General features: G+C 35.5%; 3 protein-coding genes across 7 annotated transcripts; 2 read left to right on the plus strand and 1 right to left on the minus strand.

The window, feature by feature from the left end:
• The first annotated feature begins 9,026 nt into the window (after window positions 1-9,026).
• On the plus strand, window positions 9,027-11,014 carry LYSET (lysosomal enzyme trafficking factor). 5 transcript variants are annotated; one of them, XM_074289664.1, is made up of 3 exons: window positions 9,067-9,116; window positions 9,790-9,894; window positions 10,201-11,014. In XM_074289664.1, the coding sequence occupies exon 3, from the start codon at window positions 10,217-10,219 to the stop codon at window positions 10,610-10,612; it is 396 nt and encodes a 131-aa protein (XP_074145765.1). In that variant the 5' UTR covers window positions 9,067-9,116; window positions 9,790-9,894; window positions 10,201-10,216; the 3' UTR covers window positions 10,613-11,014. The 5 variants fall into 5 exon arrangements, with proteins under 5 accessions (XP_074145766.1, XP_074145765.1, XP_074145761.1 ...); XM_074289663.1 differs by lacking the exon at window positions 9,067-9,116 and adding an exon at window positions 9,578-9,709; XM_074289665.1 differs by lacking the exon at window positions 9,790-9,894 and having other exon boundaries at window positions 9,027-9,116.
• A 14,845-nt stretch (window positions 11,015-25,859) lies between these two features.
• On the minus strand, window positions 25,860-29,227 carry GON7 (GON7 subunit of KEOPS complex). Its single transcript, XM_074289667.1, is given in 3 exon segments — window positions 25,860-26,076; window positions 26,079-26,186; window positions 28,916-29,227. Coding segments are annotated over 3 exon segments (342 nt in total). The 5' UTR covers window positions 29,121-29,227; the 3' UTR covers window positions 25,860-26,047.
• A 161-nt stretch (window positions 29,228-29,388) lies between these two features.
• UBR7 (ubiquitin protein ligase E3 component n-recognin 7) lies at window positions 29,389-60,289 on the plus strand. The gene is made up of 11 exons (XM_074289659.1): window positions 29,389-29,634; window positions 33,169-33,302; window positions 33,389-33,449; window positions 34,823-34,918; window positions 36,557-36,610; window positions 36,814-36,919; window positions 42,034-42,254; window positions 42,567-42,716; window positions 43,275-43,437; window positions 47,949-48,010; window positions 58,097-60,289. Exons 1-11 carry the CDS (start codon window positions 29,485-29,487, stop codon window positions 58,187-58,189), a joined length of 1,290 nt encoding a protein of 429 aa, XP_074145760.1. The 5' UTR covers window positions 29,389-29,484; the 3' UTR covers window positions 58,190-60,289.
• The last annotated feature ends 4,754 nt before the right edge of the window (window positions 60,290-65,043 follow it).

Consider the following 65,043-nt stretch of genomic DNA (forward strand, 5'->3'; position numbering starts at 1 on the left):
TCTCCTAGATCTCTTTTCTACCTCAGTTGTTTTCCCAATTAGGTATTTTACAATTTTTTCCTATGTTTTCTTTTTTTTTTTTTTTTTTTTTTTTTTGGTTTTGCTTGATTGATTCTTGATATCTCATTAAGTCATTCAATTCCATTTGTTCAGTTCTTCATTTACTTTTTTAAAATTTATTTTTGTATTTGTCCAATTGAGTTTTTAAATGAGTTGTTTTGTTGTATGGAATTTTTTTCCATTTCATAAATTCTGTTTTTCAGTAAGTTTTTTTTTTTCATTTTATCTATCTTTTAAAGAGTTATATGCCTTTTCCAAACCCTCTCACAAAGTTTTCATTTCCTTTTCCCATTTTTCTTCCAGCTCTCTTTTCAGATCCTTTTTAATTTCTTCTAGGAGAGCCTTTGTGTGGGGACCAATTTGTCATTTGGAGGTGTTTTGCTTTTATTCTCCTCAGGGTTTGAAATAATTTCTTTCACCATAAAAACTGTCTATGATCTGAGTGCTCTTTGCTTTTTTTACTCAAAAAAAAAAAAGTTAGGGTCTTCTTTTAGGGGAAGTTTATGCTGACTCACTCCTGGTGCTGGGTGGGCGAGGCCAGGAACCATGAGATTCTGGTGTTTTGGGGTTCACTATTTATCTTTTATGTTAATGTTGAATGTTTTCTAACTTCTCTGGTGATCTACTGGTTTGTAGACAGAGCAGAGTAATGAATACTGCTGTAGATTCTCTGTCACTCAAAGTTCCCGGTGCTGCGGGTCTGCAATGCTGCACTGGTATCTGTGCTCAGTCTGCTTGTGCTAGGCTGGCCTGCCTCCCCCCATGCTGGACTGAAACAGACCTTTTCTGGTGATCTTTTAAATTATCTTCTGCTGGTAATTTGTTGCATTCCCAATATTAGTGATTCTGCCGTCCAATACTAATTCAGAGGCTGGATTTGTGAATTAGTCTGAGGGTTGTGAGAGAAGGTCAGAAAGAAGTGTGTGTTCTTTCTTCCATCTTGACTCTGCCCCTTCTTTTTATTCTTTTGTGATATCCATTAAATTTTAAAATTACAATTGTACCAGACATGGTAATCATATAGTAAATAATTTTGATTAAATAAAGCATCTAATAGAATCTTATTGAATTTACATCTTATCTCAATAAAAAAAACATTTTTTTTTGGTTTCCATTAGCATCTAGAACCAACCTAAAATTATTCCCTCTCCCCAACTTAGGCTATTTGGACTATGTTACCATTTTTCTTAAGGGAATCACAGTTGTATGGCAAATTAACAAGTTAACAGCTTATACTGTGATTCTGTGGTCTAAAAAGGCCCTTTAAATCTGCCCCTAGAAGTAAAATTATGAAAGGTTTGTCTTTCCCCACCATTCCCTCCTTTAAAGAATAAAAAACTCTCACAATAGTGGAGTTGGAGGAAAAGTTGATATAAGCTGTGTGGTTTACCAAGTTATCCATGCATCCTTTTGCTTTAACTAGTGGACACAAGAAAATATACATATTTGAGTCAACTGTAGGAACTGATAAGGAGTAATTTGTTTTATAAGACACTATAGCAGAATTAGATAACATACTTAGGAACAGGCTTCAGTTGCACCCATTGGATGGCATGGATAATATGAAATAATTGCTTACTGGTGATTGCTCTTCATAACTTAATCCTCTCCTACCTTTCTAGTCTTCTTACATCTTACTCTTTGATCCAGTGACACTAGCTCTTTAACAAGCTACTTCAGCTCTTACTTCCAGGCACTGACTCTGGCTAGCTCCCATGCCTGGAAGGCTCTCCCACCTTCATGCTGAATATTGACCTCCCTGACTTCCTTTAAGTCTTAATTAATATCCCACCTTCTACAGAAAACCTTCCTAACTTCTCTTAATTCCTGTTATCTTTTAACTATTTCCTAATTATCCTGTGTATATATATAGGTATATATATACCTATATCTATACATATATAGATATATATATAGATATAGATATAGGTATATATATACCTATATATAGAGATATATATATATATATATATATATATATTTGTATATATGCTGTCTCTCCCATTAGATTGTAAGCTCCTTGAAGTCAGGGACTTTTGTATCCTTAGCACTTGGTGTCTGGTACATGGAAGGTACTTAAAAAATGTTAATTGATTGGATCAGCCTATATCTCATTGTGCCTCTTCATTTTGCTTTGTATTCCCTGTGATCTGGGAAGTAGAGACAAACCACATCTTTGGTTCAAATTGCCACACTAGTTCTCACTCTGTAAAGCTGTACTGCTCTCTACTTCCAGGCCTCTCTTTTCAGTCAGTAGGCAGCTAGGAGGAAGTGTTGTTCCCTCTATTTTTTTTATTCTTTCTTTCCTTTTATTCCCACCCCAATCTCAGGCCTTGAGATACCTCCTTGCTTCAGGATGTGAGTGAAAAATTCTAAATTTCATCCTTGTAGTCTATACCAGTCTAAATCATTCTTTGGCCCTCAAGAGGAAGCTTCATAAGTGCTTAAAACAAATTCTTTACTAGAGATTGTTAGGGGTCATGGCCTAACACTCGAGTGGAACAGGCCTTATGTGACCAGCACTGCCTGTCTACCTGAAATGTTGAAGACTGTGAGCAATGAGGGGCAAGATCCAGGGTGGTGTGAGACTCCATTTATTACAAAGACTGCAGCTCCTTTTATCATCTTGGTGCTTGTTTCTAGTTACTACTTCATATGTAATCACAGCGTAGCCTATAGTAGATACATGATTCTCTACAGGAAGCTACACGTAGATATGATGTGAACATTCCTTTCCTAATAAGGATATTCAAGGTACTCCCCTCTAAGGTCTGGCACACCTCTCCTGGGAACTGCCACGTTGTTCCTTAGGATGGGACTCCCTTCCTCCCAGTGCCATCTTGTTCACCCTTACAAGGCTACACTCATATTACCTGAGCCGTGCCCTGTTCCATGTCCAAGGCTGGCGGGGGGTTGGCAGGCCCTCTTACAAGAGACTAAAAGGTTTTTTTTTCATCCTGAGAAATAAAAGACAACATATATAGTATAACATAAGCTTCTTCAGTTGAATGTAAACTCCTTGAAAACAGGGAAGGTTTCAACTGCTATCTGTATCTTTAGGGCCTAGCCGAGTCTTCATGCACATAGTAGAACTGGATTATTGTTATTGAATGTTTATTGAACCAAACTGAATAAAAATCTGGGGACTAGGAAATCTTGAGCCTTAGTCACCTCATCTATAAAATGAAGGGATCATTCAAAAAGAATCATAAATCTGGTCTTATTTTTCCCCAGTTCTTTTCCTTTGCTTCTCCATGCCTACCATACCAATTCTTCTCTCATTTCTATATCTATCAAAGCTACCTATCTTTCAGGATCTAATTGAAAAACTACTTATATAGTAGCCTACATGCAGCTACTCTCTGATCATCTCAGTGCCATTCTAAGAAAAGGCAATATACATGCCACCATTCATTGTTTTGCATATTTATCTATTAACATATTCAACCCCCCCATATATATGTATATATATGTATATACACATCTGTGTATATATACAAACACATATTTATATATTAATGTATATATGGGGAAGTATGTATATGTCTAATCTTATTAGATTGTAGGCTCAAGAAGGGCAGGAGTTATTTTATAGTTTTTGGATCCTATGCTGTCCTTAGTTGTAACCTTGCACATAAAAGACAATAAATATTTCTCAAAGTAATGAAATTCATGCTTATCATTAGTAGTGGTTTTGAAGTTGACAAGTATCCTCCCTTAAGTTTTCCAGGTAGTCCTTAATTCCACGCAAAGGAAGTAAATAGGAGCAGGAGAGATGAAATTTAGGATTCCTAAACTCAAGGATTCTATGAGCCAGAACTCTGTACTTGAAACAAAGATTCTTACAAGGTGCTAACTCAGTGGAATTGATGACAATGATTATCTTGTTTAGCATGGTGATTAACAGTTCTCTAGTTCAGTACATGTACTTAGTACTTAATATAGTTCTACATGATTGACACCTATTCTACAAGATTCACATATAACAATGATGTAATTATAATAGAGCAGGGGTTCTCAAACTATGGCCTATAGGCCAGATACAGCCTGCTGAGGACGTTTATGCAGCCCACTGGGTTATGGCAAATGGGCTGAGGGGTGGAGACAGAGTAAGTTTTTGTTTTTACTATAGTACGGCCCTCCAACAGTCTGAGGTACAGTGAACTGGCCCCCTATTTAAAAAGTTTGAGGACCACTGTAATAGAGCATATAAGCTGGGACAAACTCAGACAGATTCATTCATTCCATCTCACACCACCATGGTGACAGGACTGTCTTCTTTCATTTCTCCACTGAGACCAAGGCCCATCTGAGCCAGAGACATTCCATCTTTGGTCAGGCTCCTTGTGGCTCTCCTGAGAGACTGGTTCAGACTCAGAGGGGCTGGGAGACAGACTCAAAAGGGACAGGGTCAGACTTGGAGGGGACTCAGAGACAGACTTGGAGAAGACAGAGGGCTAGAGGCTGGAACACAAGCCCTCAGACTAATAAAGATTTCAAGACAGAGACCGTGGTGGTGATCCTCCTGCCTCCCCCACAGAAACCAAGACATATTCCAGAGGACCTCAAGAAAGCTAGCTCAGGCCCCAGGCAAGGAAACTAGACTGTGAAGTAGATAATAAAGAATTTGGACTTTAACACCTGGCTATTCTCATGATGATTATTCTGCTAAAATGAAAGCTGGTCCAGAGACCTCTAGAAAACCAACCAGAACACTACAAAGGGTAATAATCCCCATATCAAGTATTTTAAGAAGCCCTATTAGCTGTACTAAAAAAGGGCACAAGATGTCCACACCAACTCTGTATTTTTATCAAGTACCATTCATATGCCACATACTAGCTTAAATTGTAGTTAGTTGCCAAAGCAAGAATCTCATAGTTAGAAGGGCTTTACCTCTCCAAAAAGATTATAAATATATTGGGAGCAGAGCTGTTTTAGATTTTTTTCCTTCTCTGCTAAGCTTAATATGGCACTTCGTACATAGCAGAGTAGAAATCATTTGCTCCTCATTCCTATTAACAATTGAAGCAAACAGGTTTGGGGGGTTTAAACATAAAGATTAAATGGCTAATGTTTTGCTAATTTAACATTAATCTGAAAAGTAATTTCTTTTGGTGCTCCTGGCTATCTTTGCTATTTGTGCAGAATAGCCATGGCAAAGTAACAAGTTTTCACATCCAGTTCCAACTTTAGCTTGAATAACTAATATTCAACAAGCCTTTTATGTACTTGCTATGTGCTAAGCACAACAAAGAATGGTAAAAACAAAACAAAACACAGTCCCTGCCCCTCAAACAGTTCATATTTTAGTGGGGGGCAAAGCTAGATATCATAGTTGGAACAGATGGTCTGTAGTCAATGAATGTATTCCTCAAAATTGAGCTAAATGGATCCAGTATTATTGTGTCACTGGGAAAGAGAAAAAGAAAGAAGGGGAATTAGGGAAATAAGGAGTTGAAGGAGATGGATATAAGGAAAGAAAAAATGGATAGAGGGGGAAATTTTTAAACAGAGCCTAGATGCCCACTTATTGAGCTATTGTAGAGATGTTTATTGTTTGCATATTCCTTGGATTATAATAATGGAATCATGGATCTTAGAACTAGAAAAAACCTCAGGATATCAGCTAATCTAACCCTCTGCCTTAAAGTATTATTCTTATTTAACTGATGAAACAATTGAAGCAAAGAAAGGGTAAGTCATTTGTTCAAGGAAGAGCAGCTAGTAAATTGCAGAGCATTAATGCATAAACTATAACTGGAAGGAACTTCTGTGATCTTTTATTGCCTTTTGTCTTCACTAAGAGAAATGAACACCACTGAAAGTCACTAGATAGACTCAGAGTTTGCTCACCAAACACAAGAATACTCATTCAATAATACTGAAATATTTACTCAAATGTAAGGTTATATGTACAGTGGCTGTATAATACAGAAATATGTTTGCTCAAGAAAGGCACAAATAGACATCTGCTCTGTGATCTGGCCCACCCTGTTTTCATGGGAGATTACAATTTCCTCTTTTAAAAGAATGAGAAGGATCTTGCCTTCACCCCTAGTTGTTTAGTAGGAAGGGACTGGAAAGATCCAGGATAATTCTGATAGTCTCCTATATCCTCATTTCCAAGAATAGTATCAGCATATATTGGATTTAACATATATTTTTAACATATTTAACATGTATTGGACTATCTGCCATCTAAGGGAGGGGATGAGGGGAAGGAGGGGAAAATTTGGAACAGAAGGTTTTGCCAGGGTCAATGTAGAAAAATTATCCATGCATATGTTTTGTAAATAAAAAGCTATAATAATGATAATAATAGCTCCACCTAGATAAACCACTTTATCTGATTCTCTAGAGCGGTCTCTCACAGAGGCAGGGTTGAAGAAAATTTTCTCCTTCAAAGAGCTTCAAGTGCTTTATCTTATGGCTCATTCCTAAAATCAGAGAGAGAGAAAGAGAAAGAGTTTTGGAGTTCCCCTCATCATCATTACCAATTTAACTCCTTCCTACCCAGTGATGGTTACACAAAAGAAAAGATGTCGATGAATAGCTAGTATTTTTCTTTATCAATATAATACACAAAATTAAAAGGATTCTTTGTCTGCAAGTGAAAGATCTCAGGTCAACAAAGGAAAGAGATCTCACCAAGGAGAGTCTTCTAAACACTTTCTAGTGTTTTAAGCAATGGGAATGAAGGCTCATGATAAGAGATCAGCTTCATGTCTGTGGCTCCAGGGAGGTTTCCAAAATGCCTTTAAAAAGTCCAAACGACTGTTGCCACAGTCAGGACAGACTTCTTTCTCTTGAATGCCTTCAAAAACATTTAAGTGTGCCAATTTACTAGAGTGCCATTATTCATAAGAGTTTCTCAGCCAATCAACAGTCACAACCCTTTCAGTGTCCTATCAGCACTTAGTGCTAGAAGGCTGTTTCAGGAACTCCAGGCTTGCCTAGTTATGGGTTAGAAAAAAAATGTGACCACTATGCTGAATACTGATGAGGAGTAAACTGAGGTTCTTAACAGAGATGGGTCAGTTCCTTTTCTCTCTCTCTCCTTCCTTCCCCAAAGTAACCAAGGGCTGGTTCAGCAGCAAAGGAATTTGCTACTTAATGCTGTATGGAAACATAGTCTTTATTGATTAGAATGGAAACACCGGAGAGCCGGTAGGGAAAATGGCTGCAAGGTACAAGGCCCATTTTGCAAAGAATAGATTTTTGAGGACTCTGTTTTATACAAGAGCACAATCATTCAGATGCAGTGATGTAAGGAGGTTCCAGAGAGTGATGTAAATAAGATAAGGATTCTCTTGTTATCTTTTGGGGACAGACAGAAGTCTCTTCCCAAAAAAGAATTTCCTGCTGGCATTTGGTCTATCTGAGCAGATTAGAATGGGGGCTGTAAAACCCCAGCCAGCTCAGATAGCCCAAACTAGTTTGACCAGATCTTGTATCAAAGGTCCAAGTCACAAAGGAAGTTGAAGATCAAACAAGGAATATCAAGGGGCTACCGCCCGCATCAAATACTATGCTGGACAATGAGTTAGGTAAAAGACAAAATGACATGGTCCCTGACTTTAAGGAGTTTGTATTATGGTAGAAATTTTTAGTATTTTGTGATTATAAAGATTTTTTTCCCTCAACAGTATCTGTTATTCTTCTGATAGTCACATCAGAGAAGATGCTAGAGAATGTGCAATTATAGATGACATATGAAGATCATTCCAGCTCAAGGACTTTGAGATTCTAAGTTTCAAGATTCAATGAAGCAAAATCTGGAGCGAATATATGTGATAAATGTGGGAAAGAGATGAAAGAAGAATGGGGTGAACAGAATCAAGGAAAAAGAAAGGATAGGGAGAAAACTGATAATCATGCACTAACCTTGCTCAAAACCCTTCAGTGGTTCTCTTCCTCCAGGATCAAACACATATTCTTCTGCCTGGATTTTATGCCTAGTTACCCTTCTTTCAAATAATTTTCCTACAGATGCTCACTCATTGGACTTCTAAGTGTTCTCCCAAATTCAGCATTCTATCTCATGTTTCTGCACATCTGCCCCATGCAGTTTGGTCCTCATTTTTGCTCAACTTCCCTACTCTTCTTTAAAGTTCAGGTCAGGTGAGCCCTTCTTTCCTAATACCCTTCCCAGTTATTAGTGCTCCTTCACCCCTCAATTTACTTTGCATTTATTTATTCGAGTATAGATAATATCTATCTCCCCAGCTGAATATAATCTTGAAGAAATGCTTGGTTTTGTCTTTGCAAACCTGGTACTTGGACAACGTTTTTGCATTTCTTTGTGTCTTAGAGCTTAGCTTGGCACATAGTAGGCACTTTAAAAAAGCTTATCAGCTTAATGATTACTGTTTACTATAGTTGGGTAGCAATATACCTTGGCCTGGAGTCACAAAGACTTTAGTAGCTGGCCGACCCTGGGTAAGTCACTTAACCCTGTTTGCCTACGTTTCCTCATTTATAAAATGAGTTGGAGAAGGAAATGGAAAACCATTCCAGTGTCTCTGCCAGGAAGAGTAAGACATGATTAAAGAATAGAGTTGAGGAGAGAAATGGGAAGGTGAGACTAGACTACGAAAAACACCGTTTCAACCTCAGTAAGATGAAAGCTTTGGGGTGTGGCAGTTTGTACTTTTTGGACTCGGAAGGAGTTTCAAAACATCTCCAATTCTCTTCTTTCTGACAAACACCCAAATCCCCACTTTACAGAGAAGAAAAAGACTTTTAAAGAGAACTCCGCCTCCTAATCTAAATACAAAAAGAACGCGGAATATTGAACCCAATCTCTAAAACAGTTTGCGCCAGCACAAGACTTCACCGAAGAGAATAAGGGGGTGGGACCCGGAAGGAGGGGCTGTATCCCCCTACTCTTTGCCCCCAAGCCAAGGATCGCCTTCGAACCGGGCCGGGCGGGGCGTTCGCCCGCCTCAATGAAGGCGGGATTTCCGGCCTCCTTGATGGAACGGCTTCCGGCAGAGGCCGGAAGCCCTCATTTACGGCGGTCTCAGGGACAGCCGGACGCCCGGGACAGGAAGGTGAGATCCGGGAGCTTCCCGGGGAATCCAGGATGTCCGGTCCCTTCAGCTCTGGCCGCGGGGGCTTTTACCCACTTTCCCTCCGCCGGGCGCGGCGCGGCGTGGGACTTCTTGGGAGGGCGCATCGCTATCGCGAGGAAGCGGCGGCTCAGTCCCGTATCCGGGGCTGGTTGCCGGGCTTCGGAAGAAGGACGGGGAGCGAGATCGAGAGCTATCCCGGGGATGCGGTGGAAGGCTCCGGGGCGTGGCCGGGCGGGGGCGGGGCCAGTGCCTTGGAGGGTCCACATGACTTGAGGGCTTGGTCACGCTTCTGTTAATCACCTCTAGCTCTTACCCCGTGTACCTGGACCCTCTGAGACCAGTTCCTGGGGCTTCGTCCTGATGCCATACATGTTTGCCTGCCTCCTTTCGTCTGGGCAGAAAGTAGTAATTGAGGGAAGTTTGAGGAAACTAGGGCTGTTACTTTCTTTTGAGGTCAGTTCCGAAGAGGATTTCGGGTTTTTTGTGGTCGCCTCCTCTGAAATGCCAAAACACCCCAAGTATTCTGAGCTAATTATAACTCTTGCCGTGGGAAAAGGAAGGATGGGAGCTCTGTAAGTGTTTTTAAGAGTTACAGTGTTTAACTTTAGGTTTCCTGGAGTTGGTTTGAGTAGTGTGTTAAAACTTTTTTCAGGAGAACATTTAAAGCCCTAGATCTGTGCCAAAATGAAAATATTTGAACAACTAAAAGGTGAAACGCTCCTCAGGAGGCTAGCTTGATTCCAGTTTTCAACTAGAGGTACATACTTGAACTATATTTTGGGTTTTTTTTTAAAGCATCTCATTTTTAACAGGATGACATTTTATTTACAACTGGGATTGTCAGCTATTTAAGTATGAAAGTGAATAATCAATATACTGGTGCTAGACTATTTTTTGCTTAATGACTTACATGACTTAAATTTCTTGATGATTTTTGAAAGCTGTGTTAAATATGTATTTTATAAATCTTAGAATAAAAGTGCTCCATTTTGAAGCTAGTAAGATTAATAGAGCTATTGTAATCTCTACAGCATTTAAAATATATTTATTCTTTCATTTTAAGGCACAGAGCATGGAGAATGATGAACTTCCGCCAGAGGATGGGATGGATTGGAGTGGGGCTGTATCTATTAGCAAGTGCAGCTGCAATTTACTATGTTTTTGAAATCAATGAAACTTATAACAGACTTGCATTGGAACATATTCAGCAACATCCAAAAGAGCCACAAGAAGGAACTACATGGACACATTCCTTGAAAGCACGACTACTTTCTCTGCCTTTTTGGCTATGGACAATTATTTTTCTAATCCCATACTTACAGATGTTTTTGTTCCTTTATTCTTGCACAAGAGCTGACCCAAAAACTGTGGGCTATTGTATCATTCCTATATGCCTGGCAATTATTTGCAATCGACACCAAACTTTTGTCAAAGCTTCTAATCAGATCAGCAGATTACAACTGATTGATACATAAAATGAACACCTTTCTTAAAAAACTGCAAATACTGTATCAAGTTTAATCACAAGACTGAGTTTTCAAGTTTACAGAGGAAGTTGTGGTTGGGCTGAGCCTTTCTTTTTGAAATGTGACAAAGGGCAATTTTTTTAAAATGTATTTTTAGATAATGGTATACAGTGCTGCAATCATGTTGACTTCAACTAAGGATGTTAGATTTTCTTTGGAAGCAAGATCATGTCATTCCACCTAGAGCTTCTAAAGGACATAGATCTGGACTCTGATTTTGTTTTATTGTGCTAGGAAATAATGATTCAGAAATCTTTCCTTTTGGCAAAAATGAATAGATATGGACACTTCCTTTGTAATAAATGTAAAAAGTTCCTAACATGACTATAAAATTTAAATTTTGCATAAATATGTGGTTTCCTTCTCTTTAAATTTTACAAACTTCACAAAGATTTATCTTGTTGCATACAGGTAAACAGTTCTATCTACTTTCTAGAGACTTATGAAGAATGGTGCATAGAGTATTAAGTTATATTGATTTATGTAGAATTTGTTCTGCCTGCTATAAGAAAGATAACTTTAGGATTCTATTACTGGTGGTTCTTAATGACTTAGTTGAGGGAATAGTTGGGAAAAGTTTTAAATTCTGTAAGTTGCAGGGAAAGTATAAAAATTTTTCTCCTCCTTACCTCAATGAAGAAAAATGTCTTCTGGAAATCTAACAAAAGCATTGAATCATTAAGTTATTCGGTCACAATCTTTCTACCTTCTCTACTTCTGTATGGAAGCGATTACTTCAAGAACTACTGTTTTCATATTTGATAACTATCAGAATTTTTTGGTTTTACTATCTTTAATAACAGACTAAAATTTTACACTGCATTTAGGATTTTGCTAAGTACTTGAGCAATAGAAGTATATTTCAATATCTAAGAATGGAAATTGTGGTAGATCTTTCTTAAATTAGAAGTAAAATGAAAAAATTACTTAGGTCAATATCAAGTTTGCATAGAGTGGAGAGTGCTGGATCTACTTTCAGAGCTGGCTTTGTGAAACTTTCATTTGGAAGACTGGACAGGCATTTTGCCTCATGCCCATGATTTTAATGTTTATTCACCAAATTGTAGTTTGCAGATTGGCAAACTATGAAAGTATGACCAAATAGGCTATTGAAATATAAGCACTTGCTGGTCAGTTTGCAAACCTCTAATCCATTAATTTGACTAATAGTTGCCAAAAATTTTAGTTTTCAGTTTTTGAGATAGGTTGCTTTGATCTGCTGAAGAGATTTGATAAAAATCTTATCACAGAGTGGAAAATTTTGAAAAACAAAATTCCAGCAGTTAGCTGGCCTTAAAAGATTAATCCTATGATTTGCAGCAGTCATCTGGAATATTAATTTCATAAAATGAAGCAAATATTTTTTTAAAAATACATCAATGTAAGCCCTTAAGAAAGTCTAATTGGAGATAATAATTACATACATAAAACATGACATTGTATGTTAAATAATATATAAATGGTAGAAAAAAGTACTATGGGAATTTAGGGAGGGGAGTGCCCTAATTACTGCCTAGAAGATATTGCTTTGATTTTAAACAAGTATGGTCACATCCCTTATTCCTGCTTATAAACCATGACCAGGTCATTTATGACTACTGTAGTCATGGAATGAATAAATACCTAATATGTGAAATACTTTCAAAGACTTTTAGCACTTGCAATCACATAAACTATCTTCAACATGTCCAAATCATGTCTCTAGTCAGTAACTAGATTTTTCTAATTAAAAAACTTTTGCCAAATGGGCTCGAATCCTGAATTTTAGAGTTTAGGGTTTAATTGCAGAACTTTAAAAGTTTAGAACATTTTCAAGTGATCAAAAAGAATAATATCATCTAATGAAATAGTTCTCTTATTGTTTGTTTTAATTTATAGTGTTTCTGTTAAAAGTTCTTCCTGGATTCCTTCATGTGCCACTTACCATTTATTCTCAAACTCCAACATAAGATGTAGTGGAAAGAAGATTATATTCAGATTGAAAAGATTGGTGATTGAATCCTGGCTCTATTATTTATCAGTTGTCCATTAATTCTAGTAGCTTCTTTGTTTTGCCCTTCATAATTTGCCTTGAGTATAATCGTATTCATTCCAGATAAGTGTAAAATTGAGGAAATTTTAAAAAGATTTCTGGCTCTATTTTTGCAGGCTTTAGAAAACTGCTGGACAAGCTATCAGGTAAACAACTTAACCTCTCTAGATTGTTTCCTCATTTGTGAAAGAGGATTGTATTACACATCTAAGGCTCCTGCTATTCTATGATTATAAAAACCTGCAAGTAGATCAAGATGACCAAGTAATTCTTCACTTTGTATGTTCTTTTAGACATATTGTATAGCAAATTTTAATTTACTGGATTTAATTTTGGGTCATGCTTCTGAATAGTTTTAAATTATTTCCACATACTTAATGCTTTAAAAATAAAATAATTTAATTGAGAACAAGAGATCGGATAAGTGTACCTTGTCTTAGGAAAACCTTTTTGTAATGCTTTCCTGGTAGTTTGCTTCATCTTATTGTCACTAAACCTATTTGCTCATTTTAACAAATTTCAGCAGCCCTGGAAGGCAATTTAAAAAATTAAGTAGTCTGTCTTAGTATAGTATAGTAGAAACTCATTTATCATAGATGAGAGAGGTTATTTCTAAGGCTATTTCAGCAGATATTAAGCATTAAACCAAGTTCAGGTCAACATTAAAAATAAGATTTAATGAATTTGTCATCCTGATTCTTTTAGATCTTGGCCTTCTGAAATTCCCATTATTGATATGCAAAATTATGAATAGTGTGCATCCTAGCTTTATTTATTTATTTATTTTTGAGTTCAGAATTTGGGTGTCCTTGGAACTGTACACATCAAGCCTGCTAAACTACAAAATAGATCAGAATGAGTAGATGAACTAGAGTTGAAGTTTCTAGCTGCCCCAAAGTTTCTAATATTCGTGGAGCATAAAATGATTTTCAGGAACCTTAAAATATTTATTTCTACCTAGAAACATCCTTCCTCCTGAAATCTCTGTATAGTATTCCATTTTCTAGCAAATCTTTGGCTCTGGGAACACTTCTATTTTTAAGCTGTGATCGTAAAAGGTTTTGTTGCTGCCAATATGACCTACTACATTTATTAAAGATTTAAATAGAAAATTGCAGTCTACCATTCAGTGTTTCCTGGACCCTATCTTAAAATAGAGACAGCTTTGACCCTAAGGATCAGCTGAGGACTAGAATAATATCTCAAAGAAATTACAGCCTTACCAATTTGTGTACATTGTACAAGCCCTTCATTATTTTTTATAATAGTATTTTATTTTCCAAATACATGTAAAGTTTTCAACATTCATTTTTGTGAAACGTCGTGTTCCAAATTTTTCTTCTTCCCTAATCCTTCCCACAGCAAGCAATCTGATAGATTAAATACATGAAATTCTTTTAAACATTTTCATTTTATCATTCTGTGCAAGAAAAATCAGGTCAAAAGGTTAAAAACAAGAACAAAAAAAAAACTAAGAACAAAAAAGGTGAAAACACTATGCTTTGATCCATGTTCAGTCTCCATAGTTCTCTCTCTGGATGCAGATGGCACTTTTCATCCCAAGTTTACTGGAATTGCCTTGAATCATCTCATTGTTGAAAAGATCCCAGTCCATCACAGTTGATTATCACATAAACTTGTTACTGTGTACAATGTTCTCTTGGTTCTCATTTCACTTAACATCAGTTCATGTCTTTCCAGACTTTTCTGAAATCAGCCTGTTCATCATTTCTTATAGAAATATAATATTCCATTAAATCCATATATCATAGCTTATTCAGCCATTCCCCAACTGATGGGCATCCACTCAGTTTCCAATTCCTTGCCACTACAAAAAGAGCTCCTATAAACATTTTTGCACACATGGATCTTTTTCTCTCTTTTATGTACTCTTTGGGATACATACCCAGTAAACACACTGCTGGATCAAAGGGTATGTAAAGTTTTATATCTGTTTGAACATAGTTCCAAATTGCTCTCCAGAATGGTTAGTCATCTCCCAATTCTATCAACCATGCATTACTGTCCCAGTTTTCCCACATCCCCTCCAACATTTAGCATTATCTTTTCCTGTCATCCAGGTATAAAGTAGTACCTCAGAGTTGTTATAATTTGCATTTCTCTAATCAAGAATGAGTTAGATCATTTTTTTATATGATTAGAAATATCTTTAATTTTTTCATCTGAAAATTGTTCATATCCTTTCACCATTTATAAATTAGGGAATTGTTGATATTCTTACTAATTTGAGTCAATTCTCTACATAATTTAGAAATGAGGCTTTTATCAAAATACTAGCTGTAAAATTTTTTTCCTAGCTTTCTGCTTCCCTTCTAATCTTTGCTGCATTGGTTTTGTTTGTGCAAAAACTTTTTAAATTTAGTGTAATCATAATTACCCATTTTGCATTTCATAATGTTCTTTAGTTCTTTGGCCATAAATTCATTTTTTCTCCAGAGATCTGACAAATGGAATCCCTTGTTCTAATTTGCTAATATAATAGTTATCACCCTTTATGTCTAAATCATGAACCCATTTTGACCATATCTTGTATCTTACTATCTTAGTATAGGGTATTTGCTATTACTCAATGCCTACTTTCTGCCATACTATTTTCTAGTTTTTCCAGCAATTTTTGTCAAATATTGAGTTCTTATCCCAGATGTTAGAATCTTTGGATTTATGAAATACTAGATTACTACAGTCACTGACCATTGTCAATAGTGAATTTAACCTAGTCCACTGATTCACTAGTCTATTTCTTGGCCAGTACAAAATGCTTTTGATGACTGCTGCTTTATAATATAATTCTAGGTCTGGTATAGCTAGAGCACCTTATTTTACATCTTTTCTTTCACTGATTCCCTTGAAATTCTTGACCTTTTGTTCTTCTAGATGAATTTTTTTTTCTAGTTCTATAAAGTAATTTCTTGGCAATTTGAACAAGTACATTAATTTAGGTAGACTAGTCATTTTTATTATATTAGTTCAGCCTACCTGTGAGCACTTGATATTTTTCCATGAGTGAGAAGTGTTTTGTAATTGTATTCATATAGTTCCTGGTTTTGTTTTGGCAGGTAGACTCCCAAATATTTTATATTATCTACATTGATTTTAAAGGGGATTTCTCTTTCTATCTTTTGCTGCTGGGCTTTGTTGGTAACATAAAAATGCTGGGTTTACTTATTGTGGATTTATTTTATATCCTGCAATTTTGCTAATGTTAATTTTTCTAATAGTTTTTTTACTTGATTCTTTAAATATAACATCATATCATCTACAAAGAGTGATAGTTTTGTTTCCTCTTTACCTTACTCTAATTCCTTCAATTTCTTTTTTCTTATTTCTAAAGCTAATATTTCTGATGCAATATTGAATAATAATGTCAATATTTGAAGCTTAATATAACAGTCCCAAACGTCCTATATGAGGAAGAGAAAATGTCACGGAAGAAAACAAATATGGGAAGAGTAAGATGTATGTGAGTAAATATATACGAAATATTTTTTTATGCTAAAAGTAATCAATTCTTATAGTATATGGAGAAGATATCAAGGATTTAGAAAACTTGAAACTTATTAACCCCCAAAAGACAATTGATAATATCAGTGATTAGCAACACATAGGTAAGTTTTGCTATATCTGCAAAATTTTTACAAGAATAATCTCTGCACACATCAGGGGCAGCTAAGTGACACAGCAGATTGAGAATTGAACTTGGGGCTCAGGAAGACTAGAGTTTAAATTCATCTTCAGATACTTGCTAGTTGTATGATTCTGGGCAACTCACTTAAAATGTTTCTCAGTTTCCTCATCTGTCAAATGAGAATAGCACCTACCTCCTAAAGTTATTATGGAATCCAATAAGATATTTGTAAAATGCTTTGAAAACCCCAAAGTTGTATATAAGTGCTAGTCATTATAGTTATTAGATTTGAGAAAGGAACAGACATGTTTTTATAAATGATCATCTATGGTAGACCACATCATTATAATCCCATAACCAGCTAAAAGATATGGAGAACACACAATCCCAGTGTTAATATTGACTATAAAAAAGCATTTGATTTGGTAGGGTATGTTACCACCTTAAAGGCTCTTCAAAAAGATTTCTCCCATGAAAATGTAACAACATGGATAACTGTTGATAATTTAGATTTTTACTTATCAAAGGCAAGATATAAAACAATTATATACTTGGCAAATGTATGGAGATAACTAGCAAAGAGTCCAAATGAACTTCCCAAAAAGATCAGGTCAGCACACAAGCACGTGTGTTCATTTCATTGATATTGATCTTTGATTTAAAGTCAGTGGTATAACTGTACAGACAGTTAATGCAGAGTGCTTTCCATATCAGTAACATGTTTTCTGTGATATGAAACAATTAAAATAATTTTTTTCCTGATCTTGTTTGCTTTTTGCCATATTTAGTCTCCCAATTCTTTTAGAAGAAAGCATTCCTGATTTGCCCAGGATCAAGTAGCTACTAAAATCTGAAGCAGTATTTGAAATCAAGTCTTCCTGACTGCAGGCCCAGTTTCATTCTATTACTTCAGCCTAGCTGCCCCAATTTTCTCTTTTTAGAGTAACTATTAGACAATTCCATAATCTAGCCTTCATTTGTACTTGGGTACATAAAAATAATTATCAGTAAATAATGATTGCAAGGGAATGGTAAACTTTGTTTTCAAATAATATGTGGATCTTATAGACTAAAAAGAAATGCCTATCAATTAGTTTTCATTCAGAACAGTTTGTGAATACAAAAACAAAATCTGGGGAGTTGCCAGTCTTACTGGCTGATGTGGGTCAAAAGCTGTCCCAGAATAATTATAGCTTGCTGAGTATTATTGGTATTCTTGAATTTTAATTTCTGTTCCAACTTTTATGAAGCCACATGGTAGATCAGAAAGAACAAAGGTCTAAGAATCAAAAGTTCCCAGATTTTATTTCAGATCTACCATTTATCATTGATATAACTATTTAATCAAAAGTATGATATTCTCTTTTTTTTTCCTATAAGAAAATTTTGGAAACATTATTCTAGACCTATATTTCCTTAGTAGTTTGCATAAAACCAATTAACTTATTTTGTCCTGAGAATGGCAGCATGCACTATCTTAAAATGAGACAATTGTCTTACATCTTGTCTCTGTTGGATACCAAGTAGATAAAGACAGTATTATGAAGGGTTTCTTTTTCAGGAAAACACCAAGTTGAAAGTTTCTTACTGTTTGTACATTCTTATCATTAGATCCAAACTTTTTTATCCTTTGGTTACAGACATTTCTAATAAAGTATCTACAGATACAGAGTTCAAAGATGGTATTCTTTTAAATAAGTTTTCAAAAGGTTGACAAAACAGTCTGAATATTCTTACTGGCTGGATCATTTCCATTTGGCATTAAACACATCTGATGCTTCTGCTGAATTCAACACAGCCTGAACTTGATAGGATAACTTTTTTTGTTTTTAACAAGAAAACATTCATGAAAATCTTCACTTTGGTCATTATTTGTTCAGGAAGTATTAAGGTAGGAGTCTATTAGAGTTGGGGAAGAGTGGCAGTTAAATTTATATTGGCTATAATACTAGAGTCTTCAAAAGACACCTAATATTTCTATGGCTCCCCTTCAATTTTTTTGGATTATGGCCAAATTGCCTGCATTTTGGATGGACAGGATTGCTACTTGCACTGTTGGCAACACTTCCAGATATTTTGCAGCTCAGATATGATGCCACAAAGGTAGGGGAATGGGAGAATGGAGACATGCCATAATAACTTAAAAAGAAAAATTTTAAAGGGGACATTCCTGTCCATCTTTTAAAGCCTAACTCAATGTGCATGAAGTCTTCTCTAATCTGCCACCATAAATAATAACTTTCTCACTTCCCACTTCCTACCAGGTTCTGTATCCCTGCACTTTGGTAATAGTGTGTAACCTCCATGTTTGTGTCTTCTAGCCTCTAAGTACCATGAAAATATGGTCAAGAAAAAAAAAAATAGAGTTCTCAAATTCTGTTGTATGAATGAAATGAGCATAAACATTTTAAAAATTGCTGAATCCTCTTCCTAAACTATGCTTAAATGATGTTGATTGCTCTAGATTACAGTAGTCCTCAAACTTTTAAAATAGGGGGCCAGTTCACTGTCCCTCAGACTGTTGGAGGGCTGGACTATACTAAAAACAAAAACTCACACTGTCTCCGCCCCTCAGCCCATTTGCCATAACCCTGCAGGCCGCATAAACGTCAGTGGGCCATAGTTTGAGAACCCCTGCTCTAGAACTTTTCTAGCTACCTCTCAGGTAATTTAAACCTTTTTTCCCTAAAATATAAATTTGGTAATTTTGTGTTGTAATACTTAAAATACTGATACTTAAAAATAGGATGTTGAATTACTCTCAATAATTTATAACAATGTGTAAAACAAAACAGCTAAGTAGGCATTCTGTACACATTGCAAGTCTTAACAAAATCTCATAGAATAAAGTCTTTAGAGAAAATGTGGCTGGGTTTTTTGTTTGTTTTGTATTTGTTTTTCAACTCTAATATAGAAAACAAACTAAGGGGTCTCCAGTGAATTCTCAATAGATGTCAAAATAATCTTTCTGAAGCATGTCTGACCATGTCACCTCCTCCTCAGAAATCTATAGTGGCTATCTTTTGTTTTTAGGCAAAAACAAACTCTGCAGTTTGACATTTCAAGTCCCTCCCAATGTGGCTCAGATTTATTTCACATTAATTCCACACTACATTTCAGCCAAACTAGACAACTTGCTGTTCCCCAAACTTGGCAGCCTCTTCCTGTTTCTGGGCCTTTCCATAAATTGTCTCTTATGTTTACAATCCTTCAAGGATCAGCTCAAATCCCAATTTCCATACAAAACTCAGATTTTTTAATCCTAAATGCTCTTTCCATATCCTCAAATTATCTCTTATTTACTTTTATATTTCTATATTTTTAATTTATATATTTATACTTAAATTTATATAAGTATAGATGTATATTCTTTTATATTTATATACTGGAAAATATAAGCTTTCTGAGGGCAGGGCCTTTTTTTCATTTTTGTTCAGTGAATGCCCAAATAAATGCTTTGCATAGTAATTCCTTGATAAATAATACCCAGTGAACTGAATTTTCTCAGAAGATAAAAACTATTCTTGGTATTATGTTTCACATTTTTTCAGGAATATTTTTTTCTAAGTATTTTTTTTAAATAAAAATTGTATTTATAGCCTAAATTTTCCTTTATATCCTGCTTCATCTGTCCTCGACAGCCAACTTATATACCCTGACCCCGCCAATCCTGGGTAAAGAAAGTGTTAAAGGGTAGGCATTCTTTAATTTAAAATATTTTTCCCCAGTTAAAAACAATTTTTTACATGTTTCTAAGATTTTTGAGTTTTAGAGTCTCTCCCTTATCCTCACCCACAATTATGAAACCACATATGAAGCTATGCAAAACATTTTCATAAAAGTTGTGAAAAGATAGATCTCCTACCGTAATGAAAATAAAAATTTTCAAGAAAAATTTAGTTTAAAATAGAGAGATAGAGAATGCTTCCATCTATATACAGACTCAGTCAGTTCCTTCTCTGAGTATGGATAGGATTTTTATCATGAGTCCTTCACAGTACACATGGATGATTGTACTATAATAACAAAGTTATTTACAGCTGGTCATCTCAGAACATTGCCTATTACTTTGTACCTAGTATATTTGACTTTGTTCATGGAGGACTTTCCAGAGTTTTTTGTTTTTGTTTTTCCTGAGAGCATCCTGTTCAGCATTTTCCAGAACAATATTCCATAAGAGAAATTTGTTTCAACACTTTTTTTTTTACAATTGCAATTGCTAATTGTAGTTCTCCCCATTTTCTTTCACCTTGTCCTTCTTCAAAAGGGTTTTGCTACTGATCATTCCCTCCTTCAATATGCACTTTATCATCTTCCCCCATCCCCCTTTCCCATATACCATTCCCCTTCTATTTTTCTTTAGGTAAGATATATTTCTATACTCCTATTGAGTATGTATGTTATTTTCTCTTTGAGCTAATTCTGATTAAAGTAAGGTTCACTCAACTCACCTCCTCCACTGTAAAAGCTTTTTCTTGCCTCCTTTTTTATGGCAGATAATTTGCACCATTCCATTTCTCCCTTTCTTTTTCTCCTAGTACATTCTTCTCTCACTTCTTAATTTCATTAAAAAAACAAAACTATATTATCCTTTCATATTCAACTCACACCTGTGCCTTCTGTCTATATATACTTCTGCCATAATAATGAGAGGTTTAAGTTTTGGAGTTCCCTTTAGTAGGGAACCAAATGATGAAGATCTAGATTTAAGGAACCAAAATGAGATTAGGGTTTCTGGTGGGCAGAGAGTTAAATGATAAGGTTAGTGACAGGTTTAAGGTTCAGGGAACCATATGGAGAGGTTTGGCTCCCCTATACCCTCTTGGGATTCGGCACAAGGATAGGGAATTTGGGAGAACTCCCTTCTGGCAGCACAGAGATTCTCTGTAAAGGAATTTACAGACCCAAAAACCTAGATTAATAAAAGAACTTTATTATAGGAATTGGGAAGTAAGGTTAGAAATCCTGAGAGGCATAAAGTCTGGTTAGGGAAAAAGGTGAGGATAAAGAGACAGTGGCACTGGAAAAGAATATTATCCAGTGGGCAGAGGCTCCTTGGCATGGCATGGCATAACTGGCATGTTTAGAACTTCTGTAAAGAGAGGGTGTTAGTTTGGCTCTTTTATAATAGGAGCTTTGGCTACAAATTGAAGGGGCCTTGTGGATGGAATCCCAAGTTGGCTTACCTGGTTTCAGCTAGAGCTGGAATTTGAATAGAATTCAATGAGTTTCTTCAATTCAATAGGATTAGAATTCCTTTAGCTAGATAACAGAATGAAACTGTCTTGTTTGCCCTCCGGGGTCCTTCTTTGAAGCAGAATTGAAGGATATTTTCTCCTTCAAGGATTTTTAGTTTCATTCTGATGTTTCAAATATCATCTCTCCACATAGGAATGTAAACAGAAAAACCTGATTAAGTAAGGATAGGTATTCTTTCATATCTCCTTTAAGTCCAAGTCTGTATTTTGAAAAATTCAATTTTTTGTAGTTATTTCTATTTACACTGCTATAATCACTGTGTGTGTATGTAGAGAGAGTGTGTGTAATGCCAGCCTCCTTGAACTGCCCTCCTTTAGTAATTCTGCCCCAAACCTCAGGCTATCATACCACCCTTCCTTCTTGATCATCAGAATAATTGCTAAGGATAAAAGATCTTATATTTTAGAATATCAGATGCTGCTCCCCATCCCAATCTATTAGAACATCAGATCAGATACTTTACCCCATTAGAATGTCAGATAACTTTCCCATTTCTGGTGCCTCCCCATTATGTCATCATTTCTGTCACTTAATAAAAAATCTCTATACCCCACATTTGAGACTGGATACTTGGAGACAAGAGTCCGATCCAGTTAACTGATTTACTCTCCAATAAATCATTATAACTCTCTAACCTCTATTTTGCCTCAGTTTCTCCAGCATTATGGGGGAGGGGAAACAACTTTTGTTTATCTAAGTCATCTTTTTCTATAAGGTTTTAAATTCATAAACAAATATTCTAGCCAAGCAACTATGAACTGCATAAATTTGTAAAGTATTCTGATACCAGTTCACAGTACCATATTCATTGAGGAACAAATATTTATATCCAAATTAATGTGCTTTTAAAAACCCATTTTGTATTTAACTCATCATGGTTACATTCTTCTCAAAGTGGTTATTACATGCATGAGTCTTGTGTAAAACCTATGAGGCTCATTTTTTTTGGTTCTGAACTGGGTTTAACTCACCTACAAAAATAGTTCTTGTCTAGCTAGGTTGGAAAACTCATTCTTGCCAGTTCTAGTCTTGGAAGATTTTCTTTGTTGTAGGGGAGGTCCTGTGGATGGGATGTTGGGACATGCCTGACATGGAAAACCCCAAAATAGTTATTTCAGAGACCAACTTTTTTCTCTCTTTGCTATGGCCAAAGTTTGTGTTTTGGGAACAGCAAATTTAGGAGATTAAAAAAAAAATTTCTGGGTCATTGGTCCCATTTTCCATCAAATCCATTTTTATCATTTATTCCAGTTTTATATTATTTATCTAGAACCTGTGTGTTTAAATTATATAGAACAGGGGTGATAAACACAAATATTAGTCCTTTCTTGTTTCAGCTCCTGACTCCCCTGAATTTTCCACCTCCTTATCATCAGCATTCTTATCCTGGAGAGAACACCCTCTTTCGATTTATTAATTCTTGTTTTGGGCCACCATTTCAGGCTTTTGTTCTACTCCAAGCTACCTAGACTACCCCCTCCCCCATCTTCCTAGTATAGCTATCCTCCTCCCCTTTTTCCAGCTCCTGTTTATGTGTTTTCTCCCAGTAGAAGCTTCTTGAAGATAGGTATTATCCTGCTTCCATATGTATTCCAAGCATTTAATAAATGCACAAATATATACATTACCTTTATTGAGATGTAGCCTTTAAAAAACACACTTTAAACATGCTACACAAAGCCAGAACACTGGAATTTGTAGAAATAAATTTACATATTCAACTTTAAATATAAATTCTATGAGAATGAGGATATCCTTTATTAGGTTAAAAGATTACTATCAATGAAAAATGTTTCATTATGTTTTGACATTAGGTTTCCTTTCCATTCTTTTAAAGTCTAACCAGTTTTTTAAAAAAAATTATTCTGTACCATTTAAAAGGGCTTTTAATAATTGGATTATATAAGAGCACTTAGTAACAGGTAAAAGTGCCAAAGCAAATAAACCTGAAGGACTTAAGAAAGGTATGTGATTCCAGCAGCTTTTATCTATTCTTTGGGTATAGATTTCAGAACATGTTAATTCACCATGCTACTCACATTTCCTAATTAGAAAAAACAACAGGTATAATAGTTTACATTATTCCGTTTCTCTGCCACTCCCACCTAGACTGCCCAATAATATTCCATCTCTCAATTTGTAAACTAAACCGGAAAAAAGGACATTTATTTCCTTGAGTTGGTGACCTTGACCAAGACAATGACTTGTTTCCTGACATGTAAAATAAAGGCTGATGGTCATCTTGTATAATCATTAAACTTTAAAATCCTGTAATTCTTTAAATTTCATTTAACTCCTCCATATATACTTCACATTAATTTGTATAACTGCCATAACCAAATCTAAAAGGAAAATGGTAGTCCAATTACCTTTACCCTAACACTTGATGGACAAATTACTCATTTCACCTAGATTTGTTAAGAGACTATATTCAACTATTGTTCTGTAAGAAATGACCAACAGGATGATTTCAGAAAGGCCTGTAGAGATTTACATGAACTGCTGCTGAGATGATCAGATCATTATACACTTCAACAACAATACTATATGATGATCAATTCTGATGGATGTGGCCAAATGAGATGAACCAAATCAGTTCCAATAGAGCAGTAATGAACTAAACCAGTTACACCCAGCCAAAGAACTCTGGGAGATGACTATGAACCATTAGATAGAATTCCCAATACCCCTATTTTTGTCTGCCTGCATTTTTGATTTCCTTCACAGGCTAATTGTACAAATATTTCAAAGTCCTATTCTTTTTGTACAGCAAAATAACTGTTTGGACATATATACATATATTGTATTTAATTTATACTTTAATATATGTAACATGCAATGATTGGTCAACCTGCCATCTGGGAGAGGGAGGTGGGGGGGAAGGAGGGGAAAAATTGGAACAAAAGGCTTGGCAATTGCCAATGGTGTAAAATTACCCATGCATGTATCTTGTAAATAAAATGCTATAATTTAAAAAAAAGAGAGACTATATTCAATACCTAATAATAAATTATTTAATTATGTTAAACATGGAACTGACAACTTAAAAAAGTGTAATATAATGTTTCTTAATTGTGTTTAACACATTCAAAGATAAAATGAAAACAGTTCATTCCCATATGTTCTAAAAACCTCATTTATGTTTTTTTAATTTATAAAATTGTGGCACAGAAATATAGCCTAGCACGCTTTTATAATATAGTGCTGGCTTGACCTTAACAAATGAGATCTTGCAAAATCCAAAATTCAAATGCTTATAAATTAAAGTTTATATCTCTGGCAGCTGAGAAATAATGGTAGAAGAGCTATCCCCTCTAAAAATGTGACCTAAAAGCAATTTTATATAAGTATTTAATCACAAGTCAATAAGGAGCACAGGATTTTCTTGGGTTGTTATCCAAGGGTTTCCCCTTTTCTTCATTTCTCTCAGTTTAGAAGAGAGAAGTCTTAAAGTCCTGTCATTCCTATATTTAGTAGTTAAGTGTGAAGTTTGGACCTCAGCTCTTTGCAATGTAACCACTCACAAAGCATGATATAACATGTTCTTTATATATAGCTAAAACAACAACTAGAAGATAGCCTCCCTAACACACAAATATTATATGCAAAAACATTACAGAGGCCTCAAGTATTTAACCACATTAGGGTAGGTACTGATTATAACATTTATTGTATGTTATATATGAAATAGTGTTCAAATTTAACTTATTTTAGAAAGAAAAAATGCTATATTGCTGTTTCAGATGATTTTAAAGACCATGTGAGACATACTGTTTTTGTTTTTTTTAAATTTAAAAGTTACATTAAAACTCTTCACAATACAGATCCAGCCTAACTTTGATAGCAGGTCATTTGCCTCTCCACTCTTGTATCCAGTATTCTGGCTAAACTGGCCTTTTTCTTCCTTATACACATTTCATCATCTTTCTCTTTGCACAGACTCTCCTTTCTCAGCTCCCACTCTTGACTGTTTAGCTCACCTTTAAGGTACATCTTAAAGGCCACCTTCTTTAAGAGGCCTTTCCTTATATCCCCAATTGTTAGAGCGGGATTCAAACCCTATAGGTATGACCTAGCCAAGTAAGTCTCTTAATTCTTCTAAGTCTCAGATCTGTAAAATGAAGAAGTTGGCTCAGATAGTCTCTGAAGTTCCTTCTAATGCCAGATGCAGCGATATCTTGTACTTCTATATAGGAGTCCATCTTCTATCTCCTTGAAAGGATGTAAACTCCTTGAGGGCAAGAACTTTAAATGCTTGCTGATTGAATAATATCCTCACCCACAAGGACTGTTTTTATTTCCAAACAATGGTCATATTTTTTGGGGTTGACAACAGAAGAAACATTTTCTTTTGACAGAGTAGCCAAGAAGGTAAAAACAGATGCATTTCTACTAAAATACAAATTTTGTATAATGTCAATATATATCAAATACTTTTAATCAAGATTTAGCCAGAGTTTTTTGCTCCACAACTACTTCAAGATTACTGTCAAACTGTATGGATTTTATCCGTTTTGCAGGTGGTCCAGATGAGTAAATTTTGTCATGAGTGTTACTTTCTTCATCTTCAGCCTCATCGTCTTCACCTTTTAAAATAACAAATATTTATTGTATGACAGTATTCTTAAAGGATAGCTAAAAAGATTCTTAATGAGACCAAAAGAGACATATACAAGCACTTTCAAAGTTATAAAACATTTTATAACTACTATAATATAAATATTTTACTTCTGGGGTAAAACACAAACACACACCAAATTACTTCTGAGGCATTAAATGCACATCTTTTAAATTTGAGGTAAATAATTCAGCAATGTATAATTCTATTCCTGAACTTTAAATATTACTATTCTATATAAATATTACACTAATAACCTGTTGTTGGTAGAGATTCCTTCCCCTACTGATTTTATACTATTTCAAGAAGTTAGGAATAGTGTTTGAAGCTATGAACCATAGCTACTGCCCACCCGGTTCATGAGCCAAACTAACTGGTTTATATAAGGATGGAAACTAAATCTAAAGTCTAAATGTACCACAAGACCATACCAGCCTGCAGTACTATTGTTGATTAGTTTTCAATAGTGTCCAACTCTTCATGATCCTGTTTGTGGTTATCTTGGCAAATACTGGAATGCTTTGCCAGTTCACAAATGAAGAAACTAAGGCAAACAAGGTGCCTTGTCCAATTTGGGTCATACAACTAGCAAGTGTCTGAGGCAAGATTTGAACTCTGGAAGATGAGTCTTCCTGGCTCCTGGTCAGATACTTCATCTAATGTGTCACAGACTTGCCCTAACAGTAATATTATTACTAAATATTTTTGAGATACTAGGATTATAAAACTTTATGATCTATATTTCAACAAACTTAAATTGAAGTCAAAAGGGATGAGAGGCTTGTCTAATGAAAGGAAACTTCAATTCATCTTACTACTCAAAATATCTAAATGAAATAAAAACTTATCTATCTAAATATGAAAATAAGAATTTATTTGGCTACATCTTATTCTATAAGCATCCTCACAAAAATGCATGTGAAAAAGAGATGCTATCAATTATCTCCATTTTACATATAAGAAAACTGAAATTAAGAGAGGTTAAATGACTTACGCAGGGCAAAATAGAAAAATGTCTGAGGTAGTCATTCTAAACCAAGTACCAGCCTCTGAGTAAATAATAAGTACTATTGGCAGCTGGCAAATAAAATGACCAGACAATGAGCATGAGAAACAATAGCTATGTTCCCATAGTGGAGGAAAATCAGAAGTTTGGGGTTGAAAGTAGTCTAGAGCAGAGGAGCTCCAGAAACCTGTTAAAACTAGTAAAATTGGATGGAACTAGGTGTATAGTAAGAAGAGTTCAAAGTAGGGCAAAGGCCACAGCTTAGCTAGAGTACACAGGACTAATAACTTCATAAATATTAACTTCTCCTAAGGAGCTAAGGTTTAAGTGTCTTGTGACATAAGCAGCAAGAAGGATAAGGGGTATACGTAGTAGGAGGATCTGGAAAGAATGTTAACCTCATCTCCCAGCCCCTGGGGAGGTGGGGTAGGGACTTCCAGGTCAAGGTCAGGGATAAAGTGATATGTTCAGGCTCCTGAAGATTAAAAAAAAAATTAAGTATTTTAGTGGCATATTGGAAAAAAAACAAACCTGGATTTAGAGTCAGAACCCTGGATCTGAATCTTAAATTCTATTTAGACAAGTCATTTCTGTTCTCTAGATCACTTTCTTAGCTAGTAAAATTAAGGGCAAGGGGGCAGCTAGGTGCACCAGCCCTGAAGTCAGGAGGACCTGAGTCCAAATTTAACCTCAGACACTTAACACTTTCTAAGCTGTGTGACCCTGTGCAAGTCACTAAACCCCAATTGCCTCAGAAAAAAAAAGGTGGGGGGAGGGCAAGGCTGGATAACTCTGAAGGTCTCTTCCCAATAATTACTCTTCCCCTCATATAAGGTTGCTTTATTGAGCATCTACTAAAATACACTTTCGTGCTTGGAGCATCTATACTTCATCATGGTAGAGTTCTAAGTATGGCACACTTTACTCTGTAGATGCTCAGTAAATCAGTTTTGCATGGGGGAGTATTTAGATGCTCTAAGAACCTTACTATGCTATAATAGACACTTTATGTATACATTTCACCATAATAAATGCTCACAAGTACTACACTGTGCCATCATTGAAGCTATTCAATAAATAATATCTACTTTGTATAGTGGAAAGAGCAAAGGATTTGGTGTCAGAGGAACAACATTTGAGTCCCCTCGCCACCTATGAGCTTCGTGCCTTTTTGCTTTCTACATCTTGGCTTTCTCATGTTTTTTTTGTTTGTTTGTTGTTGTTTTGTGTTTTTTTTTTAATGGGGATATTTGCACTTTGGACTTCCAAGGTTGTCCTTTTTTAAGCTTTTTGAGGAAGTCTTAATATATTCTACATGTTTGCAATTACATTTTTTTCAATTATCATCTCCCCCAAAGAATGGACATAAAGGCCTAAAAAGTCAAAATAAGTCCGATTAAATACAAATACAACACTGAGTACAGGGAGAGCGGAGAGTTCAAGAATTAAAGGCCCTCCAACATTTTTGAGTCCGAATTTTAAGTTCACCCTTCTCTCCTCACGCAGTTACCACACCCCGTCAACAGAGGTCAACATGAGCCCTTCTGGAGCGTGCACAGTCCGGCCTCAGCCCGGCCTTCTCCACCTCCCCGTCAACCATCTCCTCCTCTTCCCCCACCCCCTCCCGCTTGCACAAAGCGCCCCCGCCGTTGTCAGGACAACAGAGCCGCAGCGGCCGTCATCTAGCTCACCCTCCGAGACTGAGGCGGAGCCTCCAGCCGCGTCCTGCTCATCCTTTCCTTCCACGGTACTGAGGAGCTCGGTTACCCGCTCCCTCATCTGCGCCAATCCAGAAAGCAGTCCCTGGAAGCGACCAGACTCACTCGGCCCCTCGCAAGTTATTCGGATCTGTTGCTGCTGCCCGTCTCGTCCTACAAACTCTCCGAGCAGCTCCATGACGACAGTTCTTCAACTACCCGCCACCGGAGCGACCCGGAAACGGAAGCAATCACTGCCACAGCCGCTAGGGGGAGGGGAGTGGGGAATGGTTCGGGAGAGGGGAGGGAAAGGGGCGGGGATAAGCAATAACAACAACAAAAAAAGAAGCCTGCGCATTTCGTGTCTCCCGCCTTCCCTGGGCTTCCGCTTCCGCAATCGGCGCCTCCGTTCTCCTCCGCAGCTCCCCGCCTTCTCCTCCTGACTCTGATTGGTTTCAGGAAGCGAAGGGGCGGGGTTCCGTCACCTCCGGGTACACCCCTCGCGCGCAGTTTTCCCGCCGCCCCCGATGCTGAGCCCCGGGCCTGCCGGCTGACAGTTGAGTATGGCGGGAGCCGAGCGAAGCGGGGGTCGGCCAGCCGAACAGGAGCCGGTGGTGTCGTTGGTGGATGTATTAGAGGAGGATGAAGAACTGGAGAACGAGGCCTGTGCGGTGCTGGGCGGCAGCGACTCCGAGAAGTGCTCCTACTCGCAGGTGGGCGGGGGGGGGGGGGCAGGGGCAGAAATTGTGGAGCTCTCGACCCCCTCCCACACAAGTCCGCCAGCCCTCCGCCTTCCGCCCTCTTGATCGTTCCGCAGACTGAATTTGGACTGCTTCAGGCCCCCGGCCTGTTCTCCCTTCCAAAATTTCCTGAGATCATTCTGGATCCTCCCCTGCACGCCCCCCTCCTCGCGCCTGTTCTCGGCTCGTTCTCTGCCCCGAGCATCCCTCTCTTCCCGGCCCGTTCTCTCTGCGGAGATTCCCCCCCCCCCATTCTTTGCCAGTTCACTTCTCCTTTTGGGCGTCCCTGTCCCCGCGCTTGACCTGCTCTTCCCCCTTCAAAATTCTCCTCCCACTTTGGTGTCCGGGGTTTCCTAATTCCCAGCTCGACCCCCCTTTGCCATCTTGCCCCGCCCTTCCCAATGTGTCTCGTTCCCAACCCGAACCTCCCGTTCCCCAGGTTTCCCTAGTCCCCAGCCTACTCCCGTTCCTAACCTAACTTCTCATTCGCACCAGTCCCCCTTCTCAGTCTTTTTTCCTGGTTCCAACCTACATCCCCAACTTTCCTTTCCATCTGACTCTGTCTCCATCCTTAACAACTTTCCTCGTTTCCACTTAGAAATCCTCTCATTCCTGTGCAAGACCGCCCTTCTTTCTCTTGTAGAGGCTTTTCTGCCTTCCAGGATCTTTTTTTCAAATATCCTTTTTCCTTCACATCAAGCAGTTACTAAGCCCCGGTGTTGCAGGCGCGGTACGAAGGAAAGACAAAAAACGCCTCGGTCCTTCCCCCGAGGACGTTACACCACCAGGTTGCTTTTGCCCTTCTGAGCCAAAGATAGGCAAAGACAGGCCTTTGCCGCTGAGCACAGTGCCTGGAGCAAAGTGGGCACTTAATAAATGCTTGTTGACCGGAGACAACAATTTGTTAACTACCATGTACCGAATAAAGTGTAAATAATTTCCAGGGAAGACACTAGGATTAAGGGGATCAGGAAAAGCTGCTTGCAAAAGGTGATTATTTTAGCTTGAATTCTTAAGACTTGAAGGGAGAGCATCCAAAACCAGTGAAAATGCACGGGGTTTCCTCATTTTTGGTCCTCTTTACCATTCTTGTCAGTGTGGCCTCATTCCTTTTCTGGATCCCCCAATTTATTTTTCCCCCGGTCATTCCTCACTACTTCTATTCCCTTCCCAAGGCACCTTCTATTTATGTTTTATCTATTCCATTCCTTTCATCGGTAGGTTGCCCCCACTTCAGCCCCTCAACATTATCTTCTCCACTGCCTTTTCCCCAAAATCATCCTTCCCTTAGGACCTTCTAGCCTTTAGTCTTCCTCACCTTAGCTGGGATCCTGGGTTCCGATATTTCTTATTCCTGGTGTCACTTTGCTAAAATCCCACTCCTTCCTCTTTTCCTTTCCTCTTCCCTCTCCTCCTCTGCCCCCATCCCATTTCCCTCTCCTACAGGGAACAAGAATGGATAGTAAGTTCTGGGCAAGCAAAAACCAACTATAGAGTTGGGATTTCTCTGCGATGTGAGGTTTTTGGGCATCCTCTCTCTAGTTTTATAGATGTGATGTTATGTTTGTAAAAGTGAATCATTTGTAGAAGTTCTGTCTCCTCTAAGTACTAGATAGGAAACAGGAGAATAGATAAATTAGCCCCCCCCCCCCCCAAAAAAAAAAAAGCAGATTTGCAGAGTACATTTGGCATTGGACAACTGTGCAAAAAGGTTAAAGGGATTACCCTTAATCTTCCAGGAGCCCTAGAAATGGAGTGAAGACATTAACAAGAGGAATGAAAATAGGTAAAGGACAGGAAAGCTTAGTGGAGTGTGAAAAGAAAGGGACTTGAAGGTATTATTTGATGGGGACTGAGATCATAATACAGCAACCATTGAGAAATGTATAAGCAACTTGCAGAATTAAATAATTCTTACTATCAAGTTCACTTGGAAGCAGTACTTTCTTTTTAATTTCGAGGATATATACTTCAGTCTTTGATCTTAATGAGTATTACCTGATATCATTTTATGAAAATAGGACGCCTAGGGCTGTATCTAAATACCTCAAAGGTGATTTTTAAAAAATCTTGATTAGCAGCAGGTGAGTAGGCAAAAACCTGTTTGTCTTGTTATTTCCTGGGTGGTGGAGGAAGGGGAGAAGGCCTTATTCTTCCATTAAGTAAATTGTCTTTCAGATTTGAATAAGTAGATCTAGATGAAAATATCATCATTAATTATTTTCATATTCTCACAAATGCCAACATTATAAAATGTTGATTAATCAGAATGCAATTAACACTTTGCTAAATTTATTTTGCTGTTTTCCATTTTTATGAAAGATATGTCTTATAAAGTAAGTAGTTTCAGTATCTTAATACAAAAAGTGTATTTCAAGATAATGTCTGGGAATAAATTCAAATTCTACACAACCTCTACATCATTCACATCTATTCCTATAATCCTTTATAATCATACTTGATATGCAGTTATGATAATGAGGTACTAAACGATTCTCAGTCATCAAATATTCAGGTATCTATCACAAATTGCAATTAATATTAAGGCAAAGCTGTTTCCTAATTCATTTTAGAGTTTTAAGAAAGGTTGGAGGAAATATTTTTTGACAAAACCTTAGTTGACCACACCAGCTTGTTTTTTGTTTGGTTAATAAAATAACTATTGAACATTGACTTTATGCAAACATGTTTAAAGCATGGTTCTTTTTCATCATGGATTTTTGAAGTTGGGGGTTGAATTGAGGCAAATGACTGGTAGTATAAGGCAATAATTGGTAAGTGCAAAATAAGCATAAACAGATTAAGTGTGAAGAGAGAATTTCAGTTTGAAGGGATCAGGGGAAAGTTTACAGAGCAGGATTTGAAGTAGACTTTGAAGAATGAATAGAATTGTGATGGCTGAGAGAGGAAGCAATCTAAATGGGAAGCAATCAATAATGATCTATGACATGACTCTAAAGGTACAAAAGCTGATCATTGTAAAGCATATCTAAAAGCAGTAAAAGGTTAGATTCCAGTGAAAGCAGAAAGAGTGTAGACCATATGGTTAGAAAGGTAGGCTGGGGCCTCAATGTAAATTGTACCCTGCATGATACATATAGGGAGATCATATGATCATAGATCTAAAGTTGAAGAGACCTTCAGAAGCCAATTAGACTAAGCCTTTCATTTTGTAGATGAGGAAAGTGAAGCCAAGGAAGGTAAGATGTGATGTCCAGGGTCACATAGGTGGTCATTATCAGAGGCAAGATTTGAACTCTGATCCTCTTGCTCCAGAGTTTGTGCTCTTTCCATTACTGGTATGTGCTTTCTCCATTTTATGGTACTTTTATGATTTTTAAAAAATAGGCTTGTAAGTTAGATTAGGAAGACTTTTAACTACAGATCTCTATGAGGTTTGAATCAAATTTCATTTATTATTTAGATTACAGAGTGCTTGGTGCCAGCTGTACTCTTTTTGAATGAATTTATCTTCTTGATTTTCTTCTTCCTCTGTACATTTTATAGGGCTCTGTAAAAAGACAAGCATTATATGCATGCAGCACATGCACCCCAGAAGGAGAAGAACCAGCAGGAATTTGTTTAGCATGCAGTTATGAATGCCATGGAAGTCATAAATTATTTGAGCTATATACAAAAAGGTACAGTTGTTAGAGAATATAAAAATATCTTCATTGATTATTAAATTTTTAAAATAAATTGAACTTATCCTTTTCCTTTGTTTCAGAAATTTTCGATGTGATTGTGGAAATAGCAAGTTTAAAAATCTGGAATGCAAATTACTTCCTGTAAGTAAATTTTTCAATCACCTAATAAATAATATCATAAGATTAGATGCCAGAAAAAAAAATTATTGGTTTTTTTATTTCCCTTGAAAATTAACCTTATCTGCATTAGAATTTAATCTCTTTATTATTTGTTTGCAAGGCTGAGTGATAAAGTCATTTAAGTACTACAGTTTAGAACAAAATTAAAGGAGTTAAAAAATTACTACTCATAATATCTTACTAAAAATGTTGCATATCAAAGTGAATTTGTTTAATTTATGCTATGAATCTTTCCTGAGAAAAATGTGGTATTATAAAATTTGAACAAATAGTATCAAAGTGAATGTAGACAAGGAATTTTTTAGTACTTTTCAATATTTTATTGGCTAATCCTGTAATAAAGTCCTGTTCTATAATAGATGGTATGAAGGGTAACTCGATCTTGAATGTTACACCAGTAAATTACAAGCTGCAAAGACTTTAGATATGGACCTAACAGTGATCCCTCATGTCTATCATCTGAGAATCAGTCTAATTTTTTTTTCGAGACACTCTTTACCATAGGTTGTTCTAAATATAGGAGTTCATGAAACTATTAAAGGTGGACAGGGTTTCAGTCTGTAGAAGTTAAGTTTTTTTAGTTGACAAATTATTTAATCATGATTTGATTACTACAGGCTTGGGGCTATCTCCCTTCCTGTTCTTTGAAAAAGGGAAGTTAATTTGAAGAAATAGGACTATTATCTTGCCATTTTGAGAGCCTTGATCAGTTCTGACTGGGCATTAGATGAGATAGGAAATTCCACCAGGTTTCTGTCTCCCCTTTTTAGTTCAGGATGATCCCATTTGTTTGCAGTAAGAGGTTGGTAATTAATTATAATAAATATTAGCTCCATCTTACTGAGAAGCCAGGATATATCACTAATATTAAGAAAAAGTAAGAAGAAAGTTTTTTTTTTAACCTCTTAGATAAAAGCTTCTCTTTGAAGGGCCGAACTTTTCTGGTTTGAAAATGTCTTAGAACAGATGTTTTTAACACCTAGTCCATGACCCCACACTCTTCCAAGCATGTCTCCAAACACATTAAAATATAATTGGGAAATTTTTTAAAAACAAATAACAATACTGTAAAACATAAATAATGTTAATATGTGGTTTTCCAAGTCAATAAATAATGCAGCCCATGAAATACTTATGTCTGGTTTAGTAGCTCTGTTTGCAACTGTCTGAAAGGACAGATTTTCTTTTGGGCAGAAATTTTGGTAATGCCAAGATAATTTTGGCATATATTCTTTTTTTTTTTTTTTTTTTTTTTTTTTTTTTTTTTTTTTTTTGCAGTTATTTAAAAGTTAAGATCATATTGTACATTGAAACTAGTATTATCTTACTTTTAGGAAAAAGGAAAATTAAATTCAGGCAATAAATATAATGACAACTTTTTTGGACTATATTGCATTTGCAAGAGACCTTATCCCGATCCTGAAGATGAGGTAAGAAAATTAAGGGTCAAGACAAGAGTCCATGTCACCTGAGGGTTATGGAAATGCATGGTAAGGATTGAACTTCCTCCTGAGTAGGCTTTTTTCTTTTTCTTTTTCTTTTTTATTTTTCTGAGGCAATTGAGGTTAAGTGACTTGCCCAGGGGTCACACAATCAGGAAGTGTTATGTGTCTGAGACCACATTTGAATTTAGGTCCTTCTGACTTCAGGGCTAGTGCTCTGTCTACTATATCACTTAGCTGCCCCCAATGGGCTTTTGTCTTAAGAATGAAACAGCCCACTGCCCACCAGGTATGTTGTAAACAGTAGGCTTATGATAGCTAGGTCCTGTTCTCAGCTGTTCCAGAATTGGTTATGTAATGTTGGAAAGTCATTTCAGCTCTCTGGGAGTTTTTTCAAATGTAAAACGATCAAATTGATCATTTTAAAGCCCTAACAAATTTTTCTATCTTTGAGTTGAAAGGGACCCTATAGGAAACTTAGCCAGAGAGGAAAGGGCCGTTTTCTCAGGTCATACAGATTTTGTTATCCTAAATTCATTGTTTTTTTTTCCTTGAGCTTTGTCCCTTTTTGCCCCTAAAGTGAAGGAAATGGGAATTTAAGTTTATAATTTGGTTTTCTTTAAGACCACAAGGGGGCTCAAGTGTAACAATCTTCCATTGCCCATATCTTTCCTGTACCCCCTTCCTTAGTTGTTTTCCAGTCTTCCTCTGAATAAATAGTCTTTTTTCTATTCCTTCTAATTACCTTTGGGCTAAATTGAATTATGGAAGAATAAATTGAAAACAGCTATGAATCAATCTGGTATGTGTGTGTGTAGATTAAAAACTTAGTGTTTATGTGGGTTTAAAGAAAATGGGACAGAAGCCATAAGTGAACCAATAAAGAGAAAGGGGAAAATGAAGAAGAAAAAAGAAAAAAAAAAAGCCAGTTTTTAAAGAAATTTAAAAATAAAAGGACAAGTATGTAATATACATGTAAACATAAAAATATACAATATTATATGAAAGAATAGTATATATAGAATATTATATAGATAAAAATAATAAAGACATTTAAAAAATGGATACCTCTCTGTATTCAATAATTCTGTTATTACATTTACTGCTGTCCTTTTGGCTTAAAAGGGGTTGTGTAGAGAGTTCCAGCTTGAGATCTCGTTGCTGCTGTAGATCAGCTTATATTCTTAGGGAGTTACCAAAAGCATTACAAAGTTTAATGACTTGTTTTCCTATGGTCACACAACTAGTGCTTTGCTGAGGAACTATTTGAATTCAGGTTATTTGACTCCTAAGGTCTGATTTTTTTCCTGATTGTCTCCTATATTATATACCTTTGCTTCCTTTATTATCAAGATTGTGATTTCAACATTGATTTTCCAATTCATTTTCATGATGCCTTATACTGTTTATTACCAAGCTTCATTATTTCTCTCATTTATTTTTTCATTTAATATTTAAATTAAAATACACATTTGAAATCTTACTGCACGGTATGCAGTTAGAGGCTTCATGAAGAGTTCTCAACCAATTAACACTGAGGACAAAATGACTTAAAATTTTGTGCATAAGAACTATTGGTGTGTCTTGGATATCTTTATTTATCACAACATTGGCTTTTTGTGCTAGATTCCAGATGAGATGATCCAATGTGTAGTTTGTGAAGATTGGTTCCATGGAAGGGTGAGGAATGTTTCTTTCATTTTTTTGAAACTAATATAAAACTTGTGAGATTTTTTTTTAATTATTATTTTTTGTTTTATGGTATACATTACTAAAAGTTGCTATATACTTTGAATATTATCAATACACTACTTTAGTAGCTTAAAAATGTATTTGTTGAAAAATTGGAGGTCATTGGAACATTCTATTTTATAAATTGACAGCATCTGGGTGCAATTCCTCCTGAGAGTGGGGATTTCCAAGAGATGGTATGCCAAGCTTGCATGAAACGCTGTTCCTTTTTGTGGGCTTATGCTGCGCAGTTAGCAGGTAACTTTATTACTGTATTTCTAGACTATTAATGATAACTGAAACAGCCTGCCAATCACGCTATCATTTAAGTGCACTGTAACAGGCTCCTCACTGCTAGGTGTTGTGGAGAGTAGAGGGAAAAAAACCTATAAAATTTGATTTGTGTCCCTTTGGAAAATGGATATTGAAGAAGAACATAGAGTTAGCAGCGTCATTTAGATTATCAACTTAATTGACATCAGAGAAGACTTTGTTGAAAGCTGGAGATTTTTTTATTATTTTATTATTTATTATTCATTTATTATTTTTTATTTATTTTATTTTTAATTTTATTTATTTATAATATATCTAATAATAAATATGTTTATTATTATTTTTATTATTCATGAGTACAGTAATTTCTTCTTTCACATTAAGCATCGTTTCAGATCGTTGCCACCATCACCACAGGCTTTTATTGATGTAGGCCAGGTTTCCTAAAGTCAGTTCCTGCCTAGTTTCACTGTCACCAGTCTCAACTATCTTTTAAGATGACACTACAGGGCCATTTTCATCCTTTTAGGATGACACTCTCTTGCTTATAAACCTGTAGTGCCTGAGGAGTAAAGTCCATATTGTTTAGCCTTCTCTAAGATTATCCACTTCTACTACTTTCCTAGCTAGATTCTCTATTCCAGCCACAGGACTCAGTCCCATGGAAGACGCTCAGTATGACCCAGTGGGAGAAGTACTGAACTTAGAATCAGGAAACCTGGAGTCTGCTCTAGCCTGCATACTTCACCTATAGCATCTTAGGCACCAAATCACTCTGTCCACTAGGCCTTGGTTTCCTCATCTATAAAATGAGAGAGTTGAATTAAATAATGTCTAATCATCTGTAGCTATGCTTTTAGCAGAAAAAAGACTGAAATAGAACGTTTCCAACTTTAAATGCCATTCTTTTTTTCTACATATGGGACCCATGGGTAAAGGAATGAAATCTCATATCCCTAAAATTCCTCCTTACCTTAAACCTTGGAGAACCCTCTGTTGGGTGTCAAGGTTATCAGATATCCAGGGCCTTGGCCTGCTCCAAGTTTTGAACTTCCTGTGAATTTTGCTCTGTTCCTAAGCTGTGAGAGGTCTTTTTGCATGCTTGACATCTAACAAGTAATGAGGGTAAGCTAGAGTAATGGAAAAATGTGATAGAAATTTAAGAAGTCAGTTCTTTTCTTTTTCAGTCCTTACCCCTCTTAATAACATCCATTATAGTAGCATCTCCTTTATTTTTTCCTGATAGAGGATGTTATTTTTAATAATTATATTGTGCTTTTAAGTTTGCAAAGCATTTTCACTGCATTATCTCAATTTGATTTTATAATAATCCTATGAAATAAATTATTATCCTCATTTTGCAGGTAAGAAAGCAGGCAGAAAGAGGTGACTTACCTAGGGTCATATTAACTAAGTCTCTGAAGTCACATTTGAACTCCAATGTCTTAATTCCAAGTCCAATATCTTTGTCACTATCTGAATTCAAAACCCACCTCTAAAACACATTATCTGTGTGACCATGACAAAATAATTTAATTTCTCAGTGTCCTCAGTCAATACATCTTTATGAAGCACTTGCTATGTTTCAGGTACTAAAAGAGGCAAAAGATAATCCCTGCCCTCTAGCTCACAATATAGTGGGGAAGACAACCATTTATTTACAGCATTATATTGCAAGTGGGGCTGGCCTCTATAGTAATAAGAAAGGGGTTGGATAGAAATGAGGGGTGAAGTTACTGATGAATTGTTAGTTGGTATTGGTAATCACCAAGTTTTCATACCAGGACTAAAGAAGTCTCAAATTTAAGTCTTTTTTATATAGCAGATTTTTTTTTTCAAAAAGAAGTAAAGTATATGAAAAAAATTTTTTTAATATTTCATTTCTTTCCAATTATATGTAAAGATAGTTCTTAACATTCATTTTGAGTTCCAATTTTTTTTCCCTCCCTTCCATCCCCCATCTCCAAAATGGCAACAATTTGATATATGTATATACATACATACATACATACATACATATATATATATATATAGTAAGATAAACATATTTCCTCATTCTGTTGTAAAAGAAAAGCCAGAACTATAAGGAAAAGCCATGAAAAACAAACAAAAGGTGAAAATAATATGCTTGGATCTTCATATTCCATAGTTCTTTCTCTGAATGTAGATTACATTTTCCATGAATCTAGAATTGTATAGAATCATTTTATTGCTGAAAAGAGTTAAGTTTATTATGGTTAATCATCACACAATGTTGCTATTATTGTGTACAATGTTCTGGTTCTCCTTTCATTCTTTTTTTTTTTTATAGTATCTTATTTTTCCAAATATATACAAAAATAGTTTTCAACATTCACCTTTGCAAAACCTTGTGTTCAGATTTTTCTCCCTCTCTTTCCCACCTCCTTTTTCAAGACATGTAGGTTGAACATGTACAATCTTCTAAACATATTTCCATATTTATCATGCTACCCAAGAAAAATCAGATCAAATCAAAAGTAGGGGGGGAAAGCAATGAAACAACAAAAGGTGAAAACACTATGCTTGGATTTGCATTCAGTCTCCATAATTCTCTTTTCTGGATGTGGATGGCACTTTACATCCTAAGTCTATTGGAATTGTTCAGAACCATTTCATTGTTGAAAAGAGCTGTGTCCGTCAGAATTGATCATCATACAATCTTATTACTGTATATAATGCTCTGTTGATTTCTGCTTACCTCACTCCAGCATTAGTTCTTGTGGAAGTCTTTCCAGACTTCTGTATTCAGCCTGCTCATCATTTCTTAAAACACAATAATATTCTATTACATTCATATATCACACCTTCCTCAGCCATTTCCCAACTGATGGGCATCCACTCTCCAATTCTTTGTCATCACATAAGGAGCTTCTATAGATACTTTTGTACAAGTCATTTTCCCCCTTTTTTATGATATTTTTGAATATCATGAAAATAAGCAATTTCTAGATCATTGGGAAAAAAAACTTAAGGGGAAAACCACTTGCTTTAGGACTTTGAAGGGAGTCCTTGTTTTAGGTGGTTGTTTAATTAGAAGCCCTCTGAGGCCCTATGATTTTTGCATTTGATTTTACTATTCCCTTTACAATATCTCTCCCTTGGTAGGAGGGTTTTGTGGGACATAAATAAGATAATGAATTTAAAGTGCTATGTAAATGCTACTTACTGTATTCTAAGCCTCTAGTCTCATTATGACTTCATTCCCTGAGCCTCCTCTCATACTTCTGCTGAGCTCTAACTGTTCATAGAGAAAAAGGGTGTGCTGGCTAATATTTAATAATGGGTAGAGAAGGGTGGGGGAATATATATACACATATTTTTAAGTTTAATCTGTTTTATTAGATTTTAAAGTATAGACAAAACTTGTTCAAAGCCTGATCTGTAGCAATGTTCACACAGAAAATTTAAGAACCAGTTCTTGCAAGCCTTTTAGAGCTGGCTCCAACACACCCCAGCTGATAATTGTTTCCCAGTGTTTACAGGGCTGCGGAGGTTTATGTGGAAGTGTAACCTTGATATGCTTAGTCTAGCAGTGAAACAAGGAGCAAGGGAAGGAAGTAGAAGAGAAGTAGATTTCTTCACAAAGTCATGTTCCAAAATGGATTGGGCTGCTTGAAATGGGAGTGAAATAATGGATTCTAAATCAGAAATCTTCAGGTCAATTCTGGGTGACTCCTTTAACAGGAATGTTGTAGGAAGGGGCTATCAGTTCCGAGTTAAACTAGATGTTTTCTGAGGTCCTTTTGCATTCTTTGGTTCTGTGTACAACCCTCCACATCTCTAACTTGCTATACTCTGCCACTCCCAACACTTGAAATGCCCTGCTCTCTCATCTCTACTCTTCTTAAGAGGTATTTATCCTTCTGGTCCCATCTGAAATCTTAATACTTCCATGAAACCCTTTCTCCACCACAAAAGACCATAATGGTGTTTTTCTACCTATAACACTCATTTGATAGGAAGTGTGGTATATGAATATAATAGAATATTATTGTACTTTAAGAAATGATGAACAGGCTGAATTCAGAAGTCTGGAAAGACTTACACAGGAACTGATGCTAGAATGAAGTGAGCAGAACCAATAGAATATTGTATATAGTAACAATGAGATTGTATGATGATCAATTCTGATGGACGTGGCTCTTTTCAACAATGAAATGGTTCTGGACAATTCCAATAGACTTGGGATGTAAAGTGCCATCCACATCCAGAGAGAGAATTATGGAGACTGAATGTGGGATCCAAGCATAGTGTTTTCACCTTTTGTAATTTGTTATACATACAATTAATTCCAAATTCCCTCATCCTTTCCCCTCCTTGAGAAGGAAATCACTTTGTTATAGATTACATATATATAATTGTGCAAAATATATTTCTGTTTTGCCCATGTTGCAAAAGAAGAACAAAAGAAAAGAAAGTATAATATGCTTCCATTTGCATAGTATTCTACTATGCTGGATTTGGATTTTGGAATCAGTAAACCTAAATTCAAATCTATCTTATAGCTTAGTAGGTATGTGATATTGGTCAATCCAATTGAAGTTTGAGGACTTCATTTTTCTTCATCTATAAAAGGTGCATAATATTTTATACTATCTAGGGCAGAATTGATTTGAGGAAAATGCTTTGCAAACCTTATAGTATCTATGTAAATTATAAGCTATTTTGAATTGGTATATTACTGTGTGAAGAACTTTTACTTTTCTAAACAAATTGGAAGTTATTTTGAAGATAGGAACTCTTTTCTTTCTCCTACATATCTCCCTATTCCCCATAGCACTTAAAGCATGTGACTTGCCCAGGGTTGCATAGCCAGTAAATGTCTGAGACCAGATTTAAACTTGAGAAGGTAAGTCTTCCTGACTCTGGGCTGACAACTCCATCCACTGAACTACCTAGCTATCCCAAAAAGCCCATTCCTATTGGGTTGAAAGGTAGGCTATTATAACCTGTAAAGTTTTATTTCTGTAATTTCCCTCAAATTTGTAGTGTTTTCCCTTCCTAAATTCTGCAAGTAATATTAGCACATAGGACAGGAGAATTTACATCTGACAAATATAAGGATGATTATCTTCTAGTTCCTACAGTCACCAAAATAATAACTGCTGAAGATGATGGGGTCCTGAATGTAGATGGAACAGAAGACCAGAAAGTCATCAAAACTGAAAATGGAACAAATAATCATGAAAGTATTCCCGAAGAGAGCATACTAGAAAAGGGAAAAGTCATCAGGGAAGAGAATAAAACAGAGCAAGTTGATGAACCATCTACCAGTTCTGGTTCTGAATCTGATCTACAAGTAAGAATCATATTAATATTAGGTAGGAGTATTATGGACTATGAAAAAGTCAAAGCTTAAGCTAAGTAAAGTGAATTTTAATATGCAGATATAAAACATTTAGACTAAATTGATTATGTAAATTAAGTATATTATAATAAAATTAACACTAAAATAATATTTGATTATTTTTTAATGGTTTGTAGTAATTCTAAATACTTAACACTATTTTACATGCAAATAATATATAGTTTTTCAAAGTTTAAACTAAAGAATGAAATATAGTAATTTAAAAGAGCACCCAAAAAAACCCTGATGCTTTCATTTATCTAGACAGTTTCCATAAATGAACATCAGAATACGGAATCCCATTCAGTCTGCAAGTTACAAGATCTGAGGACCAAGAAGTATGTAAAGCAAGACACTGCTACCTATTGGCCCCATAACTGGCGTAACAAGTTGTGTACCTGTAGTGACTGCATGGTGAGTATTACTGAGTCTAGTTAGTTTTTGATTGTTTAGAGAAGAGATTTTTAAAACAAAAAGAAATGAAGGCATATTTTGAAGTTGATGTCGAGAATATAGAATTATATAATATTTTTCTCTTTGACTCTTTGACCCTATGGATTTTGATTTAGAACATGGGTTCTTATTTGTAAAAATTTGCCCAAATTCCTCAAACCTCTTAGCAGATTACTTGGACTAATTCTGAGGTATTTAATTACAACCATTGATGTAGTTGAATCCCTTGGTTATACTAAAATTCTTATGACTTCTACTGGGTCTTGTGCTACGGGGCTTGTGTAAATGTTTTTTGATGTTCTTATATAGCTTTTGTGATTTCTAGTGACCTACATGATAAGAAAATAAAACATTTTCCTTTTACTGTAGCTTTTTAGATTTCTTATCAAGTATTCCCAATTTCTCATTGATTAAAGCTCTACTCATCAAATGATAATTTATTAATTTTTCATGAGGTTGAGTTTTGAGGGTAGTAAATGTAATGAATAGTAATGAGATATTTTTATTTTATCTTTAAAGAAAATGTATGCAGATCTAGAAGTCCTATTCCTGACAGATGAATATGATACAGTGCTGGCTTATGAGAACAAAGGCAAAAGTGACCAAGGAACAGATAGGAGAGACCCTTTAATGGATACACTTAACAGCATGAATAGAGTCCAGCAAGTGGAACTTATCTGTGGTAAATATTCTCTCGTGTGGAATTTGGGAATATTTATAAAGCATATTTCATTTTATAAACTGTACTGTATGGAGGCTAATATAGTAATGTCATTTTAGTTTTAATATAATTTCTCAAAAAGGCAAATTATTTTTCTAATTTTTTTTCTGTTATACATAAAATTAGTTCCAAATTCCCTCATCTTTTCCCCTCCTTGAGAAGGAAAGCACTTTGTTATAGGTTATGTATATATAATTGTGCAAAACATATTTCTGATTTGCCCATGTTGCAAAAGAAGAACAGAAGAAAAGAAAGTATAATAAACTTCAATTTGCATTCATATGCCATCAATTCTTTCTCTGGAGGGAAATCGCATTTTTCATCACACATCCTTTAAAATTATTTTGGATTGTTGCAGAAAATGGCTAAGTCATTCATAATTGATCATTGTATAATATTGCTGTTAATGTGTACAGTGTTTCTGCTAACTTCACTTTGTATCAGTTCACATAAGTCTTCCCATGTTTTTTTTTTTTTTTGAAAGCATCATTTCTTTTCATCACAATAGTATTCTTTCACAGTCATGAACCACAACTTGTTCAGCTGTACCTCAATTGATGGACATCTCTTCAATCTCCAATTCTTTATTATCACTAAAAAAACTGCTACAAATATTTTTGTATATAGAGATTCTTGTTCTTTTTAGTTTGATCTCTTTGGGATATAGATCTAGTAGTGATATCGCTAAATCACAAGATATTCACATTTTTCTAGCCCTTTGGACATAGTTCCAAATTGCCCTTCAGAATTGTTAGACTTGTGCATTAGCATCCCAGTTTTTCCATATCTCCAATGTTTGTCCTTTTCTGTCATGTTAGCTAATCTGATAGGTATGAGGTGGTATATCAGAGTTTTAAATTTACGTTTCTCTAATCAATAGTGATTTAGATTATTTTCTTCATACCTCTATAGCTAGTTTTGATTTCCTCTTCTGAAAACTGCCTGTTCATATCCATTTATTTATCAGTTAGAGAATGATTTGTATCCTTATACTCAGTTCTCTATGCATTTGAGAAATAAGACTTTACCAGAAAAGCTTAAATGTAAATTTTTTTTCCTAATTTTCTGCTTTCCTTCTGATTTTGGCTGCATTAGTTTGGTTTGTGCAAACCCTTTTTAATTCAGTATAATCATAATTCTTCTAGATCTTGACAGATAAAATTTTTTGTGCTCCCCTGATTTGCTTATGACATTACCCTTTATGTCTAAATCAAGAACCCATTTTGACCATACCTTTCTACACAGTGTTGGTCAATATTTAGTTTCTGCCAAACTTCTTTCCAGTTTTCTTAACCATTTTTGTCAGATAGTGAGTTCTTAAGTGCTTGGATCTTTGAGTTTACTAAATATTAGATAGATTACTGTGGTCACTTACTACTGTGAATTATGTACCTCATTTATTCCATTTATCTACCACTCTGTTTCTTAGCTAGTACCAAATTGTTTTGATGATTTCCACTTTGTAATACAATTTGAGATCTGATTCTTAGGCCCACCACCTTTTGCATTTTATTTTCACTGATTTCCTTGATATTCTTGATTTTTTTGTTTGTTTGTTTTTCCAGATAAACTTTATTATTTTTTTCTATTCTTTAATAAAACATTTATTTTGGGTAAATTGGTGTAAGTAAATTGTTTTGATTGGTGTAAGTAAATTAATTTAGATAGAACTGTCATTTTTTATTATAATTCTAAATATATTCTAAACTCTTTTTTTTTTTTTTTCCCTGAGGATGGGGTTAAGTGACTTGCCCAGGGTCACACAGCTAGGAAGAGTTTAGTGTCTGAGACTAGATTTGAACTTGGGTCCTCCTGAATTCAAGGCTGGTGCTGTATCCACTGCTCCACCTAGCTGCCTCTTATATTCTAAATTCGAAACATACTCTTGAGCAATTAATATTTCTCCATTTGTTTAGATCTGACTTTATTTGTATGAAAAATTTATGTGTTCATAGTTCCTGGGTTTGTCTTAACAGACAAGACTTCCAAGTATTTTATGCTGATTGCAGTTTTTTTAAATGGAATTTCTTTTTCTCCTCTTACTGCTGGACTTGATTAGTAATGTGTAGATATGGTAGTTATTTTTATATATACATATACATAATGTATGCGTGTGTATACTACTAAAATTGTTATTTCAACTAGTTTTTTAGTTGTTATTCTGGGATTTTCTAAGTATGTCATCATATTATTTGCAAAGAGTGATAGGAAAGGCCAAGTTTTATTGAAGGTGTTTGATTTGGGCACCATCTGTCACTGCTGTTGATTTAATTTTTTACTGGTTTTGGCTGCTCTAATTATTATAACAAAACTGCATTCCCCAAAGATGACATACTTGAAAAATAACAAAATATGCTATTTTGAATAAATGTGGATAAAGAAGTAACAGAGAATGTAATAGAAAGCCAGTTCTTCTGTTTCTTAATTATCCAGTGCTACTCAAATGATGTCAGTCCTGACATTGTTCTTTTGTTCTTCAATTTACTCCTACATTAAAAAGAATCCCACTTTTGTTACAAATTTCTATTAGTTATGTAGAATTAGAATTTTAAATAGTAGTTAGAATTTTTAATTAGAAATGAAATTTTTCTGTGCATACCCTTTGATCCAGCAGTGCTACTACTGGGCTTATATCTCAAAGAGATCTTAAAGAAGGGAAAGGGATCTATATGTGCAAAAATGTTTGTGGCAGCCCTTTTTATAGTGGCTAGAAATGGAGAATGGCTGAATAAGTTGTGGTAGATGAATGTTATGGAATATTATTGTTCTTTAAGAAATGACCCACAAGATGACTTAAGAAAGGCCTGGAAAGACTTACATGAACTGGTGCTGAGTAAAATGAGCAGGACCAGGAGATAATTATATACTTCAACAACAATACTATATGATAATCCATTCTAATGGACATGATTCTCTTTAACAATGAGATGAACCAAATCAGTTCCATTTCATCAATAATGAAGAGAACTAGCTACACCCAGCGAAAGAACTATGAGAAATGAGTATGAACCACAACATAGCATTTCCACTCCCTCTGTTTTTGTCCGCTTGCATTTTTTATTTTCTTCTAAGTCTGATTTTTCTTGTGCAGCAAAATAACTGTATGGATATGTATACATATATTATATTTAACATATACTTTAGCATAGTTAACATTTATTGGTCAACCTGCCATCTATGGAGGGAAGGAGGGGAAAAGTTGGAGCAGAAGGTTTTGCAAGGATCAATGCTGAAAAATTACCCATGCAAATTTAAAAAAAAAAAAAAAAAAGGAAATTTTTGCTATTTCTGTGATTTTTCTCCTTCCCAGCCCTCTTTTATTCAGAGTAATTTCAACAAATTCCACCAGAATCCTACCTTTCCCACATCTATTGTTCATTAATTTGTCCTGCATTTCTAGAACAATTTGTCTTTTAACAAACCTCCAGCCTTCAGGTTCTTTCTTGATGAGAGCCTCTTCCTTCTTGCTGTCTTGTTCCTTTTCTTTCCCCTTCCATCACTTAACTTGGGCCAAGCTCTTTGATTCCAGTTGTAGTGAGAAAAAAAAGTGACCAGAAGCCCTTCATTTAAGTCCTAATTCTGCTACTTAAATGTTTTGTGACTTGGGCTGATCACTTAATCTTTTTTTTTTTTTTTTCCCCTGAGGCTGGGGTTAAGTGACTTGCCCAGGGTCACACAGCTAGGAAGTGTTAAGTGTCTGAGACCAGATTTGAACTTGGGTCCTCCTGAATTCAGGGCTGGTGCTCTATCCACTGCGCCACCTAGCTGCCCCTGATCACTTAATCTTAAGGCCTTAATTTTCCTATTTCTAAAAGGAGAGGGTAAATGATCTTTTAAGAGCCTTCAACAGTAACATTGTGAACCTAAAGTTTTCTTCCTCTAAAATTTTCTTTCCTCCCCCTCTCATATGCTTACCTAAATATATATAATGAGTGCTGTGAAGTATATGTTTGTGTCCATTAATATAAGTTGTTGTAGTTTAATTTCTCCACCAGGCTTTATGATCTCATAAAACAGATATGATATTGCCTCTTCATGTGATATCTTCTTTTCTCTATCAGTAGCTGAGTATATAGTAGAGTTCAAAGTTTGTAATAGACATATTTTAAAAAATGTTTTTTCATGGGTATAGGTAGTGTGGATTTAGAGATTAAACATGACTTATCTGAATTTTCCCAAAGATTAAATATATAGAAGAAAAAATTATTTTTTAATTTCTCAGTTAATCATATTTGAAGTTAGATCTGTACCTTTTTAGGACTGGGATTACTGAGATGAAGTTGAAGGGAGTTCAGAAGAATTTAAAGTAATATGTGAAATGAACTTCTGGTTTCATATAAGAGGAATAATTCAAGATTAAAAATGCTAGTAGACAAATCTCTTTCAAACATAGTGACAGAAGTTTTTGGGTTTTTTTTTTAATAGCAGATGCTTTTTCATTGAAGTTAATGTGTATTTTTTTTCTGTTCTAGAATATAATGATTTGAAGACTGAACTTAAAGACTATCTCAGGAGATTTGCTGATGAAGGAACGGTAAGATGAAGTACAGCTTTTAAAACATTGCTTTGAATTCCTTAAAAATGGATTATTTTCTTCAATTTTTTTATTAATTTTATAATTATAACTTTTTTTTGACAGTACATATGCATAGATAATTTTTTTTTACAACATTATCCCTTGTACTTCCTTCTGTTCCGAATTTTTCCCCTCCTTCCTTCCACCCCCTCCCCTAGATGGCATGTATTCCCATACATATTAAATATCTTATAGTATATCCTAGGTACAATATATATGTGCAGAACCGAATTTTGTTGTTGTTGCAAAGGAAGAATTGGATTCGGAAAATAAAAATAACCTAGGAAGAAAAACAAAAAAAAAGTGCTCACAGTTTGCACTCATTTCCCAGTGTTCCTTTTCTGGGTGTAGCTGATTCTGTCCATCATTGATCAATTGGAATTGGATTAGCTCTTCTCTATGTTGAAGATATCCACTTCCATCAGAATACATCCTCATATAGGTATCATTGTTGATTTCTTCAACAATTTCAATGATCAGTTGTGTTATTAGATCTCTTTATCATAAAGAGGCAAAAGATATGCAGATAACTTCTTTTCCTGGGTGGTGTAACATGACTTCCTTTCTGAAATATTGTTGAATCGAAGACCAAAGCAAGTTTCTTCTACCTGTTTGTTTTGTTTTATTTTTAAATCATCTACAAAGACATCTTGACTTGCTTTCATGGGTTTTTTTTTAACTTTGCAGTAGCTTTCAAAACATTATTAGTCATTTCTTCCTCACTAACATAATCAGCCACGTGTGTCTACTGTCTTCCATCACTTGTTCTTACTGTCTTCTTAGATTTTGAAGGAGGAATGTTCCTTCAAGCATTATCATATGACAAGAAAAAAGTCAGCATTCTATATAAAACTTCTCAGGGGAATATAATTCCCTACTATCTGCCTGGTTACATATTAGAAGCATTGCTAAGAGAGATCCGTTTAATTAACATTATAAAACTTTTTAGAGGATAGAATGCTCAGAAATGTCACAATTCTTATGGTATATCTTATATTTTAGTTGTTTTTTTAAACTATGTATATAAATAGTCTTTAATATATTATCTTAATTTCAGTTGAAAAAACTATTGTACAAGAGACATGCTTGACTTATGAAGGAGGTATCAGCATAGTGGAAAGATTTAAAATCAGAAAACCTGCGTTGAAGTCCTGGCCTTGCAAAGGCAATTTATAGTTCTGTCTCAGTTTTCTCACCTGTACAGTGGGCATAATATTTATATTCCCTGTCTCATATACTTTGTAATCCTTAGAATACTATATAAATGTTATCATTTGCTCAAGTAAATTGCATGATTTTTCAGTTAACATTGGGCCAAATATAAAAGCAACTTTATATTTCTAAAATGAAGTCATGCAAACATCGTTTAGGTACTCTAACTTAAGAAGTTACAAAGTATAGCACTGTTAAACAATTTTAGAAGGATAGGCATCTGCAGATAATCTGAATAGCTGACCTTGCTGAGCCTTCATATCATCAAGGAAAGTTGAACCAATGTTGTACTGCCTCATCAGCATTTTACTCTCTTTGCCCTTTTTCTGTCATGTGCAGATTCTTATCTTCTCTTTTAAGCCTAATTCAGTTTTTTAATTCTGCTGCCCTTTATCTCACTAGAGGAAGCTTGCTGTCCATATTATATAGTGATTTCTGTACAATTCCCACACTATTGTGTTTTATGTATGCTGCTCTGCAGGTCAAATAATATTTTATTCAATTGTAGCTTTGTTCTGCTGCCTATGTGTACACTGTAGTACAGGTTACATTATTCTGTAGTTACCTATTGTGGCTTTATCAATGTACTCTGAGAGAGAGAGAGAGAGAGAGAGAGAGAGAGAGAGAGAGAGAGAGAGAGAGAGAGAGAGAGAGAGAGAGCGCTTCAGTTTCCCTATAGCTGAGGTATATTGGGTGTATCATTGGCAAGTCTGTTCTATTGTAATTCAAATGATTATTTACAGTAGACATGTCCTGTGCTTTCTGGAGCAATAAAAGTTCAGGTGCTTGTTTCATATCCAGATATCCATATACTCAAAACACAAGGTATTCTGTATTTTGAAGGACTTTTGAGGTGGAACTTGATAATTTGGGAGTTCTCTTTTGGAACTTTTTAATTTTTTTTTTTTATTCCAAAAGTTTCTGATATTTGGTACTATGACCATTAATTTCTTATATTTTTTTCTTTATCTTTTTTTCCTTTTTGTACTCTGCTTCTCTCTCTCTTTTTTTTTTTTTTTTTTTTTTTTTTTTTTGACTTTTTAGAATTAGATTATGATGGGCTTTAAATCTGCCAGAAGAGTTTTTATTTGACTCTAGAAATAACCAACATGTACATTGGTAGCTATGTGGAGGATGAATACAGCTATATTACTGTAGTCTGAACAAGAGGTGAAGAATTCCAGAACAAGAGTGGTGGCTATGTGAAAGAAAGAAGGAGGTGGATTAGAGACCTGTAAGAGGCAGAATCAACCAGTCTTGGCTCATTAGAGAATGCATTGTATGTGAAAGAAATCCAATAGTTAAAGATTACTCGAAGGCTGCCCTCCATAGAAAAAAGAGAGCTGGGCTTAGGGGCAAAGAATAATTAATTCTCATATTCGATATGAAATATAAAAAGGACATAAAGTTCAAGGCTCTTATACTTCTCAATGCTCATGTAGTGCAGAAGAACATAATTCTTGATTTCAAGAGTATATGAAGATACTGTTTTGAGGACACTTTAACTGTTTGGTTACTCCATTTAGTGGTAAAGACCATGTACAACTCTTTGTTATTTATTATCTTTGTTATTCTGTAAACCCAATTCTTTGTTATATCAAAAAGTGCCTCTTTGAATATTGTCGTGGGCATAGACCTTACCCACTCCCACTTCCTTTGTCCCAGGGATGAAGGGTTTATTCCTAAAATAGACTAGGGGGAAGCTGTATTTAGACATTGCCTGGATATCAAAAGAGAATGTGGACTCCTCATCTTCTTACATAATTTTCTGATAAAATTTTGAACAATTCTTAGTTGGTAACACTTCAGGTGATATGGATTACATAAAATTGAAAATCTGTTCAAACAAAATAAATGCCATTAGAACTATAAGGAGAATTATTAACTGAGAAAAAACCTTTATAGAAAATTTATCTGATAGAAGTTTAACATCCAATATATAGAAAGAATTGATTCAAACGTTAGACAAGAACTACTTGCCTATAAATAAGGTTTAAAGACTATGAACAGGTAGTTCTCAAATGAGGAAATACAAACTTTGAACAACCACATGAAAAAATTGCTCCAAATTATTAATAAGAGAAATTGAAATGAAAATAACTGAGGTTTCCTCTCATACCCAGTAGAGTAGCAAAGATAACAAAAGAAGAAAATTGTAGTTGTTGGAGGGAATGTATAGAAGTAGCATATGAATAAATGCATTGTTAATAGAACTGTTCCAACTAGTCTGAAAGCAATTTGGAACTGTATTTTCAAACTTTTGCATGTCCTTTGATCTGGGGTCACCATCATTCAGCACATTACAAGAAGAGGTCAAGGATAGAGGAGGGGAAATCCACACCCAGAACAATATTCAGAACAACACTTGTTGTAGTAGCAAAGAACTGGAATAAAAAAACAAAAAAGAGGCTTTCAACTGGGGAATAGTGAAACAAATTGTAGTGGTACCATAAGTGATAGTGGATATGATAGGTTTAGAGAAATGTAAGAGGAGATGTTTTGGGAAGATTGTCCAAGTGAGGTGTCCTCAGGGCAGCTTTCCCCTTACTATACCAAATAACAGAGGTGAAAATACTAAAATACAGAAAACTCAGCAACAATAGAAGGAAGAAAGATGAAAAATCTTACTGGACCTACTCCACAGCCCATAGTTTTTGGCACTAAAAGCCCCTGTTTTTTCCCTTTTTCCCATAGTGTTTACTGACTCTGCCTACTTCTCACACTATATCAATTTTAGGCAACTTTTGCAGTTTAACTCGTGTGAAATCCCACCTGGGCTATTAGGTTTGGGCCTTGTGCTGGGTATTCCCTTTCTGGTAAAGGGCTTTATTCCCTCCCTATAACTTCTATAGTTGCGGCATTTATAAGAATTTGATTTTACAGTGTCCTAGGGAAAAATCAACTTCCAGGGTGAGTAATGAAGAAGAAAAGGGAGTGTTTGTGAAAGGATGTGAAATCCTGGGCACATGCTTTTGGATAGGGGAAGGACCAGAAATACAGTAATAAAAAATAATAACATGATTCCAGAAATCATGTAGAAAAATTCCTCAGAATCAAAAGAATCCATAGAATACTGATAAAAACCCCAGATTTAATTCACCAAGAAATCTTGTGGTCAGACTCCAGAATTAAAAAGATCAAAGAAATAATTAGCAAACATCATTGATGGTCAGATAATGTAGAAGAACCTTCTATATAGAAAAAGCATGCAAAGCAAGGAGAGAAGAGGGTCAGGAGACCAGGTAGTGAACCTGCAAGGACTTGAGAGAAAAGGTGGATAAGAGATTTTATATATATATATATATATTCCTCTTGTTTTGGTGGAACAGTGAAGATCAGAACAGTGTGAAGAAGGATACAGAAGAGGAAGAGGGAGTTTGATTGTAAAAAGTAGATGAGAATGTTAGTAGCATCTCAAAGTAATCCCATGGAGGCAGGAGTGGCTGAAATAAGCAAGCAACAGTGCTGGGAAAGTTTAGATAATCCATGAGATGGACTTCATGAGAAGGGATTGGTGAATCTTTGTACTAACTTTCATTGAAAGGAGAAAATGGTTGGAACCCTGGGAAGACATGGGTGGAGAGAGTTGAACCAGAAGTTGTAGGTTTAAAGGGAGGATGAGGAAAGAAATCAATAGAGATAAGTGAGAAGGGGAAAAGACAAGAAATTGAATCTTACTTCTTTGGCTTATTCCTTTTAATCTGGATTTCTGTGATTATTGATGATTTAGGGTAGTGTTTCATATGTTAAGAGTTTGTAGATGTTATTTTGAATATTGTTTTTTCATGTCCTTGGATCATTGATGGATACTATTTGAGTTATTGGGAATGATTGATCAGAGATAATTGATGTAAAGGTTTTTCTCAGGCATCTGCTTCCTTGCATTTCACAATTGAGTTGATTTTGTTTATGCAGAAGTTCTTCAATTTCTGTGATAGAAGTTATATTTTATCTTTTGTGATTATTTGGTAAAGAACTCTTCTGTAGCCATCTTTGAAAAGTATCTGATCTGGTGGTTGGTTCTTCAGTGTTTTTTAGCATATATTTTTAAGTATTTAGATTATATATCCACTTTGAGCTTATGAGATATCCAATTTCCTTAGCAGTTCTTTTCATATAAGAAGCTCATCTCCAAATAAAAATTGATAAACCTCTATAGCAAATCTGGTTACATACAGAAAGAGAAAGTAAAATCGATCAATAAAAATGAACTTGGTGATAAAACAATTGAGAAATAAAATGTATTATACATAATTTTATGCTAACAAGATAGAGATAATTTTAAAGAAATGAATAATTCCTTAAATAATACTATACCCAGATCTCTAGAACATATAATTGAGATCTATTTTTATAGTATTCTTTTTCCAAATACATGCAAAGATAGTTTTCACCATTCACCTTCCCTTTCCCCTCAAGACAGCATGTGTGCAGTTTTTCTAAACATATTTCCATATTCATTATGCTGCACAAGAAAAATCAGATCAAAAGGGAAAAAATCACGAGACAAAAAATGCTATTGCAAACAATAACAACAAGAAAAGATGAAAATATGCCTTTGATCCACATTTAGTCTCCATATCGTTCTCTCTGTGGATATGTTATGCCATCTTTTCATTACAAGTGCATTGAAATTGCCTTGAATCACTTCATTGTTGAAAAGAACCAAGTCCATCATAGTTGATTATCACATCATCTTATTGCTGTGTACAATGTTCTCTTGGTTCTATTCACTTCACTTAGTATTAGTTAATGTAAGTCTTTCCAGGCTTTTCCGAAATCAGCCTATTCATCATTTTTTATAGGACAATAATATTCAATTACATTCTTATATCATAACTTATTCAACCAGTCCCTCACTGATAAACATCCAGTCAATTTCTAGTTCCTTTCCATTACAAAAAGGGCTGCTACAAACATTTTTGCACATGTGAGTCCTTTTCCTTCTTTTATGATCTCTTTGGGATACAGGCCCAGTAGAAACACTGCTGGATCAAGGGTATGCATTTTTAAAGCTCTTTGAGCAAAGTTCCAGAGTGCTCTCCAGAATGGTTGGCCCAACAGTAATGTATTAACACTCCAGTTTTCCCATATTCCCTCCAACATTTATCATTTTCTTTTCCTGTCATCTTAGCCAATCTGAGAAATATGAAGTGGTACCTCAGTTATTTTGCATTTCTCTGATCAATAGTGATTTAGAGCATTGTTTTCATATAACTAGAAATGGCTTTAATGTCTTTGAAAATTGTCTGTTCATATCCTTTGATCATTTATCAATTGGGGAATGGCTTATATTATAAATTTAAGGCAGTTCTGTATATAATGTAGAAACACTGGCTTTACAAATTTTTCCCCAGCTTTCTCCTTCTCTTCTAATGTTGGCTGCATTGGTTTTGTATGTACAAAAACTTTTAATTTGATGTGATCAAAATTATTGTATGTTTTGTATTTCATAATGTTCTCTAGTTCTTCTTTGACTATAAATTCTTCCCTTTTCATACAGATCTGAGAAGTAAACTCTCTTTTGTTCTCCTAATTTGTTTATAGTATTATTCTTCTCTCTTTTTTTTTTTCCCTGAGGCTGGGGTTAAGTGACTTGCCCAGGGTCACACAGCTAGGAAGTGTTAAGTGTCTGAGAGCAGATTTGAACTTGGGTCCTCCTGAATTCAAGGCTGGTGCGCCACCTAGCTGCCCCTGTAGTATTATTCTTTATGTCCAAATCATGAACCTATTTTGGCCTTATCTTGGTCTAGGGAGTTAGATGTTGGTTTCTTAGTTTCTGCCATACTATTTTTCAGTTTTCCCAGCAATTTTTGTGAAATAATGAGTTCTTCTACCAGAAGATAGAGTAGTTTTGCAGGTTACTATAGTCATTAACTATTGTGAATTGTGAACCTAACATTCTACTGATCCACCATTCTGTTTCTTAGCCAGTATCAAATGGTTTTGATCATAAAAAAGGGAAAGGGACCCACATAATGCAAAAAGTTTGTAGGAACTCTCTTTGGGGTGGCAAGGAACTGGAAACTGAGTGGATGCCCATAAGTTGGGAATGGCTGAATAAGCTATGATGTCTGAATATAATGTAATATTGTTATTTTCTAAGAAATGATCAGCAAGAATATTTTAGAATGCCCTGGAGAGACTTAAATAAACTGATGCTAAGTGAAGTGGGTAGAAACAAGAGAACATTATATCAGTAATAGCAAGATTACACAGTGATCAGTTTTGATGGTTGAAACTCTTTTCAATAATGAGATGATTTAGGCCAATTGCAATGGACTTGTGATGGAGAGAGCCATCTGCACTCAGAAAAAGAACTATGGGGACTGAATGTGAAATACTTTCAACTTTTTTTTGTTATTTGCTTGTCTTTTTTTTTTTTTTTTTCTTTTTCATTTGATTTTTCTTGTGCAGCATGATAAATGTGGAAATATGTATAGAAGAATTGCATATATTTAACATTTTGGATTACTTACGGTCTAGGAGAAGGAGAAAAATTTGGAACACAAGATTTTGCAAGAGTGAATGTTGAATACTATTTTTGCATACTTTTGAGAATAAAAAGCTATTATTAAAAAAAAATCCCAAATCACATAATTATGTTCACAGATGAAGAAAAAACTGGTGAAATACATTTTGTTTTAAATAGAAAGCATAATATTTGAAGGATTATTTTTAATCAATTAAAAAACAAACTATAGCTAGCTTTTCTGGGAAATATATGGATAAAACAAGTATATCTGATCTCTCTAGTATTATTTATCATAATGTTAGGAATGCTAGTAATAGCATTAAAACAAGAGAAAGAAATAAAAGGCACTAAAATTGACAAAGATGAGACAGAATGATCCTTATTTGCAGGAGATAAGATTGTTTATCCTCGAAGATCAAAATTATTTGAGAAAAGTGTTAGCTTTAAGAAGTTACATGGTACAAAATAACACATAATTATCATTTCTCTGTAGCAAGAATAAATCCAGGAATAAAATAACAAAAAAAAAAATCCATTTCCAAATAACTACAAAGTACTTAAAAGATCAGTCTACCAAGAATACACTCAGAATTTATAGTTAAACATACAAAACATTCTTTAAAAAATAATCCTTGAACATTTGGAAAGATGTTAATTCCTCATGTTGAGATCATATCATACTTATTTTTTAAAAGGGGAAGAGGAGTACACTTGGAATAGAGAGACATTGTGAGTTTTTTTTTTAATAGACTGTGATGACCTGAAAATTTATCAAATGGTGGCTTCCCCAATGTACATTTTAATTTTGGCATTTTTTAAAACATATTGAAGTATCAATAATTTACAAAGTAAAACTTGTGTTGTTAATATTTTTGGACTTTAGTAAATGGGAGCCCATGAAGTCCTTATTGTCTCCACCAATAATAATAGATTCAGTAAATGGTTCCAGCCTTTATAAGGCACATAGTTAACCCCCACATTGTGTGTCTCTAGTGGTATCAGTTAAACATTTCTCTAATAGAGAATACCCTGTGGGGAAATTTATCCTATTGGCCATATCTGCTGCTAAGTACATGGTGTACTCAGGGCTAAAGCTCCTGAATTGTCCTAAGTTGAACATCATCAGGTGCTTCAAGGACTGCATATCTTAGTATTGTACACTCCTGAGGAAATGAACCCAGGTCAGCTGCCCAGGAGGCATTTGTGCTACTTCTCCATCAAACACTTTGCCTAGAGCAGAAGAACCCTGAAGAGATGGTGAGAGCAGCTGCTCTGAGAGTAGCTCTTTGGCATTCTCATAGCACTGTCAAGTGGGTGTGTCAGCCCTTTTCTCAATTCCTGCAGCATTTAGCCTGGTGTTCTAGGGGTGTAGAAAAGCAGGAAATTTGGGTTTGTGTCCCACTTCAGAGTTTTACAACCTCTGTGACCCCAGACAAGTCAATGAATTTCTCTGATCTTGGTTTTGCACCTGTAAAATAAGGATGGTAATACTTGTATTAACTACTTCATAAAGTTGCTAGAAAAGCACTCTTTAAACATCAAAGTACTTTGTAAAGTCATTTTCAAAAGTATTTACTACTGCTGGCTAACTTGTCTAGAACAATTTAAAGTTTGCAAAGAACTGTACATATGTTATCTCATTTTGATCATCACAATAACTCTATGAAGTGGATGGTGCTATTATTATATCCATTTTACAGATGAGGAAACTAAGACTGAAGGAGGTTGTGACTTGCTTAAGGTTTACATGGCTAGCAAGTGTCTGAGTCAGAGTTTGAATTCAATTTGCCTGCCTTTAAGGCTAGCATTCTGTCCTGCTGCCACTTCATTGACTGAGAGTAAGGAAAATGAGATTCAGAAAAGTTTCTTGTTTTAGGTTCTATACCTTTTTTTTTTTTTTTCCCTGAGGCAGTTGGCATTAATTGACTTGCCCAGGGTCACACAGCCAGGAAGTATTAAGTGTCTGGGGCTAGATTTGAAGTCGGGTCCTCCTGACTCGTCAGGTCTCTCCACTGTGTCACCTAGTTGTCCCTCAAGTTCTAATTCCAGGTTTTTTCCATCACATGTCTGGATCATTGGAATCATGGCTAAGACATTGGCAGGGCCACAAATACTGGTACATATTTCACCACCTGATAGCAATCTCCCACGTTTCATCATTTTGGGTCTGCTTTAGAATTCAGGGGTAGAGGGGTGGGAAGGCTAGAATTTTAATGAGTGCAGGAAGGAATTTTGAAAAGCTGTATTCTTATTCTCTTTTGGGGAAGGGGATAATTTTGACAGTATGTTTTCCCCTTTTGCTTTTTTGTGACTTTTATTTTCTCCTAATTACTGCTTATTTTATTTTTCACCAACAGGTCGTTAAGAGAGAGGACATTCAGCAGTTCTTTGAAGAATTTCAGTCAAGAAAGAGAAGGCGGCTAGATGGGATGCAATATTACTGCAGCTAGAATGGCATAAATAAGATTTTTTATTTCAGGCCAAATGGGAATGCTGATGTTAGATAAATAAAGGAGGCACATTTATAACTGTTTGGTCCCCTTTTCACCATGCTCCTTTCCAAGAGGACTTATCCAGCCTTCTGCTGTTAGTACATGCTATTACTTTAGTGACCAGAATTCGTATTCTAATTTCACTATCTATGATCCTCATTGTGTATTCAGTTCAATATAACTCTGGTTTGTTGACTCCCATTCTCCGCCCTAGTCTCAATTGTTTTTTAGGTTTTAGGGAGTTTGATTTGGTTTTAAAAAAAGGTTGCCAGGATAATAGCTCCTTTTCTGCTGCCTAGTACTATAAGCCAGGTATTAACTGTTAAATTTTGATGGTTGTTTACAAAGTGCATTGGATTTTTTGATATTATCAGGGATACTTATGAGCCTATATTAAAAACTGACCTACTTTGATATTGTCATATTTTTAAAAAGCTATTATCAGGGTCCCAGAAAATTATGTTCTCTCCAAACCTATGCTGAAGCAAATATATCTGTGGCAGAATATCCTCCTAGGAGTGAGCTTTGTGACCAGGGCAGCATGTGCCCCATATGGAAGGGGATAGACTCTATGAAAATGGATAGAAAAAAAGATTTTGTGCTCATGGATGATTTTTTTTTGGGGGGGGTAACAGAAAAATCAACACCTTGTTTCCTTTTAATTGTGATGGTATCTCCTTTGGATGCTGGTCAAGTTTCCTACATTTGTGAAAAGTGAAGCTCCATAGAAAGCCATGTCAGTTAGTAGAAAGTCTCCTTGAGAGTCTTTCACCCCCATTTTTCTTTTTGGAGCAAGAGCATTCATTGAAAAGTATGTAGCCTTGAATCAGTGCCTCCCTCTATGTGAATCACTTTTTTTGGAAATAGATGGTGGATGTGCTTTAGGACACATTGACTGCTTTGGATTTCTTAAGTCCTACTGATAAAATACATGTTCACATAGAGGCCACGTAGGTTCAGCAGGAACTCCAATTTGACATGCCCTCTCATGACTAGTACCTTAGAGTTGTTAGGCTTTGAGCTTAGAAGAAAAAAAACCTGTCTTTTCTAGTGGTTCTGCTGGGACAGTGGGGCTGTCTGTCTTTGATTGGAAGATCCTTGTGTTCTCTGAATCTCAGGAGGGCTCCTACACAGCCCTGATACTTAGCAGTCCTGGCAAGAGTGAGTATTTTGCAGGAGGCCCTGACAGTCTCTTCAGAGCTAAGGCTCCTCAGGGGATCTCACCTGGAGGTTATCAGGACTCGTTAGGAGGGACAACATGACTGGCAAGGAGGACAGACTCATTTGCCTGTGTACTTTTATTTTTCAGATAATAGGATCATAGAATTTAGGATTGGAAGGGACCTTAGAATCCCTATATAAGCCTTTTATCTTACTGATAAGGAAATAAGGCCAGAGAATCTAAGTGACCAGTCACAGGTTGTAAGGAAATTGTAAGATTTGAACTCCGGTCTTCTTACTCCAAATTCATTACTCTTTCTACTAGTTTGACAGTTTGTTTGTTTTTTTAACCTATAGGCCAAGGCTGTATTTCTACATGGCCTAAAAGTTTGTCTCTTTCAATAAATATTTATTATAAAAGTACCTAAGGTGTATGGATTCTGTGGTAGGGACTGGGCATACAAAGTCTAGATAAGCCATAGTCCTGCCAGTTGTTTTTGACCCAGTGCCCTAAAGTAACTTACCTGGCCAGAGATAAGACCTATTAAATCTGAGACTGGTTGTCAACAGAAAAACAAATTGCCACTGGCGCCTAAGGGTTTGTTTGGTAAAAGGCACTGATCTTTCTTTAACATTAACCAAAAAACTTCTATTATATCTGTTGTTCACAGCTCCTTTTCTGACTTTATTGGGCCACTTCTCCTCTTAGAGACTAATTTTGGTCAGGATGCAAATATGCTCAGCGCATGTTTTATGCAAAACAGGAATATATTAGTTTGCTTTAAAAACAAATTCTGGTATTGTATGTGCATTTTTGTAGAAATTGTTACTGGAATTGTAACTACTTAATTTCAATCAAGATTCTGTAAAAATTTAAATAAAACAAATTTAGAAAAAGATCTCTGTATTTTTCTTCTTCAAATGAATTTTTTTGTCTCTTAAAAGCTCTGACCAAACCTGCCCATTGCAGGAGTGATCAATCTAGTATTTTCAAGGATTATGAAATGTTTTTCTAAAAAGGATCTTTGTTGAGGTAAGTTTTTACCCTTGAGTCCCACCCTTCCCCCAGCTCCCAGCATTATATTCCTAACATGCCAGTCTTACTACTTCCTTTCTCTAGGCTAATTAACTCTGGTGCCTTCAGAACTCATCTGTTCATCCTCTTATAATCTGGCTCCAACCTCCCTGTCAGACCTTATATGTTATTTCCCCTCTTGCACTGTTCAGTTTACCAAAATGGCTGCGTTCCTCCTTTGGCATCTGATTTCTTAAGTCCCAGACAGTCCCACATGCCTGGAATGCCTTGCCTTTTCTCATGTGTTAGAATCTGAGTCTCAGCTCAGGTGTCACTCATAAAATAAGACTTTTGCTGATCCTATTTGTACATTTTTTAAGATTATATCCTTAGGTTATAGAGTTATTTCTTAGAGGCAAGGGCTTCTAAACTTTGTTTCCCAGTATTGTGCTTGTCAATGATAAATGTTTGCTGGAAATAATAGATGTTCCTGTTTCACCGATAGGGAAACATGTTAAGAGGCAGAGTGACTTGTCAATAGTCAGAATGGGGGTAGGTAGGAGTTGAGTCCCAATTTTAAAGCTTTTTCTATTTTGCACTTAAAATGGCTGCACCCCTATTTGAGCTTTTCTTTCATTCTTGACATGAATAGAAAACTAGAGTTGTTTCAATCAGAAGGGAGAGTTAGTGTTAATACACTGACTTTTACAATGTGTAAAAGCTCAGTGGCTCAAGATTCAAGGTAAAAGTAGCCATGTTACATTGGCTGTATCCTAAGTGAAAGTGCCCCTTAACTCGGCTATAAAGACAAGGAGCCCAGATTAGTATTTTTGTTTTAATCATTTGTCTAGGACCTAATTGCAATGCTGAAGAAACAGGCAAGATAGAGATTAGAGGGTTTTTAACATTTGAGAGGGAGAGATTTTACTGGGAGCAAAACAGGATCCATGTGGGCCCAGGGCTGGATTGCACTCGGCTCAAAGCATTCAGCAAGTGGAGAATTCCAGGGATTCTTATAGGGCTCCAGTCATCAGGGGAACAAAGCAGGGGGAGGTGAGCAGGAACTACCAGGAACATACCATAAGTCAGTTCTGACAGGTTGGGGGTAAGGATCTTAAATCCTGATAAGTTGGAAGGTGAGGAGCCAGGATGTCTGATTCAGAGGGTCCCATCTAGGCATCTGAGATAAACCATCTGTAGTTTATGACTTTGGAATGCTAGTGGCCAGGAATCCACCCTGAATTTATGTCACTTCTAATGGGCAGGAAGGGGAGTTGCAACTAGGGGGATTGAGGAAGAACAATTCAGGGAAACGGGCGTGACACTGATGAGCACTGTGTTCATGTTACTGACAGTTTACAAGATCAGAGGATTTCAATTCAAAAGAATTTATCCATCTAGATATAGATCTGTCTAAAAGGAAAATCAGAAAAACATACCCAACCAATTGTCATCCAACCTCTTCTTGAAGACCTCCAATGTGGAAGAATTCACTATTTCCTGAAGCAGGTCATGCTACTTTTGGGCAACTCGAATTGTTGGGAAGTTTCTCCAAATGTTTCCCTGGTTTGCCAACTTTGAGTAAATTGGAAAATATTCCAATCCCATTAATCAATTGCTATACCCGAAGATCCCCCCAAATGACTGAAACAGCTTCTCCATGCACCCATTACCATCTTGCAACCCCAGTTTGGAGGGAGCATCTAGCATAGCAAGGAGGAAATTTTCCTATACTTAAAGGGAAAGCTGGGGAGCTATTTTTGGAGGAATGCAAATTCACATTTGCATAGTACTTGAGGGATTATGAAGCCTTTTTCTCAAATCATCAATACTTGTCACCTCTTCAGTCCATCCTCCCTATGGAAGCCATATTGCTACCAATTTGGATGCAGATTTGTTGACTAGCATTCTGCCATTCTGCTCCCATCTTCAGCCTGCTGGTTTAAAAAAAAAAAAAAAAAAAAAAAAGATCCTTCTTACAACACAGAATTTCACTGTTTTTGTTGTGGTTTGCTTGAATTTTTTTTCTTTCCCTTTTTTTAACTTTTTGATCTGAATTTTCTTGTGCAGCAAGACAATTGTATAAATATGCATGCCTATTTTGGATTTAACATTTTTACCATATTTTACACATTGGATTACATGCTATCTAGGGAAAAGGGTGGGGGAAAGAGGAAAAAAAATCGGAACACAAGGTTTTTCAAGGGTCATTGTTGAAAAAAATTATCCTTTCATGTTTTGAAAATAAAAAGCTTTAATTAAAAAAAAAATCCTTCAATAAATCTCTTTTGGATACAAGTACCAAGCAAAAGCATGAATGAATTCTTAACCATTTTTATATTAGATTCCTTTTGGTACTCTTGTGAAACGTATGGATCTTTTCTCAGAATTGTATTTTTAAGTAATTAAAGACAATTTCAATGGGAGGTTAGTGAAAATAAAGATGATGTAATTTTATTTTCTAATTTAGTTTCTGAATTCTAGATTCTGAAATCTGTCCATCTCTGTTCTAAAGTACGGATGTAGAAAATGAAATGGGCTGGAGAGAAAACTGATAAAATCTCCTTCAACTCCCATATCCCATTTACTGTAGTGAGTGTTCCTAATTTAAGTATTCCTTATTTTTGGAAGCTTTGCCTCTCAATGCAGCCTAAATTTATAATATAAATTTCCATGGAGTATAAATCCCTGGGTATTTAAGAATGAAAGAACTGCCTCCCAGGATTTTATTTTCTACTGTTGGGGTGTTATTACTCTTGAGAAACTTACAATTTAAAGTAGAAACAGGATATACACAGAATATGAAAAATCATAGTTGCTTCTAAAATAGTTAATATAAAATGAATAACTACAAAAACTATAGCAGGAAGATTACAGGGACCTGAGTCTCACTGTAACTCTCATTGTTTCCAAGGACTTTTTTACATTCTTTAGGTTGATAATGATGATTTCTTTCTAAATTATAGCTTTTTATTTTCAAAATATTTATGTGGATAATTTTTGACACTCACCCCTACAAAACCCTGTGTTCTCATTTTTTCCCCTCCCTTCTCCCTACCTCTTCTCCCAGTCAGCAAGTAATCCAATATATTTTAAACATGTGTAATTCTTTTATACATATTGCCACGTTTATCATTAGATCAAAAGGGGGAAAAAAGAAAGAAAACAAAATGTAAGCAAAAAACAACAAAGTGAAAATTCTATGTGGTGATCCATACATTAAAAAGTTTCAATTAAAAAAAAAAAAAAAGATCCTTCAATAACTCTCTTTTGGAAACAAGTCCTGAGCAAAAGCATGGATGAATTCTTAACATTTTTGTATTAGACTCCCTTTGGTACTCTTGCAAGGATCACTCACTCCCACAGTCCTCTGTCTGGGTGTAGATGGCTCTCTTCATCACAAGACTATTGGAACTGGCCTGAATCATCTCATTGTTGAAAAGAGCCACGTCCATCAGAATTGATCATCACATAGTATTGTTGCTGAAGTGTATAATGATCTCCTGGTCCTGCTCATTTCACTCGGTAGCAGTTCATATAAGTCTCTCCAGGCCTTTCTGAAATCATCTTATTTCTTTTTTAAATTAAATTCAAATTTAATTTTGATTTAATTTTTAACTTTTTTAAGGAATGGGGGAAAATAACACTGTAATAAAATTAGCCAGCATATAAACCAATTCCATCATGTATTTATGCTACTGACTTACTCTGATCACAGGATCAGAGGATTTCAACTCAAAAGAATTTTATAGTCAAGTGTCCATCTAAGCCAATCTATATCTAAAAGGAAAATACGGAAAACATACCCAGCTAGTTGTCATCCAACTTCTGCTTGAAGACCTGCAATGTGGAAGAATCCATTATTTCTTAAACCAGGTCATGCTATTCTTTCCTCACTTCTTCAAAGAAGGAAGGAAGGAAGGGAGAGAGGGAAGGAGGAAGGGAGGGAGGGAGGGAAAGAGGAAGGGAGGGAGAAAGGAGGGAAGGAAGGGATGGAGGGAAGGAGAGAAGGAAGAAAGACATACTCTGGGATCACCATTTTTTTGAGGCAATTTTGATTAAAGTATTGCCTAAAGTCACACAGCTAAGAGTCTGAGGCCAGATTTGAAGTTGGATACTTCTGACTTCAGGGTTTATACTCTGTCCTCTGTGACACCTGGCTCTCCCAAGGGGCCACCAATATTGAGCCATGAAAACATTAAAATTTACATCTACAATGAACTTTACAAGATGCTTTTTTTTTTCTTTTTCATATTCTGGATTCTCAACAACTCTCTTGCTTCTCTATTTGTATCTCTATTTGTATCCCTAATCATAGCATTTTGACACAATAACTATTTAATGAATGCTTTATTCCATCTTATTAGAATAAGGAGGCAAGGTAATGCAAAAGTTCTCATCCCCATTTTACAGATGAGGAAAAAAGTTCCAAGAGAAGTAACTTGCCAAGATAAGTATAAATTGCCATGATTTTAATACATAAAAAGAAAATTTATAATGTGAAGGATACCTGGGGTATAAACTGTAGTTAAAATACATATTTACAGTTTTGCAAACATGATAATAACTCACTATTGTGTAAAGGATTTAAAATCAAAATCAGGAAAAATTTTTATATCCAAGGATTCTGATAAAG

The sequence above is a fragment of the Sminthopsis crassicaudata genome, chromosome 2 (assembly GCF_048593235.1).
Source record: "Sminthopsis crassicaudata isolate SCR6 chromosome 2, ASM4859323v1, whole genome shotgun sequence".
Taxonomy (NCBI): Eukaryota; Metazoa; Chordata; class Mammalia; order Dasyuromorphia; family Dasyuridae; genus Sminthopsis; species Sminthopsis crassicaudata.

Bases quoted from the DNA above. Each gene is read 5' to 3' on its own strand.
- LYSET (XM_074289660.1), top strand. From the start codon at position 9,498: ATGCCATACATGTTTGCCTGCCTCCTTTCGTCTGGGCAGAAAGTAGTA. The intron at 9,710-10,200 runs GTAAGTGTTTTT...TTTCATTTTAAG, and splicing joins AAAGGAAGGATGGGAGCTCT to GCACAGAGCATGGAGAATGA.
- UBR7 (XM_074289659.1), top strand. From the start codon at position 29,485: ATGGCGGGAGCCGAGCGAAGCGGGGGTCGGCCAGCCGAACAGGAGCCG. The intron at 29,635-33,168 runs GTGGGCGGGGGG...TACATTTTATAG, and splicing joins AGAAGTGCTCCTACTCGCAG to GGCTCTGTAAAAAGACAAGC. The intron at 48,011-58,096 runs GTAAGATGAAGT...TTTCACCAACAG, and splicing joins GATTTGCTGATGAAGGAACG to GTCGTTAAGAGAGAGGACAT.